Source organism: Canis lupus, chromosome 6 (genome assembly GCF_011100685.1).
Source record: "Canis lupus familiaris isolate Mischka breed German Shepherd chromosome 6, alternate assembly UU_Cfam_GSD_1.0, whole genome shotgun sequence".
NCBI lineage: Eukaryota > Metazoa > Chordata > Mammalia > Carnivora > Canidae > Canis > Canis lupus.
Genome location: NC_049227.1, coordinates 65344431 through 65416519, shown reverse-complemented (window position 1 = coordinate 65416519; position 72089 = coordinate 65344431). Strand labels below are relative to the sequence as shown.

Genomic DNA, 72089 nt, shown 5'->3' with positions numbered 1-72089 from the left:
GGAGATATGGTATAAATTCACAGCTTTTAAGATATACAGATAGGGGCAGCCCGGGTGGCTCAGTGGTTTAGCGCTACCTTCAGCCCAGGGCGTGATCCTGGGGACCAGGGATTGAGTCCCACATCAGGCTCCCTGCATGGAGCCTGCTTCTCCCCCTGCCTGTGTCTCTGCCTCTGCCTCTATCTCTCTCTGTGTCTCTCATGAATAAATAAAATCTTTAAAAAAAGATACATAGATAGATGACAGACGGTGGAACAATAGATAGATGATGGCTACATGATAGATGTGTAAAAACAACAAAAGGGTGTGTATGAGCATGTGAACGTGTGTGGTGTGGGTGTGCATGCATATGTGTGTGTGTATGTGTGTGTGTATTTTCAAGCTCTGTCCAATGAGAGGTTCTGGATACAGCAACACCCAAGTGGCAATGACCACATTAGTTTAAACGAATATAAATAAGCACTAAATACTCAAAGAACAAACAAGTTTTGAAGGCAAATTGGACAAAGAAACAAATTTGAAAGGACTCTCACTGGCCAAAGATAAGTAGAAGCATCAAATAATGATTGGAATGGACTTTAGCCCACTGAATAAAACGGGAATTCTTGAATCCAGAAAATACTGTCCCTTACAGTAATACGAACCACTAAATGTAGACAAATGAATAAATTAGTAAATCACCATTTTGCAATCATCATAAAACTAATTTAGATAAGAAATATCAATGAATGCTACAACTCTATTGGGTGAAAGCGGAATGAGAAAAGGATTATTAATCTAATCCCAAATATTTCTACAGAAAACATTTATTATTAGCAAAGCAAAAATGGAGAAAAAGATTACAGCAGAGACTCTTGATATTCGAACTTCCAATCTAGTGATTGAAATTTAAACCACCAGTAATGAGATAAATCAACAGTGTGTGCTACCAGATAGGATGTAATGAGAAGGACACTCCATCACTTCTGTGTTATTCCTGCCCCCAATCCATAACCTGGGTCTAATCATGAAGAAACATCAGACAAATCTATGTGAGGAACATTCCACAAATTTGCTGCCCTATTATCTTCAAAAACATCAAGTTCATAAAAATGAAAGACTGAAACTTTGCTCCAGATTGAAAGATACTAAAAAGACAACCAGATGTGAGGATAATCCTCTTGCCATAAAAGAAATTAGTGGGGTTATTGGTGAAGCTTGAATGAGACCTCTAGGTGAAGGGTATAGAGGAGTTTGCTATAATATTTTCATAACTTTTTGGAAGTTTGAAACTGGTTCAAAATGGGAATTTAAAACCAAAAGCACTAGAATGACTGGCGAGTATAAGTCAAGTGAAGATGATAATTTTTGATTCGCAACTAAGCATGGAAAGAGGGGGTTGGAAAGCGATTGCAAAACTCCACATGTGAAAATCCACGCATCTGTCAAATACTGTCAGAGGAGCCAGAATATGGCTTCTGGCTGTGCTCTTCCTTCCAAATCTCTTGTGAGGAATCCTCTTTAGAAGAAGTCACCTGGAATACTGCTGGCAAGGGCTTTTGGGAACTGCAGTTTCCAGACTTTCAAGCGCTGTACAGAGAGTGGATAATGCCAACAATCTGGCATGTAAAGCATCACAGATCGATTCAGTTAGCCTAAGGTTGACTGCTTTTGTTATTTATTAATAAACATGGGTTTGCAGTGTGAAGGTAAACTCACTTTTTAAGTGAATTTGCACATTTGTTTATCGTTCAATGTGTTTCTGTGGTTTGGTTTTGCATGGTTTTTTTTTTGCGCACCTAGCGAACAGCAGTCTCAATGATAGATGCTAGGGATTTAATGGTCATCATGCCAAAGAAGGTTTGGGGTCTCTTCCAGTCTAGCTTTTATGGGGTCTGGAGACATAGTAAGCAAGTTAGTAAAAAAAAAAAAAAAATGAAAAAACAAAAAACAAACAAACAAACAAACAAAAAACAAAAACCACCACCACCACCACCACCACCAACAACAACAACAACAAAAACAAATGAAACCAGACAAGCCCTATGAATGAAATATACAGGGTGCTGTGACAATACCTGGGAATGAGGGTGAGAAGGAGACATTCTCATGAGAACTTGGAGGAATGACATTCTGGGCAGATAGAGCCGCCAATACAAGAGCCCAGAAGTAGGAGGGATGAAGAGGCGGCTGGAAAGAAATGTGTGGTGCTAAGGAGTTTGGCTACTTCTCCAAGTGCAAAGATAAGGTAATTAAGTAGAAGTTTTATGATGGGATCTTTATTTTAAAATTGAAATGCTGGCAACTTCATAGACAAAGGAGCACCAGGGGTTGGGAGAAAGGTGCAAGCAGGGAGGAGAGACTAGAGGGTTATTTTACAAGATGAAATGAGCAGTGACGGTAGGCTCCAGAGATACAGGAGGGTGAAGAGAGGGGAGATATGTTTTGGAGAAAGCATTGGCAGGACACTGTTCTTTCTTTGTATTACGTACACAGTATTTTTCATGTTGGTTGGTCTGGTAGGTCAGAAAAACATTCTGTACACTTCACCGCGGATAAAGCCCCCAAGTAGGACGATTCGATTGTAGGGCTAATGTAATGAACAATTGTTTTTATCTGCACAGAATCCTGTGACCATCATTTGGTAAGAGGACTGACTCAATTTTATTTTACTTTTGTTGACATTTCTTTTCCTTCCCTGTGACACACAGGCCTGGGGCAACCATCCACCAAGTTATTTCTACCTCCCTCATCTCATCTCACCCCCACCAGTGGATGAGCCTATGACCCAATCTAGCCCATTCAATCTTTTCTCTCCCACGATTGTGATTTAGTAGTGAAATGTTACAGGGGTGGTGGGGAAGTGGAGCTAAGATGGCCTTATAGAAGTGTTCAAACAGGGACACCTGGGTGGCTCAGTGGTTGAGCATCTACCTTTGGCTCAGGTTGCGATCCCAGGGTCCTGGGATCGAGTCCCGCATCTGGCTCCTCATAGGGAGCCAGCTTCTCTCTGCCTATGTCTCTGCTCCTCTCTGTGTCTCTCATGAATAAATAAATAAAATCTTTAAACTCACTCTCAGTGGGTTCCCAACACCCTCTGAGACGTTGGAACTCCTGATCTTTCTCTGGCCAGACATATCAGGTTTTTTTGAGTGTATGAGTTTTTCAGTGCAGTGTCCTTCCAATAAATTCCTTCTAAATTTACTCATCCAGACATAATTTCTGTGGCTTAGACCCTAAGAATTCTAACCCATAAAGTAACTTTCGGGGGGTTTAGCTACTTTCAATTTGGAGAGCAGCATAGCAATTATCTATTTAAAAAGGCAAAATAGAAGGGCACCTGGGTGATTCACTTGGTTAAACCTCTGACTCTTGATTTTGGCTCAGATCATGATCACAAGGTCATGAGATCAAGCCCCACATCAGACTCTACACTCAGTGAGGAGGCTGCTTGATTCTCTCTCCCTCTCCTTCTGCCCCTCCCCCTGCTCACGCACTCTCAATAAATAAATAAATAAATAAATAAATAAATAAATAAATAAAATCTTTAAGAAATTAATTTTTAATAGAGAAAGTTTATTTATTTATTTATTCATTCATTCATTTATTCATGGAGACACACACACACACAGAGGCAGAGACACAGGCAGAAGGAGAAGCAGGCTCCATGCAGGGAGCCCCACGCGGGACTCGATCCCAGGTCTCCAGGATCAGGCCCTGGGCCAAAGGCGGCACTAAACCGCTAAACCACGGGGCTGCCCTCTTTAAGAAATTAAAAAATAAAAAAGCAAAATAGAAAACATTAAATAAGGGACACCTGGGTGGCTCAGTGGTCAAGCATCTGCCTTCCATTCAGGGTGTGATCCTGGGGCCCTGGGATCCAGTCCTGCATCAGGCTCCCCCCAGGGAATCTGCTTCTCCCTCTGTCTGTGTCTCTCTCTTTCTCTCTGTGTCTCTCGTGAATAAATAAATAAAATCTTTAAAAAAAACAAAGAAAAGAAAAATGTAAAATAAAGAAATTTAACTGTAATTTTTCACTACTAAAAATCATGTAAAAAACCAAACTTAGAGCTTTCACCTAACTTCATTTCTAAGAAAAAAAAATCAGTCTAATTTGTGTTATCAAAACATATATATAATAATACAAATTTTACTCAAATTTTTACTTCTCAAAAGTAATACCTTTTGAGAAGCAGTGATCTGTTGCCCCACCTCTCTCCACCTGCGGCTCTATTCCTTAGAGGTAACCTCTTTTATTTATTTCTGGTTTTAGACTTCTGGTTGTTTTGTTATTTTTACATAATCTGTTAATTCTACTGTCCCTGATTTTTTAAACTATAAATATTAGCTGTCACATCCCTATTATGTCATAAAAAATATTGCATTAGCACTTTCAGTTTTCACTATATTTTAAAACCATATACTTATAAAAAATAAAAATAAATTTAAAAATAAAACTGTACTTATATTATTTTTACTTATTTAAATCAACCAAAGAGAGAAATATCTTGATTACTCACAATATAAAAGAGAATTTCATTGTCCCCAAATTTCCTTTCAACTTAGGGAAGGAAAATTTAGACAATGAATTTGTCAACTATTTATGTACATTTTTGAGGGTGGTGAATTTTACATTTAATTCAGTAAACTTAAGATTATTGAATTTTGCCCCTAAATTGAATTTAAAAGTTGAAAATCACTGTACAGGATTTTCATTCTGATGACCCTTCCTTTGCTCCATCCCGCCCTCCCGCTCTTTCTTTCTTTCCCAAGTTCTTAAATAACATTTTTTCCTTTGTGCTAAACATTGTTCTAGGTGTTGCGGTACAGGAGTAAATATTGTTCTTGACATCAGTAGTGACATGCATTATGCTTACTATCTAGTATTTTAAAATTCCTGAAGTTTCTGATCCTTTTACCTACCCACACCAACATGCTCTTCTTTTTCTTTCCTTTTTTTTTTTTTTTTGTTTGTTTTGTCTTGTTTTTCTCTCCTATTGTTTATCATGTCCTTGGGTGCACATACACTCCCAGTTTACTAACTACTCCTCCCCATTGCCTCAATTTGTTTCTCGGTGGACACAGTTCCCCTGAAGCCCTCCACCTTCTTGCACAAATCCAGGACTGTTAGCTATTTATCACCCTGGGATATCTCTAATAAATCTGCTGATTTAAATATGCTTCTTATTGGACCCATGACCTGGTTCTTTATTTAATCTCTTATTACACTGTAGCACATCTTTCATTAACTTTCTCAGAACGCATGTGCGGAACATAAGACACAAGTATCTAAAAAGTCTCTCTTTGGTGCATATGTGATTTGAGGATTTGTTTCAATATAGAATTTCTAGTTTTAAAATTATTTTTTCTCATAATCTTAAAGGTATTTCTCCAATATTTTCTAGTACCTGATGTTACTGATAAAGTCTGATACCAGTTTACTTTTTGCCTTCTTTTAAATAAATACATTTTTAATTTCCTTTCCTTTCTTCCTCCTTCTTTCTGGAAGTGTTCAGAGGTTTCTTTATCTTTGGCATCCTGAAATTTTATAGTGATACATTTAATTTTTAAATTGTTTATGTTATTAAAAAATAAAATAAATTATTTATGTTATTAATAATTTATTGTTATAATTTTTCCCATGACCAACATTCTCTGGGCACATGTGATCCTTCTCTTTGGGGACTTTTATTCAATATTTGAATGGTAATTAAATTTCTCCTTTTTTTTTTTTTTTCAAATTCTAGAACTCTTCATACTTGGATACCAGGCTTATGGGCAGAACAGTTCTCTCTCTATATTTCCCACTGTCTTGCCTTTTTATTTTAAATTTTAATTGACTTTCCTGACTTTGTATTTTTGCAATTTTAGGGACTTAGCAAGTTAGTCACAACTTTAATTTCTAAAGGTTGTTTTCATCTTATGTGTCCATTTTCATACCTCACCTTATTTTTAGTTTATCAATGTAATGCCTTGACTTTCTCAGAATATGCCAGAGATTTATTTTCTACATTTCCTTTCCGAGGGAAAATTTTAGCACAAGAAAATGCTACTTCCATTGGGGTACATTTTCTTATTTTTATCTTGGTCTTTCTTTAATGCTGTAGGTTTTCTTCATGACTGGTAGTTCTGGTTAAGTAAATGCATATTTAAAAACGAAGCAGCTGTGAGATGGTTTGGAAATGCTGTGTGCATCGATGGGGTTTGTCCACTGGCACAATGCACGATGCACTACAAGGGCTGTGGGCAGAGATGTGACCCTCAGCCTGCAGTGTTCAGAGGGCTTTACTTTCTGATTGATCAGCTCTGGCTAAGTATCATCTTCCCCACAGAAATTGTGTGATTGTGTGTGTGTGTGTGTGTGTGTGCATGTGTATGTACACGTGTGTGTGTGTGTGCGTGAGAGAAAGAGAGACAGATAGATCTGTAGGAGAAAAGTAAAAGACTCATTTGTTGTATAGATTGATCCTTAATTAAGCCTCCAACCAGCCCCAACTCCCACCCCTGCTTTTTCCTTTCCCAGAGGCCACCTGGTGTCTGAAGCTTCTGGGGTCCTGGGCGTGTGCTGAGCAGCAGGTCTGACTCCACTGGCCCCTCCTGAGGTGCTCCAGGCTCCTGCCTCCCCACTCCACTCCATCAGCCCCCCCTACGATCCTGAAATACTGAAGATTCCCCTCAGTGACTGCCTTTGTGCTCTTTTTGTTGTGGTGGGACGGTATCTTTACAGTTGCTTCACTGGCACCCTAAGAGAGACATGGGTACATGAAAAGAGGCTGTACTCACCTGCATTCGCCTTCCTCAAGTGGAAGTTAGCTGCCAGTACTTTTTAATTATGCTGCAGAAGTATAATTCTGTTCAGTTCTGTAGGTGAAAGGGCATTTATTAACGTTAATTATAGTTTATATTTTAAAGTTTCTATGTAGGTAATTTTGAAAATTCCTTAGTGACTTAATATTTCAAAATCTTATAAAATCCACGACTTTTAGGCAGGGATTTAACTACTAAAAGTAACACCTAGTGGTTTTTATCTTGCTTTTTAGAATGTGGTGTTCCGTCTGGCTCTTAAGCCAATTTGCACATACAGACAAGCAATCAGAGTTAAGGGCACTTAAGAACAGCAGAAGATCACTGTTGGGAGCATATACAGAAAAGAAATTCCCCTACAAACCTCTTCTCCTCTTTCATTGGCCCCAGCAAACGTCTTGTCCCGTCCAGGTCTACCAAACTAAGAGAGCTGCCCTGGCTCCAGGATGCATAGACAAGTGAAGGCCTACCTCTGTAATCAGGGATGAATTGTCATGGCATGGCAAATGCCCCATGGTGGGGAGGGGGGTTGTCGGGGGAAGGGAAGTGCCTTAATAATTGTAAAAGTCTGCAAGGAAGGAAAGAAGGAAACATGACTACTTAACAGGCAACCAAAATATCTTGCAACCTACTTACTCAACCAATCAGTTAATGCCGATACACTCAAGTGGCTGTACCGTGGAGGGATTGAATAAACTTTAGGGAATAAACCACAATCATGAAGATACTCCTATGATGGTAAGCACAGAGAGGGAGGCACGGGGCAGATCCCGGAGGGTCTCACAAGACATCATGAGGAATGTGGATGCTAGTTTTATAAATCAGAAATGGTTAAAGTGTTTTAGATAGAGGAGTGACTGAATACATCTTGTCTTTTAAGAATATCACTCAGGGACAGATGTTTGGTGGCTGGACTTGGGGGGCACAGAGCTCAGAGGCCTGAAGTTAAGCTACTCTTTCTTTCTACTGCTCGCCTTCAGCATCCTGTACTTATTCATCCCTTGGCATCTATTGTTCTGATGACTGTTTTTGAATGTTAATTACCAAAATATAACCCTACGTGAGATAAACTATATGAGCCTTACTATTACACAACCACAACCATCCTTTTTACAACTTGTTTTTTCATCGCAGATGTACCAAAAATCACATGCCTGCCATTTAATTTAGTTTAGGGAATACTTTGAAAATTATACCTTTTTTCCCTTGCTACTATTTCCTTGGACATAGGCTGCTATTTAATTGATGTTTATATCTACAATATGGTTAGCTCATGCAGTGTGTGATATACATACATATCATATATCATTTTCTATGGAATTTTTTAAATTACTAATTAATTTACACTTCTTCAGGAATTTTGTTGTTGTTATTTGTGCAAAATTTCTAGGCAATGTGTTAGTTACTTTAGTTCTGAACTAACAGAATATTCATAAGTCTAAACTGAACAAAGTACGTCTACCTCAAATGATGAACCGCTTCTCTTAAGCTTCCACTGTCAACTTGACTCATTTTACCTAATCTTGATTATTTTTTTAAAGTACAGCTGCTTAGACTTCGTAGTATTGCTACAAACTGGCATTTTGATTTCCAAAAGAATTATTTAAAATTTAGATTTGGCATCTGTCAAAACAAAACAAAACAAAACAAAACAAAACAAAACAAAACACTGTCATCCTACTGGATAATATAACATAGCATCTACTGACCACTGAAATTTAACCAATCACACAGAATGACAGGGGAAACACATTCAGACAGATTTTATGTCAAGACTATTGAGGAAAAAACAAAAATAAAAGTAGTATAAATTAATGCCTTCCTGGTATCATAGATTTTCTTCTGATTAGCCCATGCAAAATTTATGGTGCCAGATAACCAGCAAACAGAGGCATACAATCTTTTTTGTAAAGTACTGTCAGAAACTTTTACAGTGGTCCCAGTAATATGATCCTGGGCCTGTCTGACAGTCTAGGACACAGAGAGCTGTCAACCCAGGAGCAGGCCGAGGATGATTGTTAAGGGGATTTGGTACTCCTTCTATTTGCCTAATAGAGAGCCTTGTGCTCAGCATTTCCTGAAGCAAAAGAAGACAGATGAAATCTCTGGGCACTTCATTGCTACTGCCTCTCAAAGATTTCCTGTCAAAATGGGCCTATAAGGGGAGAAAGGTTTTCAATAACATTTTTTTTTTTTTTTTTTTTTTTTTTTACCTGGCAGGATTTTCAGCCTTGCTCTGAAAAGAGTTTGAAGGCTCTGTCTTTGTTAAAGAAAAAAAAAAAAAAGAAGAAGAAAAAAATGCTGCCAAACTACCACATCTAGTTGTGTTTAAAAATAAAAAAGCAATAGAGCAATATGACTCATATTACCATAACATTTATAGAAAAACCAGTTTTGATTGACATTTTATCAATATTTTAGGGTGTTTTTTTGTCCCTCACGTGGTCGAAGTGCTCTTGATGTTCTTACTTCTCAACTGAAATAAGAAAGTGTGTTTGTTGTCAACCATTTTTAGGTCTCTTTTAGTAGCTTGTGTAGCGAATGAGGAGCTAAGGTCTCATTTTTGCCAAAGGGATGTTTGCCAATCTGCCTTCCTCCTTATTAATGCTTTGCTCCTTTACCTCTGCCACCTTGTCAGTCAGCCAAGCAGCCCCCAGACACGTAACAGCCTCTGTCCTCAAGAGCCTGATATTCTGTGGGGAGAGACCATATCAAGGGTGAGAGTTTTCCAGGACTCTAGGAAAATACATTCACACTCCTGTGTTTTCTAGTAGCACCAAACAAGTCAGGCGCCACATCCATTAGTTACTGTTCTTTGCTCTCAGAAAAGCTGTTTCTCTCACTATTTAGCAAGGTTCCTGAGCAATCACAACTTGCTACATGTCTTCCCCCACATTGCATCCTTCTGAATGGAACAAAAGCAGAGAATTTGAATAAAATAAACAAAAAAGGTAACAAAATAAGGATAGTAAATAGTAGACCCACAGTTTTCTCAAATGGTCATTCCCAGCTTGTGTCTTTGGAGCTGACTTGCCCAGACATCTTTGTTCTTCTGTTAAGTGGCATGTTGTTAGCAAAGTGAGAACAGGGAGCTAACAGAAGATGATGAAACCAAAACAAACAAAACAATAAAACTTCAACTGTCCGGAGGCATTTAATATAAGGGCACACAGGGCAGGAGCCCCAAGAATAATAGAGAACAGAACAATTGATTTTTATAACAAAGACCCTCAAGTCATTAAGAAAATGTTAAATCATGTTGCCCATACTTTGTCTGGTGAGATATGAAAACATGCCATCAATTTAATAGCATCTTTTTTTTTTAATTTAATAGCATCTTAATCAAATTTACATACTATCATTGGGTATCCAGACGTGCCTTTGTGTACTGAAAAATTTGTTTGTAGAAGACATTCCATCCCAGCAAATAAACTGGATATGTAAGATGTTCCTATATGTTGAGATAAAGCATATTCCATTTAAGTAGATTTATTTCATAATATTATATTTTTTTTCTGTAGTGAAGTCTTAGAAATTTATGGATCAAAACCCTATAACAGTAACACATAATTTAACACAAAAGGTAACAACAACAAAAAGTTTCCCTTACACAGCAGCTACAGTCATAGTAGAGAACTAATTGGCAGCCTGTAGGCAATGTAAAGCCTTTTTTAATGGGGAGTTCCCAGGTGGAGGGAGCTAACTTCTTAGAACAGCAGCAGCTTTCAACAAAGGATTTCTTTTTCTTTTTTTTTTTTTTTTTCCTATGAAGGAGGTGAAGATATGAAACGAGGAAAATCAGAAAGTACATGGTCATGAGATAAGGAAAAAGAATATCATGGAATGATTTTTGACAGTGCAGGGACATGAGCAAAATTATGCGATGACTCATTTTTATATGTGTGTGTGTGTGAGAGAGAGAGAGAGTAAACATGTATGTTTTATTGTTTAGAAAAGGCTAGGGTCATGATGAAATAATTTGCAGAAACTGGAGACCAATTCCTTTTATAACAAACCACTACGGTAATGTCCGTATATAACAAAATTGTGCCAAGTGCCAGCGGTGAAAGGCCTTTAATAGATAATAAAGGCCTTATTATCTATTAAAACCAAATACCATTAAGACAAAACTTAGCCAAAACAATACCAGACAGTCTCTGGATGTTGTAATAGGGTTTGAGACCTGAGCAAAAGAGAGAAGCATGACAAAGAGTGAATGGTCAACAAGATTTAGTAAGCCAAGTTTCCAGACAATAGGAAACTCTAAGGAGTGACACTAAGTTCTCTTCAAAGGTGGGACAGTGTGGAAATCAGAGGCAAACTCAGGAGTTTGTTTGTTAGAAACTGAGATGTAAGGGCATTGGGGGATAATCACAGGAGAGACTTGGAATGGACTGAGATCACGAAAATCTTTTTGGTTGTTGACTTTCCTTTTTTATTAGAAAGGTAGTCTAATGATACACATTTTCTTCATTTCTGATTACTTTTTGAGCTCCCCTTGACATTCTTCATGAAGCAATGTCAAACTAGTCAGACTGAAGAGGCTAACATCTTTACGTGAAGCAACACAAAAGTTAGTGGGGTATGCGTGTTAAATCAAAAGATCAATTCTTCGATCCACTTGGATCCCTTAATTCTGAGTATAAAAATAATTGTTGGTGAGTTTGTGATATATATAACCTTTGTCCATTTGTCTATTGGAACTATAAGCATAGGAACAAATCTCTGACAGTGAATCAATAAAGATTTTGTAAATGGGACTGGATAAATAGAGAGCTAAAAAATCTCCCGTTTCAATTCGATGGAGATTTTTCCTTCCACAGCTAATGGCTCAAATGTTGAGAACAAAAGCAGGAGGCAGATTTGGCTTTGCCTCCCGCATTTTGGTGCCCCATTCTGTTACCCACTGCTATTCTGGAATTAATGAAATATCAGAACCAAGCTAGTGGAATTGCTGCTAATTTGGCGTGTAATGAAACAAAAGAATCTAAAATGCATATGCTCCTAATTTCATACAAAGGGAAGACAATAAAAAAAAAAAAAAGAACAAATTACACTTTGTATCTTGGGATATGAAACAATTACAGGAGGAGGAAGGTGGAGACTGTAAGACTCAATGGACCCTTTAATGAATAGTAGCAAAATATTCACCCAAACAAATGGACATTTTTCATAACTTAAGGATAGAAATAGTCTGCTTCCATTCAAAGTTTTGTGAAAGGATCTTTATAGATATTTCCCCCACTGACTTAATGTCAACTTTTGGAATTAATCGGCTTTCATTAGGGGACAAGTGCATGCATCACAACAGCTTTTATATTTTTCCAATCGTCACTTCATCTGGGACTGAGCTCATCCTAGGGAGTTTCCACATTCATCTGACATCAATTATCCCAAGCTCCTGCTGATATCCAATTCATGTCATAATAATTAACTTGTATCTATTACAACCAAGTTTCATAATTAACATTTTATTTGTCAAAAATCTTTCTCATGGACATGTTTTAAGATATAGCAAATTTACTACCTTCCAAACCCTCTTCTATTTTATAACCGATAGTAAGATTCAATTCCAGTTTAAAATTCAAATGACCATGCACTTTACTTCTTTGTCCAGATCGAAGTAATCTTGGCATATTTAATGATGAAGGAGATAATAATGGAAAGTAGATTTCCTCAAAATACCCTAGGTTGCCTTAATCATAAAAAGTCAGATAATTTTTGAAAAACTTCCATTCCTGGCTCGTATCTTCTAACAGAAATTGGAAATCCTGCATCATAATATCTTTATTACCACCCTCAATTTTGAAGAATTTTAGAGATAGTCAAATCATGGCCAATATGCAATTTATAACAAGGCCACGCAAACCAAATAAAAATAGGACCCTAGCATTTTCAAAATACATAACTTATTTGGTACAGTGACCGGCATGGGGAAAAACTGGTTGGATACAAAATTTGAGGAATCAGAATTTCTATCAGACTCTATTACCTTTGGAATCAGGAATATGAAATATGTTTAAACAAGGCTGATATCATTCACATAATTCTCTCATCAATCTCCTAAATTACATAAAATATCAAAACAAGTTATTGAAAAGGATAAGGATTCTCTTGATCCAAATCAGGTGTATGATTGACAGTAAATTTGATAATTGCCTCTTAGTTGACAACTTGAAACAGTTATCCATTACATAGTGATAACTATTCAATCTAAGGATAGCTAAACTCTGCGATTTGGCCTTTTTGAAAAAAGGTTGCAATTTGAGGGAACAGTGTCCTCTGGAACCTAAACATATCATTAAAAAAAAAATCCATTGGTAAAAATGACTATTTAAGAAGCTAAGATGGCTATTCTTTATGAAGATTTCTTCTCTTATCTGTTTTAAGATATATTATTAGGCAACTGTACTTTCATCAGGCAAAGAATTTATTTAATTTCCCAAATTCTAAAGCCTGTCATTTGTATCTTTCACATACCAAGAAGCTGTTTGATCAAAGATTAACTTCTTATACTTTTTCAATCAATACTTCCCAAACAAGCACATAGGAAATTATAAAAGCAATTAAAATGTATTAGAAAGTGAAAAAATTCAACTCCATGTGGCTTCCTAGGAACTAAACAAGAACATGGTAATTCTAACTATTTATATTTATGTAGCATTTTACCATTTAGATAGTATTTTTAGATGTATTATCTCCTAAAGGATATATTATCACATAGAAATAGGAAAAATGGAGTAAATTTAAGGAAAATGATTGGTCTTTCATAGTAGTCAGTTGGGAACGCAAATACAGACCTCACTCTAAACCTAAGTCATTATTGCATTACAAAGGATGGAGACTTAAAAAAAAAAAAAAAAAAAAAAAACAAAGGATGGAGACTATACAAACATATTTATTAACTACAAACGGTATAGAAACAGACACCTTGATAGGCTCAGGAATCTGTTAACTTCTGGTTCTCCATTACTGGGAATAAATCATTCTGATTAGTCCTTTGTGTACCTGAATGAAATCTCATAATCTCCCTTATGCTTGTGTGTTCCCCTCTCCTTTCTGCATTGCTATTTCTACTGATTCTTCACTCCCATCTATAAGGGATCCTCAGAAGTCCAGTCCAGAAGGGAAAAAACAAAAACCCTTTAGTATCATCTCTTTCTCCAAGTGAGGAATACCAGGGAAGCTCCTAGAACAAAACCAATCACTTACACACTATCAAACTATGAAACCCACCGTGAAGATCTGAGACCGCTATGTATGAGTCTGCTCCAGCAGAAAATCATGCCTCGAAAATGCAACTCGAGACTCCAGGCACCTAATGACACCAATTGGTATTCACGCAGGAATACAGACTGTTACATATGCTCTCTGCAAATTTTGCTTCAGGGAAAAATGGAGGACCGTTTAAGTGACTCCTTCTGTGCATGGAACTGTCTACTTACAGAAATGCCATACTAATTTTAGGGAGACTCTCTGCAAAGCTCACTTGAATGGTGAGTGAATACAAATGTCCCAAATTATTAAGTATCTATTTCATCAAACCCAGCAACCAGAAGGTGATTGATTTTGTGTTCAGCTTACCCATGCACCCTTATTTATTATATACTATTTTGGAAGGTCTTAATCCTCTCTTCTATATGTGAAATATTTTTCTTCTTCTTGAACAGATAATGAAATACCCTATTTGGGGACGCATTAGATTTGTCATGAGTAGTAGAATCTCTGCTTTTAAAAAATATATCTGGTTCATCATACTTAAATCTATGTAATGTATTCGGTATATTCACATTTGGTTAATATCTTAAAGTACCACCCCCCAAAAGCATAATGCAGCAAAACTTGGACACAGAGAGAAGCGCAGGAGCAATAAGACAGCTTCTGAAGTCCTAACCACACCCCTAACCACTGAACCACCATCTTCCCCCACTGAAAGTAGGATGCCAAATGGAGGGTCAATGGCATTTGTGGAATCTCTAAGACAGAGCAAAGCAAAAGAACAACAGATAATAAATTTAGGCCTGTCTTTGATAATATACTTGCAGAACTGGCTTTCAAATTATTCTTTTTTTTTTTTTCTTACAAAGTTTATATTTTAAGTTTGGGAAAGTTGACTTTTATCTTCCATAAAAATGAATGGAGGGGGAAAAAAAAAAAAAGACAGAAAGCATCTGCCAGGTGGGTTTTCCAAGTCCTGATTATTAAACAGTAATTTTCATCAGATTTTAAATGCTCCCATCAATAGCAAGATTGTAGACGGATGATACAGCTAAATCACCGCTGATAGACAATTAGTTGAGTCTGCTGTCTCAAGCCAAGATTGGCAGAGTCTACTACTCTCGTAATCAAATTCCTCAGCATTCAATACAGCAGGCCTGAGTTTTCCAGTTAATGCTATGAAAGCAGCATTGAATAAATACAAATGGCTTCATCTTCTTCTGCAGTCATATTCTCCTACCCTGGTCTACGTAATTAGGAAAATACTACATCTCATGTCCTGAAGACTGAATACAGCAGATTGCTAATCATTATATTTATATGGTTTATATAAAAAATATTTAAATTCATGAGTACTGTAAGATCTCTTTCAAAGAATATTAACACATGTACAATACCTGAATATATGTTATCATGTCTGTAGCTTATTGATGTATCTACAGTGTTTTCTTAAGAGAACTGTTGCATAACAAGAATTCAGGCATAGCAAATGTTGAAGAAAAAAGTATATATTTTTGTTTATATGTATGTACATAACAATATATATATACATATGTATGTAGATAATAGGAACAAGTTTGGAGTCTGCGTATTCCAAGGAAAAGACACATTCACATATAGATGAAAATATAATCCTACATTCAAATAAAAATGTGACATATTAAAATATATCCTGAAAGTATTTCTAGTAAAGCCTATTTTATAAAATGTATGGTGAACTGTATTTTATCTGTATTTTACACCAATGTAATATTGATTTCCTACAAAAACACATAAATAAAAGATTTATGAGGAGTGTAGCAAATCTCATTTGGCCAACAAACCGTAACTCTTTTGTGTCTGCTTTATGAACAGGAGCAAAAATGGTAATGCTTCACATATTTCAATAATTTATCAAAAATGTACAAATGTTCATCATTTAAAAATAATTAAGAGAATAAGAATAATAATGCTGATTAATAACAAGATACTAAAGATTTATTTAACTCCCTAACACCCTTACCACCACCGACAAAAAATTTATAGTGTATGTCTGTGTACCATACATAAAGGGATGTGCGGTTTGCACTTTCAAAAATGAGTTTACAAAAAAATAAATAAATGAGGAAGTTAATAGGCAAAGAATATGGCTTTTGAAATAAAATAGGTCTCTGAGACATCTCAAGCAATAGTGATTACTTCACAAACACAAAACATAGCAGCTTGAGTCTGATTGAAGTGGTTCCCCACTGTGTGGGCCAAGGAGGCAAGACTCTAGAAGTGTGGGCAGAGTACAGGGGAAGCTGGGCTGCAGAAACGCAGAGGAACCGTGCTCCTCTTATCTCTATAACCTCCACCTTCCCTGTTTCACCTTCCAAAGTTGTAACCCTGAAACTTGGGACAACAATCGGGAGATTTTTGTTGAAGCTTTCTTCCCTCCCCTAATCTATTCTTTCACATAATTAACTGCCTGACTTATTTGTCCTCTGATTTTATCAGAGGAGCTGGCGAATTTCACTAATTCCCGCAGTTACTACATATCAATGTGAAAGGAGTATTTAATTCCCAAGATGAAAAGCAAACATTCAGAGTATGCACAAGTAAGACCAAAATGCTGGAAAGTTAATAACACTTGTCACTCTAGTAGCACCTTCCAGCCAATGATCCCAAAGCCCTTAAAAAGTAAAAGCTTATCACTCTCATTTTGCTGAAACTGAAATCCAGAAAGGTTAAGTGATTTGTTTATTTATTTATTTGTGATTTATTTATTCTGCCCTAGTAAGTCAGTAATGGAGCTGGGAATAGGAGACAAAATTTCTGACTCCTTATTCTCTTTCAGACCACTCACCTTGCCTAAATGTTCACAATGGAGGCTGGTGACATTTACCTTTAGAAGTCAGGCGTCATCATTTTTGAACTGACATGCCTATCCTAGGCTTAGAAAAAGTCAGAGAAGTCAAGGGCCATGGCTTTGGAGCTCAGGGTTCAGAGCAAAATTATTTTGAGCAACTAGAACTTTAAAAAAACTCTGGAGTTCATGAAGACATTTGTTCGATGAGTCCCCAGTGTGATGTCACAAATCCTGCTAACATTTATTGTGTACCATTTAACAGGCACTGTGCTAGGTGCCCTGAGCTCATTAAATTAATTGAACCACGTCACAGCCTTATCTACAGGTACTACCGTTAATTCAAATTTCCAGAGAAGGAGACTGAGGAATAGAAAAGAAATTCACCCAAATCACAAGTTGAGAGAGTGAGAGGCCACAAGCCCATGATGAATGGCTTCTGGCTTCGGAGCCTATGATCGCTACCACTAAGCAATACTGCCTCTCTTTGTGCATCTCTGTATGACATCAAAAATTAATAGCAGGAAACACGTTTAGGAAAAGTACACAAAATGAACTGCTAACTCAAACGTGGACCTGCCCATCAAGCCGCTTAACATCATTCTTTCTTTCCAAGTGTTAGCACAGTATAACCTCATCTCAACACCAACTAAAAACACACACACACACATCCAAACTCCAGAATTCCCAGTACTGATTCGAGAAAATACAGAAAAGAAGGGTTTAAATGGGGCAAGCGAGGAGTGGTATAAAAAATATTTTGATGAGGCTGTTCCAAGTAAATGAATTATTTTGACTAAAAAGATTACTTCACTGCTGAAGATTCAATTTAAAAACAATTTATTTAGAGGCACCTGGGTGGCTCAGTGGTTGAGCAGCTGCCTTTGGCTCAGGTTGTGATCCCAGGGTCCTGGGATCAAGTCCCGCATCGGGCTCCTTCAGGGAGCCTGCTTCTCCCTCTGCCTAAGTCTCTGCTTCTCTCTCTGTGTTTCTCATGAATAAATAAATAAAATCTTAAAAGATAAATAAATAACAACAATTTATTTAGATATTATCCAAGTGCCAGATATATGTAAGGAGGATCTACAAATTATAAGTTTAAAATAATAGATTTATTCAAAGGTAAATTAGGAAATAAAATTTTAAATAATAGGGGATCGGGATCCCTGGGTGGCGCAGCGGTTTGGCGCCTGCCTTTGGCCCAGGGCGCGATCCTGGAGACCTGGGATCGAATCCCACGTCGGGCTCCCGGTGCATGGAGCCTGCTTCTCCCTCTGCCTGTGTCTCTGCCTCTCTCTCTCTCTGTGTGTGACTATCATAAATAAATAAAAATTTAAAAAAATTTAAATAATATAGTATGTGGTATAAAAAGAATACTGACCTATTCAGCTCAGATGTGGTTTCAAATTCTGGCCCAACCATAAACAGCCATGACCTTGGGTAAGTTATTTAATCTTGCTGACCTCAAATTTTCTTAGTTCTGAAAGAGGGATATTCCTCCTCTCAGTATTGTTGGAGGATTAAATGGTCCATGGGCTCTGAGAGAAAGACTCATATATGTTTTGTTCACCGCTTCCTAACATCCAGGCCAATATACTCCAAGCTTTACTCTAATGCTAAATAAACATTTATTGAATGAACCATAATACTTAGAATTTCAACACAGAACCTGGCATGTAAGGTACCCAATACGTGTTACCAACTTTTTAAACTTTGTTATTAATGTTATTAGCTTTAATAATGCAAACGCAAAAATGAGGAATAGTCTCAAGATTGATATTACTTGGGAGCTAATTTGGCTGCCATGTTTTCATGGGTTTGAGGGAAAGACATGGGACTCCTGGATCAGAGACAAAGTGCAGCTTATTAATTACAGCAATAGCCATAGTCAGGGTATCACCATTTTTGCACCAGTTGCCTGAACCCCCATTTCTTCAGGGCAACACGAGGAGGGCCAGCCTACGGGTGATACTACAAGGGGAATGATCGGTCAGCAAGACTGTCCTTTGCTCCAGCAGGAGACACTATCTGTCTCTTACAGCTGTTCAACAAGCATCCAGTGCCTCACTGGTAAGATATGCAGAACCAGAGAAGCCTCTTGGAGAATCGTCATCTAATAATATAAAAACATAACACCATCACACCGGTCCACTCTGCTTTTCCAAAGCTCGTGTTTTATTTTAATGAAGGACCTATGAAGGACTTCTTTTTTTTGGCAGAGACAACTGCACTTTTATGAAGCACCTATGTTTTTGCTAACCAAAATAAATCCAAAGAGAATTTTCACTTTTATTTTAAAAAGGTAAAACACAAAAATAGCGTTCAGCATTGTTTTATAGTGAGCTTCTATAGGGGCAGCATGTACCCTGAGCAGCAAGAGTGGCACTGTTAAGCTCCTTCCCCGGGAACGACTCTTAGCAGCTCAGCATCAAGCCTTCCCTAGCTTTGAACTGAGTCTGTGAGCTTCTGTGCTTTCTCTCTCGATTTATTCTGTGCATCCATTAGCAAGAATGTGTCCTAAGGCTTCAGAAAACCCTAAGTGAGGTTGCTTTTTTTTAAAATGTTTTTAATGCTCAAAAATGTTTCCATACAAATTAATGCAATTGCTTCTTTGCTTTACACCCTGTCAACTGCAAAAAGTTTTCATAGGAGCACTCTACTTTCAGATAGTGGCGGAAACCTGTATATTGATAGGTGATTAGGCTGATTGTCAATTATAAAACTAGAAAATCACACACTGCGTTATTCTCTGCAGAGAGGCCTACTTTTATATTTAACTTGTCGCATGTCTTGGTTTCTAGATTAATTTACAGTTTTTTACAAATGTTACCATTTGTGAGAGCATAAACATTGGCACCGGATTCAGAAATGTGGTTCCTTTTAATACTACCCTGTTTTAAACAAGGACACCAGAGTTCATGAAAGAGCTCGTATCTACCAAAAACCTAGAAATCATGCACTGGGGGTAATTATGGCAGGGTTCAGTGCAGCCAGAGAGAGCAGCCTTGTATTTCTATATTGGAAATAGATACACAGTTGTGGAGCATCTCAGGCAGGAGCTCTAACAGTGAGGTACTTGCAGTCTTCTCTGCCAACAGCTTTCTCAGATGATTCTCCTATTTTTCTGCACTTGCCCCTGCTGACTCAAGAAAGGACTGGTTTACAGGTATTGCATTCGCTTCTTCAATACTCATTCTTTCACTCCTTAATCACTTAATGTCAGACAGCAGTACCAATGGCTCAAAAGAAACCCTTATACATCAACAATGAACTTCTGTCACGTTCGGTGGCTCTTTCTAAGTCTCTCCCTACTTGTGCTTTTGCGTAGCCATCAGCCTGTCCATTTGGACAGTCTATGCCTTTCAAATTCTACTCCGGGTTCTGTTCGCGAATCTCTGAGAGATAACACTTCAACCTTCTCTTTCCTCGTTCTGTTTCCTATTCCATCTTTTAAATGTCAAGTTTTCTCTTGGCTCCTTTGTCCTCGTCCCTCTCCATGTTCTCTCTCTTAATGAACCCATGGTTTTCCAGCACTAGCTCTCTACAGAGGGCATTGAAAAGTATTATCTCCATTTCTTAATTTTCTCTAGATTTAGTCTCCTATTTTCAGAGATCCGTCAGGGACTTCCACCTGAATGCTCCACTAGTATACCACACTGCACATATTTGTGACTTAACTTCTCAATGTATCCAACCAAATCAGTTCCTGATTGGAATCAGTTCCACGAAAACCCAGTTTCGTGTAAGAGCACTGTGGTTGTGAGCGCAAGGCCATTGTTTTTCCCTCAGCATCATGTCTCAACTGGAAGATGTCTTTTCCATCAAGTCATCATCATCTTGGCTTAGAGCCTCTAACCCACCCTTTGATCCAAAAATCAATCAATCAATCGATCAATGAATCAATAAATGATTCCTGGCAGGTTTTCCTATTTTGAGGTTCCACTTCTCCCTACATCCTGTGGGGATGGGTGGGGGTAACTCTGAGGGACTGCTGGTAACTCTGTGATGCTCTCCTGATGAATCTAAACCTCTTAGAGTGGCATCAAGTCTCTTCACAACCTGGACCTTGCCTGCTTTCATTCAACAAATGCTTAATGAACTAGGATAATGTAGAAAGTGGTGCCTATTTGGAATGGACACAGAGGGAGAGAGTATGAAGTGACCTCGATCAATAAATAATTTGTTGTATTACTACAAACCATGAAATACTAAATTCATGGGAAATGACACTACAGAGAGTGCTATTTCGCCCCGTATCTCCTGCTACTCTCTTTCATATATCTATATCTGATGTTATCAGTAAGTTGGATTGCTTGAGATCTATCAAATTTTGTTCCTTTTCCCTCTCAAAATACACTAATGTGTTGTATTTTTAATAACCTTTCTTTCTCTTTCTTCTCGCTATCTTTTGAAATCCTTCCTACTTCCATGCAGCCCAGCTTAAATGTCATTGATCCTAGAATCCATCTTTGATCATCTTAGCCACTCTCAGAACAATTAGAGCTCTCTGTACAATATTTATGATACTCACACTTACCACATCATACAGTAGTCGAATGGACACAGGTAACTGCCCCTGCTGTACCGGGAAAGAGCTGAAGGGTGAGTATCATGATGTAATATTTCTTTATAATCCCCTCATGCCTAAAATATTAGCTAGTTCATAGCAGACTTTCAATATTTGTTGAATGAGTGAATACATTAATAAAACACCCCTAATATCCAGGGTGTTTCCTTTGGCATAGACTAGAAAACTCATACAAGCTGCCACTTTATAAAAAAGCAGTCAGTGGCTGGTGTGACAGGAGACTAAGCCTCTGCTGGCAAAGAAGTGAACAAGGTATTATGGTAGGCAGCAGTTCCATCTGGAAACTCTTCCTGCAGAACCCCACATCTCCCACAGAGCAGTTAGGAAGGAGGTCAATTTCCCAATGGGTTGAAGGAAAAAAAAAAATCTACAAACAAATTTCACCAGAGCAGAGGTGCCCAGAGCATAACATTATCACCTCCTTGGGAACACAGTATTTCTAGGAAGGATATCATCAAAAATCAATCACCCAACAGTTCTTGCTATTGCCATATGATTCTAGGAAATGCTATTTGCAAACAGTAAAACAGACAGAGCTTTGCTAAGTCTCCAGATACTCCTCTCCTAAAGCTGGGGCCTCCCAATTTTCTAAGCTCATTAAACTACTCTCTAATGTTATGCCTATAACACACTGCTACGTATGTGGTTTAAAACAATCATAAGATTTAGCATATTATATCTTCGAAGCTCTTTGCACACATCAAGTAATTATCCACATAACACCCCTGTGATGTAGGTGTTATTATTCCCATTTTATAGATAAGGATATTGAGACACTAGAGATCTAATAATTTGCCTCCGGCAGTATAGCAGACCAGCTGCAGAAACCAAATTAAAATAAAATTTTCTGACTCTTTGTCCTGATTTCAGACTGTAACACTGGACTAGATGGCACACTTTTCTCCATACGTGCACCTTGTAACGTGTACGTGGCTACGTATTGAATTACATACGGGTCTTACAAAATAAGCATCACTATTATTTAACACTACTATAGATACTTCCATACAACCCTGTTTTCTGCATATGAGGCTAAGAGATAGCAACATTCTCCCAGTATGTTTGGGAAATATGCAATCACTGTATAATTCTGCTTAATACTCTGTTCCTCTTAAAGGTATAAATAACATTCCACACTGTTAGCAATTTTAGTATTCTCACAATGGGATGATTAGAAACAAAATGGCTGGTTTGAAAAATATTTCTGAGTACTTTGTCTTGGGCTGTAATAAATACCTCACTGAACGAAATGAGGAGGACATGATAATCCCATACCTCATGCAAAATCAATTACATTTTAGTTCAAGATTCTCAGTTGCTGAAATAGGATATTATTTTATGTCCTGAACAATATGTTGTTCCAGTTACTAGGGAAACCAGTAGCAAAAACTAAGTTTACAATGATGCATTCTCAAGAAATTGACTACAATGTCAGTCCCTGGGGCATCATTACAAAGTGCTGTTTGCATTTAAATTTCTTATAACCCTTAAGCAACTGATTTGTTTGTTTACAAGCATGAGTAGGCATTTTTAGGTCTGGCAAACCAAAAAAAAAAAAAAAAAAATGTAAAACACTCAACCAATACATCGATATTTAACCATTTGGAGAGCTACCCATGAAGCATGCGATAAGCAAGCTTGCTGAATTATGATGCGTGGATTTGGGCTCCCTGGGTTCCCAGCGAGACCCCCCCTTAAAGCCTCCTAACATAAGAGGCTCCTCGCTAATGAAAGCTGCACGTTCTGTTTCACACATGGCAACAAATAGGCGAAGTCATGTTGACTTACACTGTTCCATGTCACCAATAACAAGATTCTACAGGAATCAATACATCTATTTTGCACACAAGGTTTCTAGAGGCTCCGGCTATTCAAGGCGGACTCCAAGTTCCTCAGGGAAGGCAAGGGAAAGGCCAGATTTTTCTTGACAGACACTTGCCTCCTTTGTCAGAAAGAAACAACAAATATTCTGATGAGTTACTGATGCTTTTATAGTTGAAAACTCTCCTGACAAACTACTCTACTGACCAGAGATGACAAGGCCTTGACATGCAGCCTCTTCCATCACAATACATAGAACTGCCACAGAAGCAGATCAAACTGGATTCGGCCAGAGAGAAAGGGGGTGATGGGCATAGATCAGCACCAGGGACCCTGACTCTGGGCTGGTTTCCCTCTGTGAAATCAAAGTCCATCCATCCTCTCTCCAGAATTCACTTCCAGCAGTATCCTTTGTCTTGGGGTTTTGCACTTAGAACTTTGTGATTATTTTTGTAGAAAAAAAGGTTTCTTGGGCTCCAAATGTATGCCATATTTAGTGAAATAAAACCACACGAACAGTATAAAATGAACCTTTGCCGAACAAATCACTTTTATGACTAAGCAATAGTATGAACTCACCCCTAGGAACACAAAAAAATTATAGAGGAGACAAGATTTCTATTTGAAACTGCAGACAAGCCATTGCAAATCCATCCCTCCCTAACAAAACAAATTTAATTAAGTAACATTCTAACTTTAGGAAGTATGGTCCCTGATTTAGATCAGGGTTTTTTCCTGTTTTATTTGGCGATGCTGGGGAGCAGGGCGGGGGGGGGCGGGCTGGTTCTTTCCAGAAAATTATTTTAGCACAGTAATTGTAAGCCGACTCGCCTTTTGCATTACTCATATTTTTTCCCTTCTCTCCTACCCCGCATCAGCGTGCATGGTAAATATATTGCTCCTGAATAGTAAGAAATTATGAAAAGTAGAAACAGAGATCAAGCTTTCCTAGGTGTCTGGGAGACCAGAACACTGGAGGCTCATTTTTTGTAAGGTTTCTTTTATTTCCCATCAATATGCCATAAGCCTGACCTGAAGGATCCCCTTTAGTTGAAGCAAGAAAGTAATTAAGTCTCCAGGCTCATCACAACCTGTGCAATCTCATGTGCAAAGATTGTGCTTTGAGTCAAACAGCTTTTAGTTTTATGACAAAGACTCCTGTAACGGAGGGTTAACAATTAAAGGCAGTCAGTGTGTTTCTCTCACGGGGCTTGACGCTCACTCAAGTGCTACAATCACCAACCTCATTTGAAAGGGAAACTGGTTTAAACCCAGACTTTTTGTTCTTTTTTTTTTCTCTCTTATATTTTTACTTGCCTCCCCCCCTTTTTTAAAGTTGGCCTTTCTTTGCTTTACCTGTTTAGTCATCTTACTTTCCATGTGCCCCTTTTTTTTTTTCCTTCCTTTTTTTCTTTTTTTTTTTTTCCTTCTTCTTACACTTGGTTTCCACCCTTAGGAAATGTTAGGGATGCTTCCTCCTTGGCTGGAGTCACATAGTAAAAATCAAACCCTTGGTCTGTGTGTGGATTGTTTACTTCCTAGGCTTCGAAATCTTGAAAACAAAATGTATTGTTGGTGGGAATAAAGAGATCTGGAGTCTCTGTAGGGCACCAGTTCAGCCGAGCTCCTGGCCAGAGTGACAATACACACCTCTGTGTACCCACCCTGAGCCTTTTCAGTGCATTTTGTCACCGGCTTGTCTCCATGTGGAGGCTGCTTTCTCCTCATTAAGTAGCACAGAAGGAAAGGCTTACCTTACCCTCCCCTACTAATAAGGGCTGCCTTTTTCCTCTGTCTCCATGTTAGACATCTGCTTCCTTTCTGTGATAACCTGCATCATAATAGTTCCGTGTGTGGTTTTAAAATTACATATTAACATGCATGTCACTTATTTTGGGACAAATGACGTGCGCAGTATGTTGCTAATATAAAGATTGATTTAATGAACTAGCTCAAAGAATGTGGAAGCATTTCCTGGGCGGGGTGGGGGGGGGGGATGAGCACAAGCAAGCAGAATCTTTCTAAGGAACACAGATCAGTGACTTGCCATCAAGTCCCTGCGAAGGCCTGGAGAAGAATATCACATGATTTACAGAAGCACATCTTGAGAAGCGGGAGTTGGGGACACTTATTTTGTCTCGCTTTTTTTAAGGGAGACATTTAGAATCTGAAAGAGTATCTAAATCTTCTCAGTGATTGAGATCATTAAAGCTTCCTCTTAGTGAACTTTAAAAAAAATGTTAAAAAAAAATGTTACTGTCATAATTTTTACTGTTGCAGAAGAACAGAACTAAAACAGCTGAGAGGGGAAAAAATGAAGGAGACAAATACAGGTCAGGATGCGATTAAAAACGAGTCCTTCTTTTGCTGCCACTCTGCTGTTGAGCACAGCATCCTGAATGAAATGAAATGTGTCCTGCGCCTGGTGCACAGTGCACAGCCAGCCTCACAGCGACGTTACCAGATAGTCTTGAACATCTATTGGAAATGAGCAGCAGCATTTTTGTTTTTCACAAATTTCTGCTACATTTTCCTGGCAGTGATCTTAGAAGAGGGCAGACCTGTAAACCAAACACCGGGAGAAGCTCCAGCCCCAGCCTGCTGTGACATCCTACCCTTTCCGTGGCAGCGGGATTCACTGATTTGCATACATAATTGCAAGAGTTAAAGACGCAGGTACAACAATCACAGCACAAACTACTCGGGATGCAGACCCACCGGGCCTCTAATCTCGGGTTCTTCCCTTGAGTAATGGGAAGGGTCCTTGCTTATCCGTTTTTATCAAATTTCTTTCACCTTAACTCTGCTTCAAAGTCATAAAAAAAAAAATCTTCTCTCTTAACCTTGGCATGAGGTCAGGAGAAAAGACTTTGGAGGGTGCATTTATAGGTTTTTATCCTCAGTCTCTGGGGACTGTACATTCTCCAGCCAGCTGTACCTTTTGAAGTTTCACAGAGGTTCTATACTCTTTCTAGTTATAATTTATCCTTTTTTTTTTTAGAATCCATGCTGATTAGTTAGCAACTTTTTTTTTAACTATTTCATCTAGTACAAGTGGCTTAAGCTATTATTTTTTTCTTATCATCTCTTCTATTCACAATAACAAGATCATCTTTCCTACAAATCTACCTACATAGGTAGATCAATCCTCGATATTGATTTATATGTGTTTCTCATCAATTTGAATATCCTCGATATTGATTTATTTGTGTTTCTGGTCAATTTGAATATAGCGGTAGAGAGGCAGTAAGAATTTGTATAGGTAGGTAGGTCAGTTAATTCTTATTTAAAATAAATGTGTCAGAAAGGAAGCAAGGCATTGTCACTTTTAGATGTCATGGTGTTATAGCCATTGAATTCTGTATTTGAAGCAAGATGGTATCATCTGACTCAAGAAACATATACTATCATAAAAGTGATTTGACCATATTTCAAATGTGACTATTTTGTAGAGACCTAATATTTCTATTATCTATTTTTATGTGAACGTCTTTTGTTTCATCATGCTTGAAGTGTGAGGAAGAAAGGAAGTGATAGTGTCCCTCTCATAATTAATGCTGAACACCAAGCACATAATTATACTCCACTGCTCCTCATTCGAGGCGAATCAGTTTTTTCAGCTCCAGCTCAGTGTGAGTCTGGGTGGAAAGTCTGAAGTCAAAAGGTTGCCTCTCAGTACACCTGAGAGTACTGTCCTCACCATCCTACCCAACCTCATTCTGACACCACACAAGACTAAAACTGGCCCTCGGCGATGATGGCAAGTTATGACCAGGAACAAAGCTTCTATACGACTTTGCAAAATAACCAAATGGGAGAAAAATCGAACATTAACTTTCAATGGCTAAGAGAAGGAAACATTAATAGCTTAACAATCCATTTCTATTTAGTACTAAAAGAAGACTATAACCAAATGGAGCTATGGGTAATTCGATGTTTATTTTCTTTGCTTAATTTAAATAGCATAAAGCAACAAGAAAAAAAAGTCACGTGAGGCCTCAAAATAACAGAAAAGAAGGTTCCCATAAGCAATTATGGTTTCAAATTTGATTTTGGGTAATTGTCCAAAACGAACAAGGAAGTTCCACAGGAACCGTGCCAACCAGAAACATAAAGGAAAAAACAGTTTCAAAGAACCTTCTGGTTTATGAAAAAAAACAAAAAACAAAAAAAACTGGTCCTCCAACAGATTCATGAAAATTCAACTAAGGGAAATAGAGAAAGGAGGAACATTTTAATCTTGTCGGCTAACCCCACTGTAGGGCATCCTCGGATTATCCCTCATGACACAAATTCTGGGCACAACTTAAGTCTACCATCCTAGCCAAGAACTAGCAAATGTCGCCAAGTGGTAAGAGAGAAGCAGCTAGAACTCCTATTGCCGGCATAATTAGGCAGCAGGCACGCTCACTGGAGTCCACTCCAGCCTGCAACTGTCCACATCGCCTAGTCTTATCAGCACACTTGGAAATGGAGCAAGTTATATTGTGGGGATACTTTTCAAGTAATGAGATTTTTCTCAAGGCAGTAGGTATTTATTTGGAGTCTTACAAATGACTCCCACTCCTCCTGCTAAAAACTAAAACAACTAAACAAAAAAACCCAGACCAACCAAAATGTTTCCTTCCTTTCACTTCCTAAAGTGTATCCAGATCTACATTAGAGAACTTGAGTCATTTTATTTTAGAGAGTTGGGAATGCCCTACCGACTCTAGTAAATGCAGACCCTTCACAACTGTATGAGCTTGGGATAGAGACAAATGATTCGGAGCAGCAGCCACGAACACAGGCTAGCTACCTTGCCGAGCTGTATGATCCTGGATAGGTAATTTAACCTTTTTGTATTTTAGTTAACTCATCTAAATAATGGAATATCAGTATTACCTCAGGAGCTTTCTTTGTGAATTAAATAAACATGCGAAAGTTTTGAGATATAACAAGTATAAATTACTTACATTACTAGTTTTTAGCGGAGTGCCTAATAGTAATTCCTCGATAATAAATATTGCTCAATCAAGAGTGAATGGCTTTTATTTCTCTGGTTTATCTTGACTTACTTGTTTCACTCATTTTTCATGTTCAGCCAGCTTTATAAAGACACAAAGTAAAATGCATAATATGTAACTAGATAAATAATGATTTAAAATATATAACAAAAAGGCTTAGGAGGGAAATTTAAGAGTCCTAAATGCAGATTCATCATAACTTTTAATTACAATATTCAGTTTAAATGTCACCAAAAGTTACTTTGTTAATGATTTAGCATGTTTTGAAATGGGTATCATGATATAAAATTAAATTAATGATAAACCTTAAAACATAAATGGAAGCGATAAATGTCTCATTTCTCTTCTGGCCTTGAGTGTAATCGGTTAGAGCTTTTCTCTTTCGACCACTCTGAGATGATTTGGCAATGCTGAAATGCCATTTTATTAGGTAAGTAAATAAGAGACTAAAAATGCTAATAGGCTGCAGAGTCTCCTACACTAGGATTTAAGGTGACAACATCCTTTCCAAAAGATAGCCTGGAACTAACAAAAAAATTAAAGAAGAGTCGTAGACTATGGTAATAGAAAAGATTAGAAAATCTAATTTTAATCTTCTTGTGTTAAAGAAGAAAACACCTAGATATGGAGAGGTTAATAGTTAGCCTTAATACTTAGCAAATTAGGAACAAAGCCAGATGAGAACCTAGATCTTCTCAGATTTCAGACCATCAGATTCAGAAAAAGAAAAAAAAAGTTTTAAATGTAATTTCTCTCAATTTAAAAAATACTGAAATTTGAATCAATTGAAGAGTGGACAAAAACTAAAATGTGTCACAAAATGTTAGTGCAATAATATGCCTTACTATGACCTTTATTCCAGTAATTATTTTTATTTGCTAGTCTTCCATTTTCACTAAAGTTCATGTGTTCATTAATATTTCAATGTAATCTGATGATTTGCATCACTGCAAAAGAAACAGTTTCAGTGTGTTGTGTCAGTTTACAATTCTCTGTTTAATTTTTTAGTTGACGTTCACCAGATTTTCATTTGAATTTTTGTGTTAAAACACAAAACTATGGATTTCCAGAATACTTGTATGTTAACCTTGTTTTTTGAAAACCCGTCTATAAAATATGCCAAATAAGAAATATTACATCCAGAGTACTTACTGATATTGGCTCTTAAGATTAACAGAATCTTGAAATTATAATAAACGGATTTAAATCATGTTTATGAAGAAAATAAAGTCATTCAGAGGTTGGGAAGGAATAATGAAACCACAACTTTCTGAAACATTTCTAGAAGGTAAATTATATTACTTAAGAGATTCTATTGCTAAAAACTTGTAAGATATGTAGATACCAAATAATGCTCTCTTTGTAAGAGCGGAGATGTTGCTTTTTTTTCTAATAGTTTGTTTTCCTTGGTGGTGTTACAGTATTTTAGTATTTAACACATTCTGCACAGCAACTGAATTCATTTCATGTGGACTTCGGAAATCTGGAAGCTGAGGCCTAAAATTCAATGTCCTATTTGACTTAAATAAGAATAAACAAAACAAATGAAACAAATGTCGTCTCTGTTCATTTAGGACCCCTACAGATGGTGACGTGTATTAACCATATAGAATAGAATAGTGTAATTATTTTAACAACAGAAACTTGGCTTCCGTTTGATTCCTCTGTCCAGCTTCTTATAAGATGGCATCCATCTTATTTCTCTATCACATCAAAATGGGAACAGACAGTGGTTAATTATAGACATTGAAATAAGGTTAAGAACTGGATACTGTCTTAGTGTTTGGCATATGTACCCATGATGCAATCATACAGTACCTCCCCCCTGGGAACACAGAATTCACTTGAGTACACAGCAATGAGCCAGAGTACCTTACTTCCTATGTCTGAACATTTGACCAAACTTAAGAAACAACACCCCAGCAACCTTGTCATTTCAATTTTTCACACTTTTGTCTGTATGTGTTTTATGTCTCAACAAAGACTTATCTCCCCAACCCACTGCCACAGGATAATTCTCTGTAACAAAGCTCAGTCTCAATCTCCAACCAAATGAAAAAAAGGGCAAATCCCCAAAGAGAAAAGTAACGGTCACAGCCATTTCTACGGGTCCCAATCTCACAGACCAAGGAGGAACCGATGACAGTTCATCGCTACCATAAACCGGGAGAATATGCCCCAAAGGGATTGGAGCTTCTGTAAGGGGATTTTGTACGAAGAATATCTCTCTGAGCCCTCCAACAGAGAGAAGCATTTTTTACAAGTAAGGAAGCTGTGTTGGCACAACGGACAACATTTTCAAGCTGGGCGGAGATGCAAATAGCCACTAGTGTGAGAAGGTTGGTGTCTGTCATATACACGACTTCCTAACCATTCTTCTTCCCTCTGTCTTTGTACAGCAATGCTTCGAGGGAGAAAGAATACAGCATTGTGGAAATGCTCTCGCTATATGTCACCACATATAGCATCCAAAACATCGAGGGCCCTCAAAGAGGGGCTTGTTTTCCTTGCCTGGTAAGGGGTAGGGTGCAGTTAGGAGGCCAAGTGAGGAAAACTGGGGACAGAACAGCTATAGTTGGCCAAAATGCGGAGCCGTACTTAAAACTGCACCTGGAACCTCATGGCCAATCTCTCCCACGATTCTGTTAATAAAATAAAACTTTATTTTATGTAGTGTCTTTACGCCAAAAAGCATCCCCAAATACTTGACAGACTTAAATAATGCATTTAATACAACTGCTGTGTGGTGTTCCGGTGCCCCAGATCACTAGGAGTCTTGAATTAATACACTATAATGATCTCTCCCCCGAGAGAGCTGGAAGTGTCTGGTTGCCAGGCAGATTATGGAAAGGGATTTGGGGTAGCATAATTAAGGGGAGGTGCTTGATAGCTGACATTCCGGAGAGATTCTGATTTTCTTTGCTCTGCTTTAAAAGTATGTAAGAGTATTCCGTGGGCCAACTGCAAACTAGAGAAAAAAAATCTAAATGGGAACAAACATCCCAGCATTTTCTGTGAAGAGGTGGAGAGACACTGAATGATGATGATGATGATGATGATGATGATGATAGGGATGAAATGTTGACTGCGAGTCAGCCTCTTGTAACATCTTTCAGTAAAAAGGCAAACGCTTAGCTCTTCTTCAGCTGAACATCTTCGGTTTAAATGAATACAACTCTGAGCCCAGTATGGAACATTCCAGGCAGTTTCTATTACACCTAGCATGTGACCTTCTAAACTCCCAAGTCCCCCGTGTATGGCGCAGTCCAGCTAATACAGGGGCTTTTGTCTCTTTCCATATGCTTCGCTGTCTCTCTAAGACAAAAGCCAACTTTTGAAGTGCAAAATAAATGTGTTAAAGGGCTTTTAAACTCAACTCACAATGATATAATCATTTAAAGGAGTTGATGTAATCATTACAAGCAATTTGTCCTTGCCAAAGATTGAAAAATGAGTCCTAAAAGGGGAGCGCTAACGCTGAAGCCTGCATCCTGCTCCGCATAGAAGGGCAGAAAATGCCTCTTACATATTTTTGCATAAGTTGTCCCCCTGCCTAATTGGGCGTGAGAGCAGGACAGAATTTATGGCTCAGTGTTCTCCTCAGCCACAGGTGTAGAGTGAGATTGGGATTGTTAACAAGCTAATTTTGGTCTGGAACCCAGCTTAAGCATTTCATTTCTAGCGGTTGGAGAGATGTCACACATTCTCGGGCAGCAGAATGTGCTCTTCCCCTTGCCACAGAGATTAGCCACAGCCTGTGATGCTGGTGCTTTGCCGGCAGGAATAGGACAGAAGCTCCACTGCTGTGTTATTATCTGGGATCTATTATGTTTTTACATTTTTCAAAAATCTTTAAGCTAGATCTTTGACATTCAACTGCCTATAAAGACATGCGCCACCTGATGAGAAGCTTTGATGTGCATTTTGAGGATTAAATAATCTAGATAGAAGGCAATGTGTTTCCAGCCAAGAAGAAAACTATGGAGAAAATTTTGCCTCCTGCAGCTAAGCTCTGTTGGCAGTCAATACCTTTTAGCTTACCCTCTATATTTGATTTCATACATATTTACAGACTATTTTTCCTCTTACTGCTAATTCTTTTGAGACCAAATTAAGAACAAAGATAGCAGGAACAGGCTTCATCAAATAAAAATGTAAATATGCTGCATCTCATTTGTGCTTGAAGAAACTTTATTTAAATATTTTTTGTGAAGTGGAATAGTCTGGCTCTATCATTATTATCAGCAACTGGGAAAGTAATTGCCTAACGAGTCAGTGTAAACCATGGAGGGGAAAGTAAGGTTATACATTCTGGTAATGTGGCCTACTTTCGAATGAGATCTTTCTGTAACTGCCAAAAAGAAAGTGATAGTAGTGCTGATGTACAGAGTCGATGACAATTGTCATGACTAACTTTATGAAATATCAAGTAGAATTATTTTGACTTTGACTACTGGTATTTTACAAAGTAATGCTGACATAATATTTTTTAAACGAATGAAATAGAGAATAACTTCTGGATTTTTGCCATTTATTTAAATTTACTATACTTTGGTTTTTGGAGAATAGGGGAAAGCTCCGGAGAGTCATGAGCTAATCAGACTCTGCTTAATTTTATTTCGCCTACCTTGGTCAAAAGTATGATATCACATCGTCAGCGATACCCAAGAAGTAAAGCAAAGAATCATGCTAGCTGCATAAAGCATGCTATTAGTTAAATAATGCAGAAAAGAAAAAATATTTTTAAAAGACTTTCAAAGAAAATAATTCTAAATCTCAATCAGAAATTCGTTTGCGGTTCTCGAGGTGTCAAAAAACAGCACTTCTATTTTTCCATGTTGCTCTCATTACTCTTTCTTTAAAATGAAACATTTAATAAATTCCAACAAGAGGCCCTTTTTCCTGGCTGTGGGCTGAAATTTCATATTTAAACTAAATATGAAACTAAATTTCATATTTAAACTAAATTTCGAACAGCATTTGGAGTAGGTCGCTATAACGTGTGAACTGCCAGTGTTATATAAACATCTGAGCTCTCCCTCATCTTTCTTTAGGAAAGCCCTCCCTGTCCCCCAACACACGCATCTTACTTATTTATTTACTTTGCCAAAATTATTCTTAATAAAGGGCACAGGTTGGAGGGTAGACAGCACAAAACACAAGCTCTCCTCTGTCGCTGGGTATTTTCCCCTATCTTTTGTTCAGACATTAGCCCAAAATACCAATTATTCAACTCGCTTAAATGTTTTATCCTTAATGACTTTTACATGAAGGGGAGAGCTAGTCAACCTTCAAGAATTAAGGAGAGAAACTAAAATCCCTATATTCAAAAAGTGAATGATGCCATGGCGTCTATGGCTATTAGAGGCCGCATAGTTCACACACAATGAACTCCTGCTAGAAAGCAAGGAGGAAAGACTGTTTCACTGGGGGGGAAAAAGAGTTAAGATTGACCTCTAAGAGAAAATGTTTCTTACTAAATTCTTTCTTTTTGTGTGTGCTGGAATGACTGTCCTCTATAGCTCAGCAGATGAAATGTGCCATGTTAATAGGAGAACTTTAAACATCTCAAGTATGAGAATAATGAAACTAGCATTTCTCATCTACAACGTTATAATCAAAAGAGTTTGAAAATACTTTCCATAATAACTATGAAAGTGATTTATACAAATAAATGTCTCAAAATCTCAAAGGTTCCACCACAGTAATTAAAGGTGTAACTTTTGCATTTATTTTGCAATTCATGTCTCTGGAGGCTAATTTAGGGTACTTTTTACACAACAATATTAATTTATTTCTTTGTGCTACATCTTACGTGATTTAAAGTTAACATCTGCGGTGTCCTTGCTTTCAAATGTAGATTTTGCCTTTCTAACTCCAGCTTGCTAGAGCTGTCTATGAAATGCTTTCACACCTCATACACACTATTTTCACACACACCCATTCATGCCCACACTCTCAGAATCACGACACACAAACAGACGCTCTCCTTTCAGCGTAATATAGGCGTCTTTAGGTTTTCAGGGTGGCCCTGAAGATTTGAAAGAAATAACACACTCAGAAACCTTAAAATCTTGAGATCATTGTCTTGAATTCAAGTAGATTCAATGTTATTTACCTGTTTGAAATTAGTAAATAGGATTACTCAGATAGCTGGCTTTTTTGAATATCTCATTAAATCGTATTATATCTATGTTAACTGGATAGAAACTCAACATTCAAGAGATTACAAAAGGAAGAAAAAAAGTGGCCACAATCAACACCAGACCCTTCTGTGTACTAGAGAACTCATTTTAGCCAACACTATCTTACCGATTGCTTCCAGAGAGTTGCTGAGAAGTGCCCCATTCTTCATGGACTTTTGTTGTCTTCTGGAAGCCTCCCTCCTGGCCCCCAGATTCCAAGTAACCTAGTTAGCATATCCCTTTGCATGTAAAAAGGGATGTACACTGTAACCTGAGGCCAGGCCCACCTTAATTAACATTTCAAATCAGAGACTCTAAGCAGATATTTTACAGAGGTACAAAAAGGAAAAGAAACTGGCAGAGTGGGATGAAGGCAAGCCTATGGAGGCCTAATTTACTGAGCATTATTAAACAAAGATTTCCTAAAGAGACAGCAAAGAGAGAAATGGATTTCTACATAGAGTAATGAGCATTAGGAAACTCAGCTCATGTCTTTTAAAATGGGACTAGCTGTGGCTGATTTTATTCTCATAAATAGGTTAGACCACAATAAGAAACTAGACAGTCACTTAATGGGGGATACTTCTATGTTTTGAATAGATACTCACCCCTCCTCCACAAAAACCCAATTTTAACCCTTTGAGTTCTTAAAGTATTTGTCTATAAATGCTTTTTACTAGGTACAGATAGGATATTTGAAATTATTGAGTGACTTGTATCAGTGTAGCCATGCTAACTGGACTAATCAGCTCCCAGAGTTTTGTTGTTTGTTTGTTTGTTTTAACTTTAAGCATTTCAAATCTACCATTTTATTTGGATGGTGCCCTAGGATCCATTAAGCTGTGGTAGTCTTTGGATGATCATAGCCAAACTAAATGAGATGGAAATACTAAGTATAATTAATTAATATAGCTTGTTACTGTGCTTCCAAAACCAATCAAATGTGCATTATTGTTACTTTTTCTTTGGTATAACATATGTTTCAGAGGCAGGTGGGCTATAAATTATACATAAGTAAGTAAATAAAATACTTGTCTCGGTAGAATTGGACCTACTGAATGTTTCAATCCCAGTTTGGTGTGCCTACAGTCAAAAACTCAGTCACCACCCAGGAGAATAGCCATAGAAATAGTTTTTAATTATTTAGTTCCTATAAAAAATTTAGTTGTCCAAAATTTTCTCCCATTCCATAATCCTATTGTTAGGATTCTAATAATCTATTGATTTTTAACCATAACTAAAATTACAAGCTTGCAAGGTCTTTAACTGTCATGGACTCCAGAGAGGAGCATGCTACCTTTTTTGTTCACAAAAGAACAGTGATAACACGGATGACTCTTTAAGATCTTTGTCATTCTGCTAGTATCTAATGATTCAAGAGAGTGCTTGTACCAGTTGGGTTAACTAAATGAGCATCCGTCCAACTTCTAGAGTAATAGGAGCTGATAGATTCTGTCAAAAGCAGAAATATATATTTTTTCACACTTGTACCTGGCAGCATTAATTTAGGATATTTAGCTCCAATAGAGCAGCTGAAGCAAGATATTAGAATTAGAAATTCTCTTCCCCACAGTGCCGGGACAAAAGAAAGGTGAGACTCCAGACATGGCACACTCACTCCTGGGAAGTGTTCTTTTTGTCCTTCCTGTGTCTGTGGCAGACATCATCAATCTATCATAACCTTTTCTATATGAGTAAGATGCAGCCTCAAAATCCTTTGTTTTGCAGTGTTTTCCATATTCTAGTCACAAAATACTCCCATAAGTTTGTCATATCCATTCCTGTCAGTAAGAAGTAAATGTTGTTTACTCAGTATTTTTCTTTCAATTGACAAAGTTTTTGCTTAATTGCGTTCTGTAAGAAAAATGTATATTATCCTATGTTATCTATAAAACCATGGGTTTAATGTGCTAGTGAAGTTATTTTTTTACTATATATCAAAATAAGTGATTATCAAAATATAAAATATTGATTTGTACATCATCTAAGAATCAAAACTGTCATGGAAACTATCGCTTTATACAGAGGTCAATTAATGGGCAGTCAGATGTGAAAAAACTCATTTGCCTTCTTTACTCTAGAAAACATATGCACCAGAGGAAATAAGTATTGCATATAAAATGATTCCATTATAATTAATTTAATAAATATTTAAACAAATTTTGTTTACCATCTCTAGATATGAAGGTGAAATGGGAAGGAGTGGTGGCCAGATCCTGGAAAGAGAGATCAAGTGAGTTATGGCCTTTAGTGGAAGGATGTAATGGACCTAAGGCAACCAGACAGGGGGAACCAAGCCCCCAACAACATCCTCACCTTCTTTTTTTTTTATATTTGTTTATTACTTTAGAGAGAGAGAGAATATGTGTGTGTGCGTGTGCACATGGGTGGGGTGGGGTGGGGCGCAGAGGGAAAGAGAGTCTCGAGCATACTCTTCACTGAGCCCAGAGCTCAACTCTGAGTTCCATCTCACAATCTTGAGATCATGACCTGAGCAGAAATCAAGAGTTGAAGGCTTAACCAACTGAGGCACCCAGGCCCTCTCTCACCTTCTTTTCAATCTATGCCAAGGTCTTCCTTTAACAAAAACCAACTGAAAATCATGGTGAGAGAATCCGTTGATACAGTCCATAAAGATCAATGTTAGGACACAGAACAGGATTTTCAAGGTGTTGAAGGGATCTGGGGGGTAAATCATAGATATCTAGCACTGATAAGCATTATTCTAAGGAGATGCAATGAGGAAAATAACATAAAGCTATGGTTTTGTGGGAAGACAGAGGAATAAACAAGCACTCTGGAGTTTGTATGCATATGATACATGAACCTGGAAAACTAACGATCCCAGAAACTCAAGAAGTCTACCCTGGGGAGACAAAATCATCCTTAAGAAGTAGGTGTTACACAGCTCAAGGGGAAAGACAAGCATGAGATATTTTCTAGAGAAATGAAAGTTATATTGTAGTACAAGCCCTGGACAGTATTTAGCATTACTGGGCAGGGAATAGATTGTGAAAGAAAAGGGAGAGGTGGAGGTTATAAGGAAAGATGGAGAGAAAATCAGACTATGAAGAGATTTAGATCTCATACTAAGGTATATTTAATCTTGAGTGTAATGGGAGACCACCGAAAGAAGGCAATGAAATTATTATATTTGTGTTTTAGAAATATTATCCTGATTAAAGAGACACATGACTGGAGTCAAGACCAGTTAACAGTTTAGTATTTTAGAAAACAAGTGCAAGAATCGAAATAGTTTCGGGGATATGATTACAAGAATATATAAAAGACACTATCAACAGGTTTAGATGATAGTGGAAAATGAGAGAGCAAGAATGTCTCTTCCTTTTTGTTAGCCCAAACCTTACCAAATCTAGGCTCACAGATCTTCAAGTCAGATAAAAAATATTCCTTTAAAGTGTTCATTACAGTTTCTACATGCGGAATCTTTTTTTCCAATTTACCTTTCATTAGAAAATCGGGGATGTAGTCTACTGTGGGTGGCCAGGAGAACTGGTTTAAAAGTAAATTTTAAAAAGTTTTAAAATTTGTATAAAAATATTTATTTTTTATTTTTTTGTATAAAAATAATTAAAATAATGGGGGAAGACATGGGGGAAAGTACCTGGAAAATATTAAAATATCCTTATAAAATATTATATGTCAGTTGGTTAGGTTTATACAAGGGACACAATTATAATGAGCTCTTTCTCATAGTTTTATTAGTAATACTTTCTTGGCATGGCGCCAAAAATAGAGCCATCCCAATTCATACTTAAACTAAATCACTGAATAACAAAGCAGATTAATGGATTATTTTCAGATTTGGTTGTTAAAAAAAAAATAAGAGAAAACATAAGGTACATCATTTCTAGAACTCTCTTCCCTATTTTCTCCTGAATAAAGAAACCTTGTTAGGTGTGTCCGTTGGAGGGAGGAGGCTGCTATTCTTTGAGAAGTAAACAATACTCCTTGTAGAAAGGAGGACGTAGAAAGGACACAAGGATTGATTTAAAATGCAGCAGAGAGTAAAGAAATTAAAATGACATCCATAGTAGCTCTGTGTATTAGTATAACACATTCAGGCAAATGTTATCTTCTTCATTTTACAAATGAGGAAGCTGAAACTCTGGGAGATTTAACAACCTGCTCAAGATTAGTTAGTAATTAAATGGCAGAACTGAGACTTGAATCCAGGAAATCAGAACTCTGTAGGGCTCATTGAGAAATATCACATGGCTTTCCACATTCAAGGGTATCTTAAAATGTTGTTACTAAATTTGCTTATTAATATAATTGTTTATTAATTAGCAGGTAATGATTTTCAACTCATGTCTTAAAATTCTTCTTTAGGATTTCTAAACTTCAAAATTCTTTGCTGCATTATTTCCAGCTATGATCTCTATATTGTTCTTAAGGCGGGTTAAAAATCTGGTGTTTGAAAAATTTTGAGGTGGTACTTAAAGCCTGAGAGTTTCAAAGCTATTGGCTTACATGCCGAAGCATAAAACCAGCAATTTCACTTTGAACATTTTGGAGGCCAACAGATGTAACTGTGTAGAAATTACATTACCTATTAAAAAATATTTCATTTCTTCCTTAGTAAAAGGAGAACCCTAATATACCACTCTTAAAAATTTTACGAAACCGATAGGAGATATCTATGTCTGTATCTATCTATCTATCATCTATCTATCTATCTATCTAAAGAGATTTGTTAAAAGGAATTGGCTCAGGGACACCTGGGTGGCTCAGTGGTTGAGGGTCGGCCTTCGGCTCAGGTCATGATCCTGGGGTCCTGGGATCAAGTCCCGCATTGGGCTCCCCGCAGGGAGCCTGCTTCTCCCTCTGTCCACATCGCTGCCTCTCTCTCTGTTTCTCTCATGAATAAATAAATAAAAATATTGAAAAAAAAATAAAGGGAGTTGGCTCATGTAATCATGGAAGCTGAAAAATCCCATGATCTGTCATCGTCAAGCTGGAAACCCATAAGAGCTGGTGGTGTCATTCAGTCTAACTACAGAGGCCTAAGAACCTGGAGTGTCATGGTTAGAAGACTGATGTCTCAGCTCAAGTAATTAGAAAAGAAGGGCCAAATTCTTCCTTCCTCCATTTTTTTGTTCTCTTTAGGACTTCCCACCAATTGTATGATACCCACATTGAGGAGGGCACACTGCTTTACCAAGTCCAAACTGCTTCTGAGTTTGGCAAAAATAAAGTATTCAGTACAGGAGAACTGGAGGGGGATGGAAGAAGTGCTGCAGAAGGTCATGATTTGGTGCCACTTTAATGTCCTTGGAGAGATAGGATTAAAGAATCAAACCCATGTTTTCCAGTTTCATGATGAATATGATATCACCACAGGACTAACACATGTAGCCTAATCCTTTAGTACATTTATAATAGTCGTATTTTCAGGTTTTGACTTTCTAATTCAGCATTCAACATATCCCAGATTAAAATTATTACTCCCTGTCTGAGCCAGCAATCTAATTGACTAACAATTGGATCAATAGTACAAATGAGAGCAATTGATGAGCTCAAAACATAGTGATTATTAGAATAAGGCCAGAAAACAAAAAAGGCACTGAACCCCCAAATCCTAGAATCACAGTTGCACAGTTAAGAAATTTTTTATAAGACCAATGTACCAGGCAGAGAATTAAATGTGTCCAGTAATATGTAATTTGTTTAATGAAAGGAAATCTTTCAATCTCCCATCTCACATCCCAGTATCCATGGATATCCAACTTCTTAAAAATTATTTTTAGAAAGCCTCTCATTTTAAACTAACATCTTGTTTGGCAGATATGCTAATTTAAATAGTTAAATACTATTGCCAGTTTCCAGAAAGAGATGGTCAACACTCTACAACTAAAGATCTAAACTTTGGCCAATCAAAGTCAGCTTTTTACCTCAAACTTGGGGAAAAAAATTATGGGAAGTACTGTGCCAGGACTCAAATGAACTAAATTTGAGTCAGGATTAGAATACCTCAGTGTGACACAAAAATACAAAATGAATAATAAGTGCTTATAAAAAGATAATGTTTTAACGACAGCTTATAAGACAGCCTTAAGTGCATGATTATGAACCCCAATCCATTCAACCACCATTTCTGTTGAGAAAGCCTCATTTCATTAGAATATATAGAGATTCTACACAATACAGTGTGATTAGGATGAAAAGAAAAAATTTGTAACAGTACTACCAACCAGGGGAAAAGTTGTGTGTGTGTGTGTGTGTGTGTGTGTGTGTGTGCATTCAGGCTAATTAATATGGGCTCTAAAGCAAGGCCTGGACTCAGGGTACTTAAATCTGAGTTTATGCCTAAAATATACAATCGGGAATTACTAAACAATCTCTCTCTCTCTTTTTTTGTGTCTCTTTCTCTGAAATGAGCCCTTGCTCATTAAGAAATCTAAACTAGCCTGAGGACAAAAGGGAAGTAAATGAACAGTCCAACAAGGACTAGGATTCAACAGTGATATGAGAAGCTGGGACAACTTGGAACACAAAAAGAGATGCAGGTGTGGCCCCATCTCTCATAGACACTCTTAACACATGGCCTTACCCTAAATTTCTGAGCAAAATAAATACAAGAATCTACTTTTCCATCTTGTGAATATTACTGAAATCAAAATTACAAATAGGAAAAACAATCTGCATCATTACTAGACACATCTATGGCAGGTTAAATTCATTTGGTCAATATAGAAGCCAATCTATAGACTTAAGGAATTTCTGCGGGATATAGTACATATGGGAAAATGTTTTTGTGACATAATAAGAAAAACATATACTTGGTCTCTGCCTCTGGTTCCTAAAAAGAGCTTTTAAAACCCCTGGGATTTCCTAAGAGACAGAGAGGAACACCTTTTGTCACTCATAATAAGCACCTTTCAATCATAACTGATTTTATGCTAATGAGGTAACTCTCATGGGCCCCTAGGTAGCTTCAGAATGGCGCTGGTTGCCAGAGGAACCAACATAATTAGAGATATGGAACTTTCAGCTGCATTCCTCAATCCCTGGAGAGCTCAGAAGCACTGGAGATGGAGTTGATCACCAATTGCCAATGATTCAACCAATAATGCCTCTGTTATGGAACCTCCATCCAAATGCTAAACTAAAGAATTTGGAGAACTTCTGGGTTGGTAAGCACATCCACATGACAAGAGACTGGCAAACCCAACTCTACAAGGACAGGAGCTCCTCCTCTCAGGACACTTCTAGACCTAGCTCCATGTAACTCTCCTAGCTGTTCACTTGTATCCTTTATAATAGTGTTTATAATAAACTGATAATAAGTAAGGCATTTCCTTGGGTTCTGTGAGCCACTAACAGCAAATTATCCCCCTGAGGAAGCGGATGTAGCCAAGTGATACAGAAACGTGTGTAACCTTGGAACCCATAACTTGTGATTGGCATCTGAAGTGGAGGAGCAATCTTATAAAAAATTGAGCCCATAACTGGTGTGGTTTGGGATGACTCAGGGTAGTTAATACCTGAATTGAATGAAATCATAGAACACCCAGTTGGTATCCATAGAAAATTGTTTAGAGCCAGAGGTGTTGTGAGTAAAGTTTTCCTTTAGTTTCAAAGGCTGATAATAAGTCACAGATTTCATTCAAGGAAGATTTTAGCATATGGATAATAAGGAAGACCTGAGAAATCCTTCATTATATTGTTCTTGTAAATGGAGAACTGGAGGTAATATCAAGGTAAGGGCCTGTCCAGAAGCACACCAGCTAAATTCCCTTTTGTAGCTTTCAAACCTTGGTTGAGATATGACCCTTACCAGTGTAGATCACTCCCACAAGTCAATGGGCACAACGATAAGAAGAGTGCTTTGCAAGCCTGCAAAGCAAAGAAATAAAACCAGGGTGGCAGCTTTTCTGCAGTAATCCATGATGTGTGAGACAAATTCTACCCCAAAACTAAAGGTAATAATACAGACATTTATATAAAGTGGTCACTCTGTATCAGACCTCTACTCAGCGGCCTATTTAATCCTAACAAACCATGAAATAGGTACTATCAGTATTCCTGTTTTATGGATGAACAAACTGAGGCACAGAGAGCCTCAGTACTTTATCTAAAAGCCACAAAGCGAGTTAAGCAGCAGTGCTGTCATTTAACTTGAGCAGCCTGGCTCTATAATTCCAATGAAGGAATTTAAAGGAATGAAAAGTAAGAGGGGCTTAAGTAAAAAGAGAGAGAGAGAGAGAGAGAGAGAAATGGATTTTAACTTACATAAAATTCAGAAATAAGCAATTCACGGATAGCATGGTGACTTCTTTCTACAAATCCTTAGGTCTCATTGTTCCACTTTGTCTAAACACCAATCCCAAGATTAATTACTTCATGGAGCAACATGGAGCTTCATCCATCAGATCAGGGCTTCAAGCAGCAGGATGGAAAAGGAGACATTTTCAGACCTCAGACTTCAATGCTTCAACATATACTCCTACACACATCTAAATGTCAAAAAAATTTTCTTTTTTTTTTTTTTTATTAATCACAACTTTTATAACAGAGAAGTCTCAACCTAGCAGACAAGAAAAGCCATCAGAAAGTACTCTATTGTGATGAGAAACAAGATTGATTTCTTGAAGATTGTCATGCTACAAAATAAAAGCTATGAGTAGAATTCAGGGAACATTTACAGGACAAGACAGAAATGATCAGATAAGGAAAACATGGAAGAAAAGATGGAAGTGCATAAAGGTCAGATTCAGGAAGTCCAAACTTAAGGCAATAAAACATTTTAGAAAGAAGAAACAGAATAGATATAAGAAAAAAAAGGAAGAAATTATTCTCAACTCTACAGAGATTGTTTATTTTAAAAACCAAGAGTACATACCATGCTCTGGCCAAACTTAAAATCACACTTAAAATGGCCCTAGTGAAATTGGAAACTTCAAAGATACAGAAGAATTCTGCAAACATCGAGGGGGCAAAAAGCACATTCTAAGAAAAGAAATGCAAAGCATGACTCTACATTTTTGCAACCCTAAAGGATACAAGAAAAGGGGGCAACTCTAGCTTTATGAGGGGAAATGTTTTGACCCAAGAATTCTATTTCCAGCCAATTTGTCATTCATTTATGAAGACAAGAGCAAGCAACTCTTTAATGTGCAAGGGCTTAATCCTATGCCACCCAGTTTGTGTTCTTTCCAGGGTAAGCTATTAAACTGCCAGAAGATCTATTCCAAAATGATGAAACATGAATCAAATTATAATGAGAACACCATGGTTGAAAATAACTGACAGTTTGAGCCGTTAAGTGTGTTAACTATTTGGGGATAAATTTCAATATTATTTTTAATATGACTAAGATTTGGTAAGAGATTTTCTTTGAAATGTAAAAAAAAAGTCATGAACTTTATAATTTCAAATGAGATAAGTACTGGTAAGGTGTGAGCGGAGGGGGTGGGAAGTGTTGGAAACATCTCAAAACCTTCACATTTACAAAAGAAAATAGAAAAATGTTAAACTGACTCCAATGATAAATTTAATGTATATTTGAGTGTGTGCTTGTAAATTGTAAAGTAAACATTAGTAGAATTAAAAATAAAAATTATGGTAGGAAAAAGCATTCATTCAGTAGTTTGGGACCTGCATATGGCTGCCTTGCTCCATCCCCTTTATTGATTCTAATCTATCTACTTTCCTTAGAATCCAGTATAATTCCAATAGATGAGATTCATATGGGCTTTATTCTTTTTGGGTTGGTAAGAACCTGGAAACCCAAATCAGAGAGCCCACAAAGAAAGTTATAAAGCACTGCATATTTGGAATACCTTGGCCCAGAGAAGAGTATAGTTCTCTCAGGATAAGTTTAAAATTGATGTCACTTTAGTGTACACGGTACCTGCTCAAGAGGCCAAAAAGCAGCTGAATGGGTGGATTGCATCTTCTGGCATCTGAGGCCTGTCTGATGCTACATGGCTCGCCTACATAAAGATCACATCTTTTTCTTACTTTTGGGGATGCCACCAATTAGAATCCTGTAACAATCAGACCAATTACCAATCAGGCTAGAAGAAAAATAATATTACAACTTTAGTTGTTCAGAAACTGGAGATAATATCGGTCAGAACCCTTAAGCCATGGGGTGCCTGAGTGGGGCTGTTGGTTAAGCACTCAACTCTTGATTTCAGCTTAGGTCATGATCTTAGGGTCATGGGATCAAAGCCTCCCCCCCCCTCCCTTTCTGGCTCCATGCTTAGCAGGGAGTCGGCTTATGTTCATCTCTCCCTCTACCCCTCCCTGTGTGTGTGCACACACGTATGCTCTCTCTCTCTAAAATAAATAAATAAACCTTAAAAAAAGAGAACTGTTAAGCCCTGAATCAATTGATCTGAATCAATATTCCAATTGATTCAGAACTGTTGAAAAGAGATAGGCATGAAGCGGCAAAGAAAACCAGTAAAAACACCTTGGAAGATGCAAATGTAGCATGAAGGTGTGCACATGCACACAAACACATGCATGGATGCACATATGTGGAATGGTTGGGCACAAACTCATGATTTCCAACCTGAATAGTTTGTTCAAGAAGAGTAAGGATATGGTTGAAATGTGACTTGGTGACTCGAAATAGTAAATAGAATAAATGTTCATTTTAAAATTCAGACCAAAAAAAAAAAAAAAAGAATTAACAAAAAGAGAAATAAAAAAAGGGAAGTGGAGTGAAATATGAGACTGACAGGATAGATCCAGGAAACTTAGCATGAGATTAATCAAAATTCCAAGCTGTAAATTAAAAAGGAAAAGATGGATGATGGGCAGTAATTAAACAAATCATTAAAGAAGTTCTCTTAAGTGAAAAAAGAACTGAAGTTGTTGATTGAAAAGGCTCACTGTGTTCTAAGAAAGCATGATTAGAAAAAACACACATATAGATAGATACAGGTAATTTTTTTATTCTAAAAATACTAAGAACATGTTACATAATTCTTGAAAGAAAGGACAAGTTTCTGACAAAGGCAAAAGAATCAGACTGGCATCAGACTTCTCATCTGCAACACTGCAAGTTATAAGAAAATCTATCAATAGGTATCTTATAGATTTCCAAGAGGCAGAAATCCAACCCAAAGTTCCTATAAACAGATTATTATTCACTTATTATGGTAAAAATATTTTTGTGCATATACAATATTTTTAAAAAATATTATCCAAGGACCTCAATCTAAGGAAATAATTGAGAACAGGTTGAATTAAATAAACAATAAATCAGAATAGGTACCTAAAGATGGAAAAAAAGATCATTCATATTCACATGATACAGGCACATAAAGAGACAAGTCAGTGGACAGAAAAAGAAAAGAGATTCTAGTACATATGGAAGTTTAACAGGGCATTTCTACTCAGTAGGAAAAGATAAAATTATTTAATAAGTTGTGCTATTTAAAAGAAAAAGTTACATGGCCAGTCATTGGAAGATAATAAAATTAAGCACAATGATTTTCCTCATAAAATTAAATTATAGCTATGTTAACACCTTAAAAATATTAAATAGTCTTCTGCAAAATAACCTAGGAGATTACATATGAAATTCAGGGATAGGAGTGGTCAGCTTCCTAAAACTGGAAATGTAGAAGCTCTAGAACAAGTCATATTTGACTACATAAAAATTCTAAAAATCTTTGAATGTTAAGTTATATCATAAATAAAATCAATAGACCAAAACATAAATTATATATAATATTATAAATATAAATAATAATCTTTATATATATATCATACAAAGGCAGAGGTTTATACCTATAATGTATACAAAACTCTTACAAATTCACTAGACAGCAATAAAAATTCTTTTAGAAAAATAAACCCATCATGTGAAGAGGCAATTCATAGATAAGCAAATCAAAATGGCCAATAAACATACAAAGCTGCCCAAACACATTAATCCAAAAAAAAAAAAAAAAAGAAGATGCTAATGAGTTATCATCACTTCACACCTATCAGGGAGGAAAACACTGAAACAACTGAGAATACTAATACTGGTGGGCATGTGAAAAACGTCTCTCACACACTAGCAGTGAGTGTGTAGTCACATAGCCTTTATTATTTATTTATTTATTTATTTATTTATTTATTTATTTGACACATAGCCTTTAAAACAAGCAAGAAAACTCTATTAAAATTAAAGTGCACATACGCTTTGATACAGTAATCTCACTTCTGGGAATCTGTCATATTGAAAGAAAATTTTAAAAATCACATAAGGATTTATATACCTAGTTGTACATGAGTGTGGCATGGGAAAAAAAAAAACACAAATGAAACTGTAAAGCAGTGAATAAATGATCACTACGGGGATGATTTGATACGTTATATATTAAAAACACAAAGTGGGGCTAAAAAAAAATTATGAAACTTAAGACATAAAGTGGTCATCAATAATGAGACAAAGTGACCAAGAGGTATCACGTTCCTGTTGGTGTGATACGGAGAAGGGGCTGGTATCACCAGTGTAGTATCCCTGCCAGAAATGTGTAGCCCAAATCTAATCATGAGGAAACGACTAAGCAATGTCTGCATTCTACTGCCATAGACCCAAACTCCTCAAAAAAGTCAATGTCATAAAAGATAAAATTGATTAGAGAAATATTTAATATTCAGGGAGAACATAGAGATGTGACAACTAAATGTGATGCATGATCCCTGCTTGGATCCTAGATGAAAAACAAAACTAAAAAGAATATGTGAGACAGCTGAGGACACTGCCTGAGAATTATTTTACGGTAATTGCATTAATGTGAAATATCGTGGGTGTGATCATTGACTTGTGGTTACATAGGAGGCTGTGCTGATTCTTACGGGATGCTTACTGAGATATATTATACTATGCAGAAGTATAATAATGTTAACAATTCTCAAATGGTTTAGTTAAATGTTAACAATTGGTTAACGTAAGAGGTAGATGGATGCTCCTTCCACTATTCCTGCCACTTCTCTGTGGGTCTAGGATGCTTCCACATAAAAAGTTAACAAAACACAGGCACACAAATTGCAAAATGGGTGAAGAGATGACCTAAACGAGACAAAACACACCTGCTTGAAGAAAACCAAACCAAACCTGGACTACAGTGTTACCCAGTTCTGAAATTCTGCAGGGGGAGGGTTCTCATCCCTGGGAAACTGCAGGATTCTTCTTGTGACCAGGGGAGATGTGATCGCTTTGTGCCTGAGAAGAAAAGGAAAAGAGACAGTGGGCTTAGACCCCAGCGCTGCCTTTTCCACCCCTCCTGACCCCTGCACTGCACAACCTGATAGATGTAAAATATAAACTCCAGATTCACGTAGTGTCCACTGGTAGCTGCCTCTGTTCAGGTGAATTTGAAACTGATCTTGAGCTGGTCAAGCCTCCCTAGTGATGTATGAGGTAAAGCGTTGTGGCCATGCAAACTAGTAAGGTGCAAGGAAAGAAAGCTACCTCGCAGACACTAAATTGCACAGGTGCTTAGTCATGTTGCCATAAGAATCTTTTAAAAATAATCAAGTTAACACTAAATTTAATGAATTTGTACCCTCTGAAAAATGAGATAATTCATTTGGAAATTCACCAGGCTTTCTTTGAGAAAATGGATACTATATATGTATATATTCACTGACACCTGGCACGTCTGAGATCATGTATACCAAATTTTAGCCTGGAGGGAATTTTTACCAAGAAGTTATAAACCTCTGAAAATAGAGGTTAATAGGAAATGCTGAAACATCCTTAATGACAAGGTTGCTATGGCAACAATATAAGCTTACCACTAGCATCAAATATCTGCTGCATTTAGGGCTCCTTGTCTCCTTTGATAAGTTTTCCCTGAGTGAAATAAAAGCATCAATTGACTAGCTCAGGAAGACTTTTCTCCCTGTGTCATAGAATCGGTGACTTACTGTGTAATTAGGTGAGCTAGTCAGACGGGAAGGAGAAGATCGAAAGAGAAAGAACCAGAGGATGCCCAAACCTCCGTTTTCCAGGGGAACTGGGTTGCACTAACCCAGGGCACTGGGAGGAACACTTATAAGAAGCAAGGCCGAGGCAGAGGGAAAAAATAAAACAGCTGAATTAGCATGCAAAAAGCAATCATGCACAGTCATTGTTTTTGGAAAGGGCTCAAAGAACAGGCCAGGCACATTTCTACAGGATTTTTGAAAATCCATTTTTAGTATTTCTAGAGCTGTGGTTCACAGAGTGTGGTCCTCAGTGCCCCTCCAGGTGGTCAGCAGCCCAGTCCCTGGTGGAGTTGATGTTTGTCATGTGAATATGTGGTCCTTCTGTTCCTGGCAACTATTAATAAAGTACTTGCTTCATGTAATCAAAACCAGCCATCACTTTATTGGCATCCCATCCAGACCCTCAGCATCCCTCTTGCTAATCCCAAAGAGATGGCTCCGAGCATTGCAAACAGAATAGGAGTGGCACAACTTGGTCAGGAGTGCTTTTATTTTTACCTGATTGAAACTGGTCATTTGAGAGTAATACCAGCACATTGTCAGGAAATGTTAACCCTTTCTCTGTCCTTGGTGGTCGCAGAAGGCATTAGAGGGTGGGATAGTTCTTATTTTATAGGTGACGAAACTGAAATAGCAAAAATCAAATTGTTCCCTTAAGGTCCGGAACAATGGAGTCTACAATACAGTCCAAATTCTTGAGGCTTTCTCTTCCCTGGCAGATACACTGCACTGAGTCTAATTCTGAGGCCTAACTCATCTTGTGGGACATTCAAGAAAAATCAAGTCATGAAACTTGAGAATAAAGCGAAGGGTGGTTCTACTTACCATGCCACGGAAGTCGTATGGGGGAGCACGGGCTGACAGCGTGTGTAGACAGAGATCTGGCTTCCACAGGACAATGGTTTTAAAAGAGTCTAGGGTCAGCCATGTGAACAGGGTTCAAAAATAGTTACACAAAGAAGGGTTCTTTTTAATGACCGCCGGTAGAGTCCAAGCTGGGCGTACAGAACATACCATTTAGGTTAATGTAGACTTCGGGTAGCAGAGGCTCCAGTTGTCCACTAAAATCCATCCTTTCACCTTCTAATGAAATTCGTGTACTTTCCACCATTTTCTGTGGGTAACAGTGGTCTTGGGGATAGAACTGGAGTGGAAGTGAGATATGCCATTCCTAGGTGTGGCCCTCAGGACACTGGTCTACACAACTTCATGCTCATTTCCTCTTCTGAAGAGCTGAGTGAGAGTCAGCTTGAAGCATGGAGATGAGGACAGTATTCTCAGTGGGGACAGAGGGATGGCTTGGAAGAAACCTGCATCTCTGAATGAACATGCTGTCCTCACCTCTATCCTGCCTGCTTATCTGAGGTCTATTATGAGAGAAAATTAGCATCTATTTCTATAAGCAACTATATTTTTTGGTCTTTTTACGCAGCAACTTGGTATCATCCTAGTCCTTCCAGTGGTAGGATTTCTAAAATACAGCAGAACTAGGATTTGCCTTATTTCTATCTTTGGTGGCATATGGGCACCTCTGTACTTTCTGAGAAGTGAAAAAGTAAGAAGGAGGTGACTTTGAGAAGCTCATTTTAGCGACTGCACTTCTCTGAAACCAGAATATAATGTGCCCAAAATCAAGGGGTATTTTTTAAATGAATGTCTAGAATGATGGAATCGAGAGCATGTGTGAATGACATTAAGTGGTTCGTATTGCTTACATCTTAGACGCCCGGAATAGTTCAGTGTGAGCTTGATAAATTAGGGAAATTGGCAGGAAAAACTAGGAGAAGGGAAAATAGGGCAAGGGCAAGCTGTGACAATCAGAAGCCAGAAACAAAACGCAGAGATTAAAGGTAGGGGCTGTCTGCATGCGCACAACCACAACAGAAAGTCTGGAGTGAATGCCAACCTGTGAGTGAATAGCAGTCAGCAAAACGGTGCTGTTATTTAAAGGGCTGAGATGGTAATATATTAACAAGAGTATGACACGCCAACTCCAGGAAGTAATATTTCCTCTGCATTGGCATCAGTGAAGACCGTAATAAAGGACAGTGTCTAGTTTTGTTCTCACACTTTGAGGAATGTAGCAGAACTGGAGAGAGTCCAGCAAAGAGTAACAAAAATGATGAAAGGGTGGGGAAAATAGAACCTGAGAGGAAAGGTTAATAACTAGGATTGTTTAGGCTAAGGGAGTAAGGAGGCTAAAGAGGGACTTAATATCTGTTTAAATATATGCCCGGCTATTCTAATGAGCGTGCTGTGCTGACTAGCTCTTCCACCTGGACCTAATGAGACAGGAAAAGGCAGTGGGGGGTGGGCATGGGGTGGAATTTACACTGCAGCCGTAGATTTGCTTTAGATATAAAGAAACATTTGGGGGAGGGGGGAATTTGTTCTATACAGAAATATTCTATGAAGGCATTTGGTGCAATAGTTTTTTTTTTTTTTTTTCCCCAGGATATCTAAGTCTGCAGTGCAATTGGCATTTACTTGGCGTCAGAGGCTAGGAGCTGATGAGACTGAGCCAGCCCCTGGGAATGGTCACATTTACCTTCAGGAGGGATAAATAAAAAAGGCTCACAAGGCATATTTTATAAGACTTCAGCCACAGGAGGGAAAAATGTTTATATCCATTAATCTCATGTCCTCTTTCAGCCCCAGTTTTGTATTTATCATTTGGGTGGAAACAGTAACAGAGAAGGGTTATTGGGATTTGAATCTGTACTCTCCCATTTGCCCTGGTGAGTGCCAAATGTTCACCCAAAATGTTGGGTTTTGCCCTTTGGCTAAGCCCGGTCTAGAGTAGTGGTTCTCAAAATGTCATCCATAGAACCCCTGGGTATAGCCGAAATAATTTCAAAAGTCTGCAAAATCAAAATTTTTTTTATATAAATAGTAAGATGTTATTTGTCATTTCCACTGCAATAACTTTTGCACTGATGATTTAAAAGCAATAGTGAATGAAACTCCTGGCACCCTAGCAGGAATTAAGGCAGTGGCACCTAACTGTAACGGCGGTCATCACGTTCCTTGAGGTATTCAAAGTAAAAAACAGAATGTAATCATTTTCCTATTGTATAAGGAGATTTATCAACATTCAGAAACTTTGCATCACTCTATGAACCAATATTTTACAAACCCTCAATGTATTATGTTACAGAATCATGCATGAGTAGAAGATCCATTCTAAGTGTAATTTAGTCGAATAGTTTTGTTTTGTTTTTGTGTTTTCAGTCAATAGTTTTAATAGAGTGGAGAATGAAGTGTTTATGAGATGGTTTCAGATTCTATCTTATAATCAACTTTAAGAAACTACCATATGTCAAGGTGGGGCATAATATCAAAGAAGAATATTTACAGTTATCTACTGAAATATACCTTCTTTCTTTTGCCAACTACCTATCTGCATGAGGCCAGATTTTCTTTACATGCTTCCAAACAGCATTTCACAAAAGGTGAAATGCAAAGGGGAATATGCCACTCTTCTCACAAATTTTTTGTTGTTGCGAAGAAATATTTTTAATAAAAATATGTTATTTATGTTATGGTGTGGGTTTATTATGATTTTAAATACATATTTTGAAAATTTTTCAGTTTTAATCTCTAAATGTGGTATTGATATGTATGGCTCACTTAAAAAAAGAAGAAAAAGCTCTTTAGACTCCCCACTAATTTGTTAGTGTTAAAGGATACCTGACTTCAAAGCCTTTGAGAACACCTAATTTAGAAATTTACCTTATGCCTCATACTTCTCTAAGTTCTATTATTGGACTATTACTCTCCCGTAGGTTTTGATGAGCTGGGTTCTCACCTGTGTACCTACGTATAGGTACAAGGAGTTGTATTAACTGGTTAGAGCATTCTTCAGCTGATACTTTATCTCTCTGGTAAGAGCAGGAAATGTTTCCCTCTGGGCCCTGGCTGCGTAGGTGCCTGACAAATAAAAGGGCAGTCAGCTCACCAGGTGGGTATAGATACAGAATGGGTAGAAATGAGAATAATACTAACTCGTTTGTCAAATACTCTGTTTATCCATGATACCCAATTGCTGCAGCCACTTCCCTTTGGCAACTATGGGATTCCATGGCATGTCACATTGCTGTGAGCACAACATCTCATCACAGAGTTTGTGAGGTTACATAGCATCACCAGTATGATCCACATTCCATCTACAGGCAAATTCAACTAAATCCACCACTTTACAAATAGAAAGGGTCCACTAAGGAGAGCACTTCATGGGATGAACACTGAGTGTTTTACTATATGTTGGCAAATTGAATTTAAATAAAATATTCTAAAAACAATAGAGAGGGTCAGATGCCCTAATTTTTCACAGGTCTAGGTAATATTAAGCACTATACAAAAAACAGATAGGATCTCTGGTCCTATAGATGTCCTGAATTCTACATTCCTTCTTGTATCTGTAGAAGTTGATGGAGTCATATGGAGGAAGGTCACTTCAAAACTTTTGGGAGGCTGATTTTAAACTTCAAGTTTAGGCAGAGAGTGTCTGATTTTAAAGCTATGTTTTAAAAATGTCTTCCTAATTATTTTCCAATATTTTGATTATAATGGATATGGTAAAACAGGTTTCCAAGGAAACAGATTCTGAAATAGAGAGTCGCGTGTAGATGTTTTATTTGTAGGGAACAATCCCCATCAAGGTGAAGGAGACAAGATTGGGCAGAAGGAAAAGTTAGAAGAGAAACCTCAGATAATTCCATGGGAATCTCTGGAGGTGGGATGGACTTTTCAGTTGTCTTGAATTATGGAAAAAGGCCAGTCCACTGAACCTTGAATCTAACAGTAGGCTGCATCTGGGGTAGAGGCCAGAAAAGGACTAAGCCATGAGAAGTCAGCAGCCAACATTCCCAATACCTGGGAGACTGAGTGCTTCAATTCTGAAGGAATTGGGTGACACATTACAGCATCCATTACAATGGACTTTCTGTGTTCTCTTTCACTTTTAATTTCCTTATAAATGAAGTGGGCTGACACTGAAAGTCTGAAGCTGCATTTCCTTAGAGTGTTCTCCCTCTAATGTCGTTTAGGTTGTTGTCTAATTTAGAAATAAGGATTGGAAGGAATATTATAAAATATAGTGAACACAAATGACAAATTAAAAAAAAAAATCCCCTAAGGAAAAAAAGAATCTCTGCTTGAACAAAAACCACTTTCAAATGCTGATTTGAGGATGCTAAAATGAGGAATAATTTTTTGAGATAGACTAATGTCCAAAATTTAGTTCCCAAAATGTCTATTGATACTATGACATCATTACGACTCTACAAATCAGATCGGCTGTTTCACCTTTTAATATTTTCTCGGGACTTGTAAGGGCTGCGTTTAGGGAAAAGGAGGCCTTGGTGATGGTAGAGTAGACAGTTTAGAAGTTAGAACTGGAGGCAGCTTTGAAGTTTATCTAGCTTAGCTACCTTATTTACAGATAAGAGATAACAGCAGCTATTCATTAAATGTGCATCGTTTCTAATGTTGTGGTACTCAAATTGTTTAGATCCTGTCTCATCCTCACCATTTTTCTGCAAGGTAGCTAGTGTTATGTTCATTTCACAAATGAAGAAAATGAAACTCATAGAGTTCGGCTACATTCCCAGGTCACACAGTAAGTAAATAGCTAAGCTGGAATCAATACTCAGGTCTGTTGTGTTTGACCCCTGAATCTGCACTAAAGCACTGAAGCATTCTACTTGGACAGATAACTCAGAGGCTTTTTTTTTTTTTTTTTTTTTTTAAACTTAGGAATGGGGGTAGCCTGGTGGCTCAGCAGTTTAGTGCCTCCTTCCGCCCAGGGCGTGATCCTGGAGACCCCGGATCGAGTCCCACGTCGTGCTCCCTGCATGGAGCCTGCTTCTCCCTCTCTCTCTCTCTCTCTCTCTCTCTCTCTCTCTGTCTCTCATGAATAAATAAAATATTTTAAAAATAATAAAAAAACAAAAAACCTTAGGAATGGTGCTGATATACCAGCCCTAAATGAATACAATGAATGTATTAGCAACTTGACTTTTGCCATCTGATGAGTTGCTTTCATTTTATGATTTTTTTTTAAGGAAACATACAATATTATAAGTTCAGACAGGGTTTTAATGGCAAATCTCCTTCCTAATAGTCTTATCTATAGTGCAGTCATACATTTTGGCCAAATATAAACTTTTCTCTAGAATATGGGTAATCTTGATATCCTGGAAATTCTACAGCTTCTTTAGGCACCAGACATTTGGAAGGACTCTGTGAGACAAAGCATCAAAAGAAGAAATCAGTGAATCATGATAAAAAAATTTGCATAGCCTATTTTACCCTACTAAACCATTGCTCAGACTGTATGTTACCATCTTGTCTTCTCATTTAAGCCTGTCCTCATTGATGTTCTTTTTAAAAATTATTGAAATCTACATACAGAAAACTATGTTATACATACATTTTTATCAAAGTATATTATACACACAGAATATATAGTCTATTATATACACAGAAAAGCACATATCCCATATATGTACAGCTTGATGTATTTATAGAATCTGAAAACATCCATGTACCCAAGTACTTTGTACTATTTTATTCAGATGTTATATGTATCCACATTATTAGTTTGGAGCAGCAAAAGCCATATAATGTGATTTATCCTGCCCATCTCCCTGACTTCCCACCTCCAGGTAACAGTAAGTGGCTGGTAATCTCAGGTTTTATAAGGAGAAGAAGAACAAGGAGCTCCTTTTGAAAAGATAAAGGTAGGCAGAGCTAAGAATAAAAGTTAGGACACATTAAAGAAGACCTTGATAATCCCAAGATGTAAACACATTGTCAGGGAAACAACTTGAAAGAGAAGGAGTTAGGAGAAAATGATATTAATCTGCTTCAGTACTCCTGGAAAAAGTAATTTCAGAGAGAGTATAAATGTGAGAGATACTACAGAAATGGAAGCAATAAACATACAAACTATTGATCATGACGCACAGAGGAAGAGTGAGGAGACAAATGTGGTTCTAGAGTCTGAGTCCTGGGTATCTGGGAAGACACGGGTACCACTAAAATGAAATGTGAACTGACAGAGAAGGGTTTTGGAGGGAATGTAGTAGAGAATCTCAAGACAGTAAAGTGCCCATATAGTCAATTGCTTTACAAAGAACAAAAGTGGGGAGGGTAGAAAAGCCATCTTTGGATTTACTTATTGGAGAAGAAAGCAGAGCACAAGGAGTGAGGTGGTGGCTAAAAAGTGGACCCAATAGGTGTAAACCACACTCCAATAAATTTTTCAAGGAAGGAAACAGAATAGCAAATCCAGGGAGCGCCTAAACTGGGGGGAAAATGTTGAGAAACTATGTAATGGAAGTCTTAGTGAAAAAGGAAGGGCTCAGCTTAGTGAAAGGCTTAATGATGGGAGAGGAGAGTGCTTTCCTATGGATCAGAAAGCAAAGTTGAGCTTTTACATGGAGAAAAGGAAAAGGATCAAACATTGTCCTTGACTTTCTCTAAAAGCGGGGAGATTATATCACACACACACACACACACACACACACACAGACACACACAAAACCTAAAGGTGGGAGGAAATCTTGGAATGGACACCATGGGGAGTACGGAGGGCTGTAAATCATCCAGGAGAACAAGTCCTGTCAAGCAGCACTCGGGGCCCTGCTAACTTCGGAAAGCTTGGAACTGTAGTGGAACCAGTCAACCTGGCTTCGAGACTTTCTTAGGCAATGTTCGGCAGCCTGGGACTCGGAACGGGGAAAGCAAATGATGGTATTTACCCATTCTTGGGGATTGGAACAGCAGCTCTGGGGCAAGAGAGTGTGAAACTAATAAAATGGCTGACCCTAGTGTCAAGGCTGGTTAGGCAAGCAAATGAGGCCAGAAGAGGAGCTGATGAACTAAGACAATAGTGAGCTATCAAGGGATGGGGAGAGGAGGAGTAATAAAGACACTGAGAAACAGATCTCATTAGAAGCGAGGAGATGAGAGACTTCTAACGAGAGGAGTTTGTGGTCAGAGTTTATGGTAATTTCATTCAGAGAGTATTGGAAGCGGAGGAGAACGGGGACGAATGTGATCCTACTAGGGTCTGAAAATTTGGGGTGGGATCAGCCTCAACCAAAGTTTGTTACTGTTGTAGTTTGTCTCTTCGAAAGCCAACTTTGTGTGAGCCTTTGCAAATACCCTCCCAAGGACCATATATCTGATGTTTGACACTTATGGTCCACACCTATATTTCAAATTTGCAGATGACTTGACCCTTTCATAAGCAAGGCTACCTTCTCGCACGAGAACTCTGGTAATCCTCACAACAAACCAGAGTCACTTCCTTTGAAAGATGATGAAACTGTAAATCAGAGCAGTTTAGTAATTTGCTTGAGGTCACAAAGAGAGCAAACAGGAGGAGGATCTAAGCAGTCTGACTCCAAGGCTGGGGTCCCTTCAAACTGGGTGCCCGAGGTTATAGTTGAGGTTGTGTGATCCACTTTAGTTTTATAGAACACGTCAGCTATTTCTTTCATACGTGGGGCCTGTGGGCAGGTGCTAATTTACACAGCTGACTTATTCCTAGTTCAAAAATAAATATGTGTTGAATTATACTCTCAAATTTTTAAATATAATCATCAATTTGTACTTGATAAACAGAAGCAGTATCAATTTCTGGACATGATTATTCGAGTGCATAAACTTTATCTTAACAAGTAGTTCAAAGCAGAGACAATAAGTAAAAGAATTCATTTATCATAGTATCAGCTTGCCTGATGTTAATATAGTAGACACAGTATAGATACCACACGTAATTTTTTTCTCATTTTGGGTCAGGGGCAAGAATGCAGGGCAGCAAACAGATCTGCTTACCTCTATCTGTCCAGGTTGAGGCAGATTATAGAGGATGGTGCAAATTCCCACCTATACTGTGCTAGGATATAAAGTTTCTTTTTGACCAATCATACTGAGCTGTATGTCCACAAAAGGCGAGTAGATTCAGAAATAGTCATGGATGTGATAGCCTGATGGTGAGAGACATATTTTCTTTGTATTCTGAGGATCAGATCTCGAAGATTTTAAGACTTCCCTCAGTCACTTTTAAAAGGATATGGTGTGTAAGCTATACTAAATTGGGTTTATGTGTCATTACATAAAGCAGGAGAAGGTTGCTCTTCTAGATTGGGCACCAAGTGATTGACAGATGTCATAGCTACGGTATGAGACACTAATGGATGACTATTTCAAAAGTGACTTAAGACAGACAATTTTCCAAATGACATCATAGCCTAAACAAACAAAGACTCGGGGTAGGAAACAGAAAGTGGCGGGAAATGAGTAGACTTTTCCAGGTCATGGAAAGATCCGATAAATTATCCCTAGTAACCAGAATATGAATGGTATCTCTTACAGATTCTCCTAGCTAATTAATAGTTCTTTCTCTCTGCTGGATAATGAAGCATTTTTTTGCTTAATCTCATTTTTTAAAATGTTGTCTGCTTCTTATTTTGTGCATTATCAATATTACAGATCAAGAACAAGACAAATAATTGTACTGAAACTCTTTAGGGTACATCTGTGAGTCCTATCGTATCCCCTCAGTGTTGGCCCCTTCTGGTTTTATATTTAGTATAATAAGGGGAAGTGCCATAGAGAGATCATGATGAATGAAATGTGTTGGATAATCAGAGGAAACATGGAAAGCAAGAAAATATTAACATGAGGCATGAGACTGGGCAGAGTCAAATAATAAAGGAAAAGTGACCGACCAAACAAAAGTAGTAACTAGCCAGATATTATTTGATGATAACATACTTTGGAAAATCAAATATCATTTATCAGCAGCTTGGAGAATCTTATTAAATACTTAAAGACACTTGTCATTATTATTTATTCACATTCACAGAAATAAAGAGTGATTTCCAGTAAAGTTCCAAATTGTTTTTCAGTAAAGTTCCAAATTATTCTCTTGAATTAACTTTTAGATTCCATTGAACTCTGTGTTTGCCTGGGTAACAAAATCTGAAGTGGGCAGATTACCCCATTGAGTTGGAACGCATAATTAAAAAGTACATCAAATTTAATTGGGAATTGCTGTTACTTCTCTGGACCTCAGTTATTGATAGAGAGCATTGGACTTGTTAATCTTTGCCCTTCTAACATAAAAACTCAATTACTTTTTTATTCCAAATGTCCTCACTCAACCCATGTGACAATGTGAATAGAGCAACTTCTTAGGAGCCAAGATGCAGGGGCTTTGGACAACAGCACTTCGGTCCATTCAGGACACCTGCCTGGAGGAAACAACCCAAAATGCCATGATTTTTAAATTTATTCTATCATTTTATAATGGTCCTTGCAGCTCCCCAAATCTATGCGTTTTGTAATTTTGGGGTTCATTTGTTTCTTATGAAAAATTGGGGGTTTGTCTTAGGTGACATCCAAACCTTCCTCCAGTTCTAAAATGTCAATGAGTTTAGAAAATAACTTAAATAGAAAAAAAAAAAAAAAACTGGTTTCAACTATAGTGTTTTGCTGTTGTTTTCCTTTAAACAAGAGAATTACATGAGTTAAGATTTAGGTTTTTGCAACAGAATAATTTCAGTCAACCATCAAATTGTTTTTGATGATTTAATCATTGCATGATGGATACCCAACAACTGAATCTTTTAAATGCCACTGTTTTTTTTTTGGATATTTTGAAAACCTATAATTAGTTTTCGAACCAAATGAAGTACCAAAACTTGGGGAAAAAAAAAAGTTAAATTAGGGAAGTCATAATATATATCACGGTAGGTGTCCAATAAATTTCTTTTCTCATTTAAAACTAAAGAAAACAATTCGGCAAAGTAAACATTTGAGAAAATAAATTAACTATGACATGGTCATATGCTTATATTATATTAACAATAAAGCATGCTACATATGCAAATAATTTCTGTATTAATTTTGGTAGCAATCTAATTAACGGCATATACAAAATGATATAGTTATATGGTTATCTAGAATTGTCCTCAATTTTGTTATTGCTATAGTAGACTTGTCTTTCAAAAAATAATTCTAATGCTCACAATAATTAAAGTTAAGAATGTAGTCTCCTGACAAGGGCAAATACCAGTAGAAAAGGATAAGGTTTCCTCAGAATTTCTGAAAGTGCTATGTTAATTTAGAAATTCATTTAATAACATAGTGATAAAATGAGCTTGGTGATTACATCACATTGAAGAAAAATGAAATTAAAATCATTTCTAAATAAAGATACCCTAAGTGAACATTATTAATAATTTAAAAATGTTTATTGACTTTTAAATATTAAGAAATTAGCAAAAATAAGACTTAAAAGGTTTTGTATTGCTTATTAGTTTATATTAACATTTGATTTTGTAATTGAGTGTTTTTAAATGCATAGCTATTGTTGTAATTTTGTCTTCCCCCTTTAGCATATTAAGTCTTTGAGTTCAAAGATTCACATGCTAATTTAGGTTTTCAAAGAGAGCTGTTAAATTATAATTACAATTAAATTTTCAAAAATGCTTTTACTATAGTATAAGAGGTACAGGTTAGTATATGTGTACTTTTTCTGTTAAATTGTATCTAAATTCATTGAATAGATAAGTGATAGGCATTTATTTGTACGTGGTGATACATATATCATTATATAGAGACACAATACACAAACACGTATATACACACATACATTGAACCTGAGTCTTTAGGACTCATTTCATGTATTATGAGTATCCTAGAAAATACCCAATATTTGTGACCATAAAACAATTAATTTTGATATGCTAAAACCTTATTAAAATACTATAAAGATATATGCACATGTTTTATCTCTATATGTATATACATGACTTAATGATCAGTCCCAAGTTATGGAATAACCACCTATAACACAACTTTAAAGATGCCAATTTTCAAATGTTTAATGCCTTTGCTGTCTCAAACTGAATGACATTCAGCATAGCTCCTTGCATGGATAATATAAACTAGTTGGTGCCACTGGTTTTATTTTAGGAATCATGGTGTTGCTTCATCTAGCTGCAAACTTCTGATGATCAAAGCATCAATGTTGTCCTTCTAATTTATTAAAATGAAATGCTCCAAAAAGACATTAAATAAGGATATACCCTCTGGTGTGTATTTAGCACTTTGCAGAGTCTTATAAACTATAGGCATCAGAGTCAATGATTTTTTTTTTACTTAGCAATATTTCACTTTTGTGTGATTGCTGATCATTGCAAGCATTTACCACCACGTCTCCATGTAGTGGTGGATTGCGCAGCTAAGTATGCTATGAAAAGCTCTAAACATGAGAAAAGTTTCTGCAAATTTGACTTATCTCAATTTCACATTCTTTTGTGTTCAGTTTGTGGTGCCTGGTTTCTGTGTGAAATGATTTCCAAGTTTTCAAACGAAAGCGGTTAAGAAACAAAATATTTACACCCTTCTAACTTGTGCTTCCTGTATAGCTAGATACAATACAGATGCTAAGTCACTGGTCTGAAAGAGCTTCCACAAATCTATAATAAAATAATTAAATTAGTGAGCTGTGTTTAGATCAGAGACCCTTGGTTGCCAACTCCTAAGAACTCGGGGAATTCAGAACCACAGAAGGATCATTTGGACTCCATTTGGCAGAGACGTCAGAAACTCGCTGCTCTTGGGAACATCCTTTTCCAATAACATTTATAGCTCTAGATGGAAGCGAAAAGCACCATATGTTAAGAGTTTCCTGCAAAGCTTCCTGGTAAGAGAGGAAATAAATTCAACTTGTCACATCTGCTCGTGGGCCAGTCAAGTAGGATTTTATCACAGCCTTAAGTGGTTTACAAAACTGTCCTGTTATCGACTGAAGGGGCTTTACGTTTCAGGTTTTTTCATATTGATGTTCATAATCTAAATCATTAAACTATTTTTCTTCTTTGGACTTTCGCAGCATGCATCATCATTTGCTTCTAAGCAAGGAGAATTATTCAAAGCAATTCAACTAAGAATCACATTCCCGTGGCTCAGTTTCCGTAAGTGCTCTAGGATGGCTTAACTGCTAGGACGCCTACGGGTTTCAATCTACCCCAGTTTCGACCCGTGGGTCCTTCCATTTTGCATAATTTAAGATGGGAACTGCATTTAATCAGGCTAAATTGATTATCCACCATTCTGAAAAATCCCGACTGGCTTAAACCATGGCAAAGACCCATAGGGTCAGAAGAGATTTTTCTGCCAGAGGTACAGGTAATCACAGGAAAGGTGTTGAAACTTGCATCATTTGCCCCAAGTTTTCTCCCAGAGGGATCCATCTTTTGACCCTCACAATTAAAAAAAAAAAAAAAAAAAAAAAAAAAAGTTAGAGTCACTATGGGTATTTCAGTTTTTTATCATAAGCAAAATCCTTTTTAGTTTGCAAATCTACCAAAGATAGAGCTCCATATGTAAGCATTACCTTTTCTTAATTAAACATAAGTTAAATTGATAGCACTTGTTCCATACAGAAAATAAGTTCTCCATTTACCAACTTCCAGTTTTATATTCATGCCTTTTTGCAAGGAATGATCAAACTTGTTGATGAGTTTCCTTTCATTCTGGATGTTAAAAATACTTTAAGTTAAGTAAAAACTGTGACCTTCAGACATATTTAATTGTTGTGTACTAGACAAATGTGATAGAATTTCAGAGTGCCATATTTGATGAAATTTCCAGCATTTGTTCATCGGTATGCGCCCATTATTCCTACAGGTGAATTATAAAAACATGTAAAAGATTAAATTAGAACGAGGGAAGATAATGCAGAGTAACAAGATGACAAAAGAAAAATTTAACACACAAGCCTTATAAATTCGTGAAAGCAGGCTGTGGATTAAGCTGAGTTTCCTAGTAACCAAAATAAAAGAGTTAAATGGTTTGCATTTCTTTCTATAGGAGAAGAAAAATTGTCATAGAGAAGATTTTACCACCAACAAGGCCTAGGAGAAATTTCTCCTGAGGATCTTCATAGAATGCTGAATGATTGAGTCAATTACATCTTAATACTACCCCCCCCCCCCAAAAAAAAGCATAAAGGCATTGGAATGTTTCACTGAGCAATTTCCTGTAATATCACTCAACGTAACTTGTGAACATTATAGTACAATTTAATACATAATAATTCTACCAGTGTTGCTGCATTGCACAATTCCGGAGGCACTGTTCACGTAGGTAGTCCTGCAACTACCTATTTGCATCCTGCAAATGCATGACTCATCATAGAAGAAAGGTGCTGGTTTCATCAATATGGCAATGATAAGTAACAAAATCTGTGATGGGTCTACTCCGGGATGGCTATGACATGACCTCTTTACTCTCAGTCTTTAGAGACAAACAGACCATATGAAGGAAACTCAGAGTTGTTAGTGATCATGTCCTGTGCTCTCTACACTCTTATGAGTGAGCCGGAAACTACCCGCTGTGTATCTGCTCTCTCCTTCATTATTTAGTAATAGAACCTGCAGAGTATATTTCCAGTTCCTAGGCTTGGCCTTTCTCATCCAGTTTTGGGGCTTTCTGAGCACAGAAGTAATTATACACAACTTTTTAATCATTTCTTAAAATATACTTGCCATGGACTTTCTTCTCTCCCTCTTCGCCTGCTGGCTAGGAAAAGATGATGCCAGGGTTAACTCTGGGAGCCACCTTTTGAGGATGGTGCCATTGTCCCACCAAGTCTGTATTGCTTACCTCTGTCTGGACTGTAGCGTCTGTCATGTGAAAGAAAAATAAAATTCTGCCTTGGTTAGCAGTGTCTTTGGGTATTTTTAAAATTAAACATCTTAATCTAGTACAATATCAATGTTATCATTATCTATATTTATATTTCCCTCATGTTTGGACTAGACAATCGAAAAAAAAATTGCAAAGAAAAGAAAAAAGGAGCTAGAAAAGGATGTTGACTATTTTAATAGATTAATCAGATGGCCAAAGAAGCACTCACTCAATCGTATTATGAGTCCTAAAGTTTTTCACCAATAGCAATAATAGAATATTACACAGAATATTGAATTTGGTGTCAACACATCTGAATTCAAATCTTGATTCCAACATTTCCCTGACTTTTTGACCTTAGACAAGTGACTAAAACTTCTCTTCCTCATTATCCTCTTTAGTGTGATTATATGAATTAAAAAAATATTAGCTAACATTTACTGTATGCTGGATCCTGGTCTAAGTGCTTTGCATGTGTTATGCCATTTGATCCTTTTGCAATGTGTATATGAGAAGTGAATATTGTCCCCATCTTCTAAGTAAGGAAACTGAGGTAAGGGGAGTTGGAACTACTTCCTCAAAAGCTGGTAAGTGATGGAGCAGACTTTGGGTACTAATATCCTAGCTCTCTAAGAGACAGCATTTGTGCCTTTCTAAATGAGAGGATCTTTAAAATATTAGTGCCAAGTTTGGTTATCCATGGTTATGTATCTATAATTCCCTTTTAATAGCAGTTTCTTGATATAAAAAATAGTGATCATAAATCATAATGATATTAGAAAATGTACAATACCGCAAAATGCAATTAAGTCACCCATATTTCCTTCACTCATAATCACTGCTAACATAAGTACATAGACTTGTTTTAGTATCAGACAGTTCTCTTATTTTTTACTGAAATATAATTGACATTGAATATTATATTAGTTTGAGATGTACAACATAGTGATTCAACATTTATATACATTACAAAATGATCACCATGGTGTCTAGTTACCATCTATCAGCATACAAAGCTATTACAATATATTGACTATATTCCCTATGCTGTACTTCACACTCTCATGACTTACCTATGTTACAACTGAAATTTGTAGTTCTTAATCCCCTTCATTTATTTTACCTATTCCCCTGTCTTTTGGCAGCCGCCAGTTTGCTCTCTCTTGATGAATCGCTTCTGTCTTTGTTTTTTTTTGTCATTCTTGTTCATTCATTTTGGTTTTTACATATCACATATAAGTGAACTCATACAGTATTTCTCTTTCTTTATTGGACTTATTTCATTTAGCGTAATACCCTCTAGGCCCATTCATGTTGTTACAAATGGCAACATTGCATTCTTTTTTCCCAGTAATATTCCATTGTATATGCATGCCATACCATTTTTATCCATTCATCTATCGATGGACATTTAGGTTGCTTCCATATGTTGGCTATTGTGAATGATGCTGCAGTGAACATAGGATTGCATATATCTTTCCAAATCCATGCTTTTATTTTCTTCAAATAAATACCCCAAGATAGAATTGCTGGATCTTACAGTATTCCTTTTTTTTTTTTAAGACTTTATTTATTTATTTATGAGAGACACAGAGAGAGAGGCAGAGACACAGGTAGAGGGAGGAGAAGCAGGCTCCATGCAAGGAGCCTGATATGGGATTTGATCCTGGAAATCAAGGATCACACCCTGAACCAAAGGCAGATGCTCAACCGCTGAGCCACCCATGTGTCCCTCTTACAGTATTCTTATTTTTCATTGTTTGAGGAACCTCCGTATTGATTTCTATAGTGGCTGCATCAATTTGCATTCCCACCAGCAGTGTACAAGTTTTCTCTTTTCTCCACATCCTCATCAAATCCTGTTATTTAGGGATCCCTGGGTGGCGCAGCGGTTTGGCGCCTGCCTTTGGCCCAGGGCGCGATCCTGGAGACCCGGGATCGAATCCCACGTCGGGTTCCCAATGCATGGAGCCTGCTTCTCCCTCTGCCTATGTCTCTGCCTCTCTCTCTCTCTCTCTCTCTCTGTGACTATCATAAATAAATTGAAAAAAAAAATCCTGTTATTTAAAAAAAAAAGAAAAAAATCCTGTTATTTCTTGTCTTTTTTGATACTAGTCATTCGGACAAGTATGAGGTGATATCTCAATGTGTGCTCTTTTAAAAAGATTTATTTATTTTAGGGAGAGAGAGAGAGAAAGAGAAAAGTGGGAGCAGAGAGAGAAGTAGAAAACAGGGAAAGAATCCTGTGCAGATTCCCTGCTCAGTGCAGAGTCCAGGCTGGGGCTCGATCTCACCATCCCAAGATCATGACCTGAGCTGAAATCAAGAGTCGGTTCCTCAGCTCACTAAGCCTCCCAGGTGCCTCTCAGTACGGTTTTGATTTGCATTTCCCTGATGACTAGTATTACTGAGTATCTTTTAATGTGTGTGTAGGCCATCATGTCTCCTTTGGAAAAATCTCTATTCAGGTCATTGGCCCATTTTCTTCTTCTTCTTCTCCTCCTCCTCCTCCTCCTCCTCCTCCTCCTCCTCCTCCTCCTCCTCCTCCTTCTTCTTCTTCTTCTTCTTCTTCTTCTTCTTCTTCCTTCTTCTCTCTCCTTCTTCTTCTCCTTCTCCTTCTCCTTCTCCTTCTCCTTCTCCTTCTCCTTCTCTTCTCCTTCTCCTTCTCCTTCTTCTTCTTCTTCATGAAAACAGATGTAAGAATTTTATTTTTTATTATTTAAATTCGACTTGCCAGCATATAGTTTATAGTCATCATTAGTTTCAGATGTAGTGTTCAGTAATTCATCAGTTGCATATAACACCCAGTACTCATCACATCATGTGCCCTCCTTAATGGCCATCTCCCAGTTACCCCATCCTCCCACCCACCTCCCTTTCAACAATCTTGTTTGTTGCTGCACATTTTTTAATCTGATTGTTTGGTTTTTGGTGTTGTGTTATATGAGTTCTTTATGTATTTTGGATCTCTTTTTTGGATATATCATTTGCAAATGTCTTCTCACATAAGATAGATTGCCTTTTTATTTTGTGGATGGTTTCTGCATTGTGCAGAAAGATTTTAGCTTAATGTAGTACCATTTCCTTATTTTTGCTTTTGTTGCCCTTGCCTAGGATCAAAAAAAATTTTGTTAAGACCTATGTCCTAGAGTTTACTGCCAATTTTCTTTTGGGTCTTTTATGCTTTCAGGTTTTACATTTAGGTATTTAATCTATTTTGAGCTTATTTTTTTAATATAGTGTAACAATGTGGTCCAGTTTCATTCCTTGGCATGTAGCTTTCCAGTTTTCTCAACAGCATTTATTGGAGAAACTATTTTCTCCATTGTATATGCTTACCTCCTTTGTTCTGGACTAACTGACCATATAAGCATGAGTTTTTCTGGGCTTTCTATTTTGTTCCACTACCTGTGTGCCTGTTTTTGTGCCAGTACCACACTGTTTTGATTTTGATTTGATACAGATTTGTAGTATAGCTTGAAATATCGAAGCATGATATCTCCAGCTTTGTTCTTTCCCAAGATTGCTTTGGCTGTTTGGAGTCTTATGTAGTTCTAGAGAAATTTTAAAAATTATTTGTTCTGACTCTGAAAAATGCCATTGATATTTTGATAGGGATTGCATTGAATCTGTAGGCTGCTTTGGGTGGTATGGATATTTTTAACACTATTAATTCTTTCAATCCATGAGCATGGTACATCTATTCATTTATTTGTGCCATCTTCAATTTATTTCATCAATATTTTTTAGTTTTCAGAGTGTAAGTTCTTTTTTTATTTAAAGATTTTATTTATTTATTCGTGAGAGACACAGAGAGGCAGAGACATAGGCAGAAGGAGAAGCAGGCTCCCTGTGGGGAACCTGATTTAGAACTCGATCCCAGGACCCAGGATCATGACCTGAGCCAAAGGCAGATGCTCAAGCACTGAGCAACCCAGGTGCCCCAGAGTATAAGTCCTTCCCCTCCTTGGTTATATTTACTCCTGGGTATTTTATTGTATTGAAGAAATTGTAAGTGGGATTATTTCCTAAATTTCTCCTTTGTTATTAGTATATACAATAAGAACAGATTATAGTATGTTAATTCTGCAATTTTGTTGAATTTATTTATTAGTTCTAATAGTTTTTTGGTAGAGTCTTTAGGGTTTTCTACATATAGTATCATGTCATCTACAAATAGTGATGGTTTTACTTCTTCCTTACCATTTTGGATGCTTTTTATATCTTTTTATTACCTGATTGCTCTGGGTAGGAGTTCCAGTTCTACACTGAATAAAAGTGAAGTCAGTGATTATCCTAGTCTTGTTCTTGATCTTAGAGGAAAATCTTTCCATCTTTTCATTTTTGTGTATAATTCTAAGTGAAAGATTGTCATAAATAACCCTTATTATGTTGAGGTATGTTCCTTTTTTACCCACTTTGTTGAGTTTTTAAACATAAATTGATTTTGAATTTTGTCAGGTTTTTTATACATCTATCGAGGTGTCATATGATTTTGATCTTTTCACTTTGTTAATGTGGTATTTTTCACTGATTGATTTGCAGATATTGAACCCTCTTGCATCCCTGGAATAAATCCCACTGGTTCATGGTGTATGACCCTTTAATGAGTTTGGTTCAAGTTTGGTTTGTTAATATTTTGTTGAGGATTTTTGCTTCTATGTACATCAGGGATATTGGCCTGTAGTTTTTTGTCTTTCCTTCCTCCTTTATTTCTCTTTCTTCCTTCCTTCTCTCCCCTTTTTTCTTTCTCCATTTCTTCCTTTCTTTCTTTTTCTTTCTCAGTGTCTTTGATTTTGGTATAAGGGCAATGTTGACCTTGTAGAATGAACTCACAAGCATTTCTTTCTCTTAAATTTTGGAATAGTTTGAGGATGGTAAGTTTTAACTCTTTAAATGTTTGGTAGAATTTACCTGTGAAGTCATCTGTTCTTGAACTTCTGTTCAGAGTTTTTTGATTATTGATTCAATTTTATTATAAGTGATCAGTCTGATTGGATTTTCTATTTCTTCCTGATTCAGCCTTAGGAGATTATATAATCTAGAATATATATTTCTAAGATTTTATCCATTTCTTCTAAGTTGCTCACTTCGTTGGCATATAAGCTTTCAAAGTAGTTTCTTTTTTTTAAGGATTTTTATTTATTTATTCATGAGAGACAACAGAGAGAGAAAGAGAGAGAAAGAGAGAGGCAGAGATGTAGGCAGAGGGAGAGGCAGGCTCCCCAGGGAGAGTCTGATGAGGGACTCAATCCCAGGACCCCAGAATCATGACCTGAGTCAAAGCCAGATGCTCAATCTCTGAGCCACCCAGGTGACTGTTTGATAAGTTTCTTATAATCCTTTGCATATCTGTGGTATCAGTTGTAATTTTTCCTTTTTAGTTTCTAATATTATTTATTTGGTCCCTTTCTCTTTTTTCTTGATGAGTCTACCTCAGGATTTATCAATTTCGTTCAATTTTCAAAGAACTACCTCTTAGTTTCATGGGTCTTTTTCATTTATTAGTCTCTATTTCATTTATTTCTACTTAATTTTTATTATCTCCTTCCTTCCATTAATGTTTTGGCTTTTCCCCCTTTTCTTTCTAGTTCCTTTAAGTAACTTTAGATTGTTTATTTAAAATTTTCTTGTTTCTTAAGGTAGGCTCAATCACTATCAACTTCACTCTTGGAATTGCTTTTGCTGCATCTCACAGATTTTGGAATATTGTGTTTCCATTTTCATTTGTCTTGTGTATTTTTTATTTTATTTTGATTTCTTCATTGACCCATTGGTTGTTCAGTAGTCTGTTGTCTAGCATTCTCAGGTTTGAATTTTTCTAAGTTTTTTTCTTGTAGTTGATTTCTAGTTTCATATGTGGTCATCAGAAAAGATATGATTTCAATCTTCTTAAATTTATTGAGACTTGTTTTGTGTTCTAACATCTGATCTATTATGAAGAATGTTCCATGTGCATTATACAAAATAACTATGTATTTTGTTTTTGGATGTATGAATGTATTAAGTCCACCTGTTCTAATGTGTCATTTAAGGCCAGTGTTTCCTTATTGGTTTCTGTCCAGGTGATCTACCATTGAAATAAAAGGGGTGGTAAAGTCTCTTAATTTTATTGTATTACTTTCAATATATTCCTTTATATCTCTTAATATTTGCTTTATATATTTAGATGCTCCTATGTTGGGTGCATAGATATTTATGATTGTTATATCCTCTTGTTGGCTTGATCCCTTTATCACTACGTAATACCTTTATTTGTCTCTTTTACAGCCTTTGTTTTAAAGTCTATTTTGTCTGATATAAGTATTTGTATGCCAGCTTTATTTTCATTTCCATTCGTAGTAAGTATCTTTTTCCATCCCTTTACTTTTGGTCTGGATGTATCTTTTGGTCTGAAATGAGTCATGCAGGCAGGCAGCATATAAGAGAAGTCCTTTTTTTTTTAATCCATTCATTCATCCTGTCTTTTGATTGGAGCATTTAGTCCATTTAAAGTAATTATTGATAGGTATACATTTATCGTTTCCTTATTAATTGTTTTTGGTTTGTTTTATTATTTCTTTGTTTCTTTTTTCTTCTCTTGCTCTCTTCTCTTAGTATTAGATGACTTTCTTTAGTGTTATGTTTGGATTCCTTTTTCTTTATTATTATTTTTTTTCTGTATCTGTTATAGGTTTCTGGTCTGTGGTTATCATTAGACTAATATATAACACTATATATACATAGCAGTGGATTGTAAGTTGATGATCACTTAAGACAGACTACACTCTAAAAGCACTATATTTTGGGATACGTGGGTGGCTCAGCAGTTGAGCGTCTACCTTTGGCTTAGGTCATGATCCCGGGGTCCTAGGATCGAGTCCCACATCAGGCTCCCCACAGGAAGCCTGCTTCTCCCTCTGCCTATATATCTGCTTCTCTCTCGACACACAGAGAGAGACAGATAGCCAGAGACATAGACAGAGGGAGAAACAGGCTTCCTGATGTGGGACTCAATCCTAGGACCCCGGGATCATGACCTGAGCCAAAGGTAGATGCTCAACCGCTGAGCCACCCAGGAGTCCCAGGTTTTGTTTTTGTTATTTATTTTACATCTTTAACTTTGTGTATTCCTTAACTAATTATTATAGATATAGTTGAACTTATTCTTTTTATCATTTAACCTTCATATTAGCTTTATGAGTGGTCAATCTATTACTTTTTCTATGTGTTTATTTTTACCTGTGAAATTTTTTTCTTTCACAAGACGCCCCTTGATGCTTATGGGTCACTATGCCAGGGATGTGCATCCCAATCAGACTTTGTCCCTGCCATCCTATCCATCTAAGAGTGGCTTTTTCATCTTTAGCTATAGAAGAGCCTCTCTGCTAGTCTTCAGGTCATCCTTAGAGACAACTGGTCTATATGTAGTTGCAGCCTTGGTGTATCCGTGGAAGTTGAGCTCAGAATACTCCATCTTTATTCTACCAGACTATTGTCTGGATTTTTTTTTTAATTTTTTATTTATTTATTTATGATAGTCACAGAGAGAGAGAGAGAGGCAGAGACACAGGCAGAGGGAGAAGCAGGCTCCATGCACCGGGAGCCCGATGTGGGATTCGATCCCGAGTCTCCAGGATCACGCCCTGGGCCAAAGGCAGGCGCCAAACCACTGCGCCACCCAGGGATCCCCAATTTTTTTTTTTAATCACCTAACAACACATAACCCAAGTGCCAGCCTTTATGGCCACACTCTAACAAAAATCACCACTTTAATTTATAGAATGTTCTATGAGGAAGAATATTTATTTTTGCTGAGTTATTCTAAGCAGTTCTTTGGAGCCACTTTTCTGCTGGTCCCCACTGGAGCTGTGGGACATAGTCCCCCTCAGGAATGCTGTTCCTAGGAATCCCTGGGTGGCGCAGCGGTTTGGCGCCTGCCTTTGGCCCAGGGCGCGATCCTGGAGACCCGGGATCGAATCCCACGTCGGGCTCCCGGTGCATGGAGCCTGCTTCTCCCTCTGCCTGTGTCTCTGCCTCCCTCTCTCTCTCTGTGTGACTATCATAAATAAATAAAAATTAAAAAAAATGTTAAAAAAAAAAAAAAAAAAAGGAATGCTGTTCCTAGTTCCTACCCGGAAAACACCGTGGCAAGTGTGTGTATGTTAGGCTACATTGTTTCCTTGCTTTTTTGTCCATTTACTCCGCAATATATCAAGTTCATATCCATATAATTGACTTTTTCAGGTGTTAGGGTGACTAAGAGTGATTACAATGAAAGGAAGAAAATTGTAAAAAGTGTTTACTCGGTTTGACTTTCTCATAATTTAAGGAAAAGGCACCCAAGAAACTAATCCCACTCTTGGATTCAAGGGCAGTCTTCTGTTTCTGACCTTGTTCTCCTAAACTCCAGCCTATGCCACTCTGTGCAAGTGCCAAAAGCAAAACTGCCAGTACTTTCCTCATAAGATGTTATGAGGATTAACTGAATTATAAGTGTAATACACTTAGTGCTTGGCATATAGTGGGTATTGCATACGTGTTATTAGTATTGTCACTGTTGAGGAAGTAGAATATAATCCTAGTTTTTTATATTGTGCAAAGTCACCTCTCTGACATTAGAGAAATCGTTCACATTATTAGGCAGAACAGTATGGGATACTTTGGTTTATATGTATCTCAGCTTTCAAAGTATGACCAGGCAGCCTCTGGGAACAAGAAACACGACATTGTTAGTCATGTACCTGTTAAGAAAACTTAAGGTACAGAAGACTCAGCTAAAGCTTTTAGATTTGGGCTATAAGACATATCTTCTTAGAAAATGTGCTTGTTGCAGTTTCTATTGTGGGAAAAGCAGGAGACTAAGCTAGTTTTATTCTTCTTACACAGGGGGTGTGAACATTTCCCACATAACTATATAGTCTTTTGAAATTTGATTTTGATTATGGACATGATCAAAGGAACTGTTTTTTGTTTTTTTTTTCCAAAGGAACTGTTGAACT

The 72089-nt window shown here is 37.2% G+C and overlaps 1 long non-coding RNA gene across 2 annotated transcripts; it reads left to right on the top strand.

Annotated features, from left to right (window-relative positions):
- The first annotated feature begins 41429 nt into the window (after window positions 1–41429).
- LOC111096431 lies at window positions 41430–62412 on the top strand. Of its 2 annotated transcripts, XR_005361359.1 has the most exons (4): window positions 41430–41585; window positions 42746–43612; window positions 61310–61391; window positions 62290–62412. It is a non-coding gene; the product is annotated as an uncharacterized LOC111096431 (long non-coding RNA). The 2 variants fall into 2 exon arrangements; XR_005361358.1 differs by lacking the exons at window positions 61310–61391; window positions 62290–62412 and having other exon boundaries at window positions 42746–43697.
- Window positions 62413–72089: the final 9677 nt, after the last annotated feature.